The sequence below is a fragment of the Papio anubis genome, chromosome 18 (genome assembly GCF_008728515.1).
Source record: "Papio anubis isolate 15944 chromosome 18, Panubis1.0, whole genome shotgun sequence".
In the NCBI taxonomy this organism is placed as follows: Eukaryota; Metazoa; Chordata; class Mammalia; order Primates; family Cercopithecidae; genus Papio; species Papio anubis.
The window spans coordinates 44,267,400-44,339,488 of record NC_044993.1 but is presented as its reverse complement, the minus strand read 5'-3'; the positions used below and the strand labels follow the sequence as shown (position 1 = coordinate 44,339,488).

General features: G+C 40.3%; 1 protein-coding gene, 1 long non-coding RNA gene and 3 pseudogenes across 4 annotated transcripts; 3 read left to right on the top strand and 2 right to left on the bottom strand.

Annotated features, from left to right (window-relative positions):
• The first annotated feature begins 3,076 nt into the window (after nucleotides 1–3,076).
• LOC101018339 lies at nucleotides 3,077–5,160 on the top strand (annotated as a pseudogene).
• A 24,026-nt stretch (nucleotides 5,161–29,186) lies between these two features.
• LOC110742339 lies at nucleotides 29,187–50,510 on the bottom strand. 3 transcript variants are annotated; one of them, XR_002519977.2, is made up of 7 exons: nucleotides 49,602–50,510; nucleotides 40,754–40,849; nucleotides 37,283–37,352; nucleotides 35,087–35,186; nucleotides 34,853–34,990; nucleotides 34,440–34,520; nucleotides 29,187–29,555 (listed from the first exon to the last, which is right to left on the bottom strand). It is a non-coding gene; the product is annotated as an uncharacterized LOC110742339 (long non-coding RNA). The 3 variants fall into 3 exon arrangements; XR_002519978.2 differs by having other exon boundaries at nucleotides 29,225–29,555; nucleotides 34,440–34,517; XR_002519979.2 differs by lacking the exon at nucleotides 40,754–40,849 and having other exon boundaries at nucleotides 29,225–29,555.
• On the top strand, nucleotides 41,255–44,127 carry LOC101016448 (annotated as a pseudogene).
• On the top strand, nucleotides 46,271–49,081 carry LOC103881478 (annotated as a pseudogene).
• A 6,904-nt stretch (nucleotides 50,511–57,414) lies between the features above and the next one.
• LOC101015725 lies at nucleotides 57,415–59,944 on the bottom strand. Its single transcript, XM_031657979.1, has 4 exons — nucleotides 59,888–59,944; nucleotides 58,640–58,960; nucleotides 58,073–58,250; nucleotides 57,415–57,737 (listed from the first exon to the last, which is right to left on the bottom strand). The coding sequence occupies exons 1-4, from the start codon at nucleotides 59,942–59,944 to the stop codon at nucleotides 57,697–57,699; spliced, it is 597 nt and encodes a 198-aa protein (XP_031513839.1). The 3' UTR covers nucleotides 57,415–57,696.
• Nucleotides 59,945–72,089: the final 12,145 nt, after the last annotated feature.

The following is a 72,089-nucleotide window of genomic DNA, read 5'->3' as shown; positions in this document are numbered from 1 at the left end:
AACTTCCCATCACCAGAAGAAAATAAAAGTAATGATCCAGAGAAGTATCAACCTAAGAGGCCAGTGCTCCATTCAGATGCATCTGATCACAAGGATGTCAGATCCATGTGGGTTGTTCAGCTTCTGACAAGGCATATGGAATAAACACAGATAAATTGCCTGCAGGCATCCAGAGTATGTTGTGTTCCATATGTGAGAACTAAATTATAAATTATGTTGCACAAAAGGAGATACACTACTAGTGTGAAGCCTTAGATAAATTATATGGCACATAAAACTCAGATATGAGGTTTATATTTAAATGTTTGCCAATATAATTTAAAAAATGAAGCCAAAATACTGTGGGAAAAAAACTATGAGCTTGTCCAGTCATATTTGGAAAAGAGCCAAATGGAAAGTAAACTATTGAAAATGTAGTAAAACAATTTAATGTACAGCATACAAATTACACATTAAAATAGACTGAGCTGATGAGCAGACTACTGCACTGAAATGCTGAGCACAATTAATGTAGTCATATACTTTATAGAAGTCTAATTAATACAAAATACAAATATATATGAAGATTAGATGAGAAGAAATGAAAAACATTTAATTGTTTTACTAGACTATATAAACAGGAAGGCAATATTCAAAGAATTGGTGACTCATAAGTTTCAGAAATTGGAAACAAGACATGAATCTTATTAAAGTTTAGAGTGTAATGTGTCAAAAAAAGATTAAAAATGCTTAAAAGAAAGAATGGCTTTGGTTACTGTGAATGGTGCTTTAATAAACATGGGAGTGCGATTATCTTTTTGATAGATTGATTTCATTTCCTTTAGACATATATCCAGTGGTGAGATTTTATGGTAGTTCTATATATAATTTCTTGAAAACCTTCCATGCTGTTTTCCCTAATGGTTGTACCAATATACACTCTCACCAACAGTGTATAAGTGCCCATCTACAGATGAATGAAGAAAATGTTATACACACACACACACACACACACAAAATAATATTCAGTAATAAAAGAGAATGAGCTGTCATTCATGTTAACATGGATGTATCTAGAAGACATTATGTTAACTGAAATAAGCCAGTCACAGAAAGAAAAAGACCACATGATGTCACTCATATGTGAAATCTTAAAAAGTTGATCTCATAGAAGTAGACACTAGAATGGTGGTTACCAGAGGCTAGGGAGAGTGAAGGGATGAAGGGATGCGGAGAGGCTTGTCAAAGTTCCAAAGTTACTTTGATTTAGAGACTAAATTTTGGTGTTCTATTACATAGTAGGGTGACCATAGCTAATAATAATGTACTGTTCTCTTGGAAACAGGCCCCCAAATCTGGCCATAAACAGGGCCCCAAAGCTGGCCATAAACAAAATCTCTGCAGCACTGTGAAATGCTCGTGATGGCTGTGACACCCACGCTGAAGGTTGTTGGTTTACCAGAATGAAGGCAAGGAACACCTGGCCCACCCAGGGAGGAAAACCGCTTAAGGCATTCCTGAACCACAAACAACAGCATGAACAATCTGTGCCTCAGAGACATGTTCCTGCTGCGGATAACTAGCCACAGCCCATCCCTTTGTCTCCCGTTTTAGTTAATCTATAATCTATAGAAGCAATGTTTATCACTGGCTTGCTGTCAGTAAATATGTGGGTAAAACTCTGTTCATGGCTCTCAGTTCTGAAGGCTGTCAGTCCCTGATTCCCACTCCGCACTCTAGATTTCTGTGTGTGTGTCTTTAATTCCTCTAGCGTCGCTGGGTTAGGGTCCCCACGACCGAGCTCATCTAGGCACTGTACATTCTAACACAGCTAGAAGAGAGGTTTTTGAATTTTATTAGCACAAATAAATGTTTAAAGTGCTAGATATGCTAATTACCCTGATTAGGTCATTGTACACTGTACAAATGCATTGAAACATCACACTGTACCTCATAAATATGTACAATTATTAGGTATCATTATAAATAAAATAAATCTTGAAAGAATAATGATTAAACTGAATGGCATCAAAAAGAAAAAGCTCTTAAAAGTAGCGAGATAGAAGAGAGATAACCTTTGAAGCTGAGGGCTGACTCTTACCTCTGTATCAAGTCAGAAAACAGAAAAATTAATATCAATAAACTATTAAAATAAAAGCTCTGGACAGCATACAAATTTATTAACAGAGGGAAAGGACAATCTAGAAAAAAAAATATGTGCATTTGCCAAGGAATTAATATCCAGATTACATAAGGGATTCAACTCAACAGCAATAGAAATAAAAAAACCCAACTGAAGAGTGAGCAAAAGACCTCAATAGACATTTTTCCATAGAAGACACAAAGAAATGCTCAACATCCCCAATCATCTGGAAAATGCAACAAAATCACGTGAGATATCACCTCGCCGCATTTAGAATTATCAAGAAGATGAAAGATAACAAGTTTAATGAGGATGTGGAGAAAAGGGAACACTTATACACTGTTGATGCGAATGTAAATTTAGTACATTTTTAGATTTATTCATCTATTTGTTAGAAATGTGCATAGAAAACTATGCAGGTTTCTCAAAACAAAAATAGAAACAACAACAACAAAAAAAGAAAAGCAAAAACCTAAAAATGGAACTACCATACCATCCAGCAATCTCATTATTGAGTATATATCAAAAGCAAATAAAATCAGTATATTGAAGAGATATCTGCACTCGCATGTTTATCATAGCTCTACTGATAATAGCCAAGCTATGGAATCAATCTTAGTGTCCATCAGGGATAAATGGATGAACCAAATATGGTGTATACACACAATGGAATAGGATTTAACCATAGAATGAAATCCGGCGCTGCGCGCTGAAGTCAGCCTCTGACGTGGTCGCCCAGCGCCGGCTTCAGGCCTGGCCACGCGGGCCCCTACAGTTGGGCGTCCTGCGCAGTCCCTCCCTCAGGATCCCCCACCTTCCGCCTCCCAGCAGCTGGGGCTTTGCGGTTCAGCGGCTAACCTTCTGCTGCCGCCAGCCCAGATTAAGTGCTACTGGTCTCTACTCTCAGGGCAGAAGCACGAACAGCGGCGGGCGGTTTCTGACTCCCCTCCGTCGTCAGGCACTGCCTCAGAGCTTCCCCCTCCGCCATGCCTGGAGTCCGCCATGCCTGGAGTCCGCCATGCCTGGAGTCCGCCATGCCTGGAGTCCGCCATGCCTGGAGTCCGCCATGCCTGGAGTCCGCCATGCCTGGAGTCCGCCATGCCTGGAGTCCGCCATGCCTGGAGCCCACCCGCATCGCAGCGCCGAGTTGCTCCTGCTGGCGGCAGCCAGCGGGGTACTGGAGCGGCGGGACATCTCCGGGAGCGGGCGAGGGAGTAGCCACAGCCACCACGTCCTGTCTTTCCTGGGGGATGTGCAGAATCACCATGAAATTATGACTGTGTCATGCTGTGAATTACCAATGGGAAAATCGGAATCTAGAAAATGTTGCCACCATTTTAGCTCACCGTTTCCCCAAGAGCTATGTTTGGGTGATGAAGTGCTCCCAAATGCATTTGCAGAAATTCAGCTGCCATGATAATTTTGTGAAAAGTAGTAACTTTGGTTCCCCAGAAAAGAATAGTGACTCTGGAGCTTTTAAGCACCTTTGTATGTTATTAGTTAGTGCTTCGAAGTCAGAGTAGTTTATCAAATAAAAATTTCATTGTTTGGAACAAGGACTCCACAGCATCTAGTTGTAGTCCATTTCTTCTGATACTACAAATCTTTCCCAGGGAGAAAAAGAGAGGACCTGTGGAAAACCTGAGGAGTTGGCCATGAGTTTTTATCCACCATCACTAAAGGATGCACCTTTTACTTTGACTGGATTCAATAAAGGTTACGTTGTTTTGAATCAGTTTCTTTTTTAATGGAAAGAAGCCAAGAAAGACAAGAACATAGATGCTTTTAATAAAGCATAAGAACAATGTATTGGCTGGATTGTGGTCATTCCGGAGGAAGCAATACTTGGGTTACTTATCCACAAGTCTTGAAGGAATTTGCACAAACAGGGATTATTGTTCACATCCACGTAACAATTTGTCAAGTATGTGATCCAATAAGATCTTGGATTGGAAAGGAGCAAAATAAATTTGTTCTAGATACTTGGGGATATCGGTTTGCAGGCTACTAGCCGAATTCATTTCACAAAGGAAGCTCCCACCGTATTCACTTCAGAGTTCATGAAGAATTTTGAGGCTATAAGTATATTAATGTACTTGTTCAGTGGAAGAGCATAAGCACTTTGAGTGTTACAAATTCAGATAATGGAATGTAATTCATAGAATGTAATTCAGTTTTTGGGGGGCATGGGGGAAAGCCCACATTCTTCACATATGAGTGTAATGTGCAATAGTATTTCTTGCTCATAAATGTGAGCAGTTTTTAATTTGGGTTGCGTTAGAATTAGTTAATTTGAAATCTAACAAAGAGGTTTGTTATAATACTCAGGCAATATAAGACCCTTAAAAATGAAAGTTACAACATAGTTCTTGTAAAAGGTACTAAAATTTTTTCTGTTGGAAATAGTTGATTTTCTGAGTAATGGTACTCATTTTGGCGACATTTTAACAGTAATTAGCTATTTTGGCACTGCACTTAAAACTTGAGTGACAACATTTTGTTTCTCTTCAAACAAAAGCAAAGGCATAATGTTGTTTCCTATCATTTCGGAGCAACTGTACCCTGCCTCTTACGTTTTGTAAACTCATTAACTCATTCTTTAGTGTGCCACCAAGTGCGTTTTTCTTGAGAGTCAAAATATATTTGTTTCCCAATATCCAAAAAGGTACAATAGTGTAAAGGTGGTTTTCAAAAACATAGCCAAATGTGGTGGCATACACCTTTAGTCCCAGCTACTCAGGAGGCTGAGTCAGGAAGATCCTTTGAGCCCAGGCTGTAACGCACCATGATTGTGTTTGTGACTAGCTGCTGCACTCCAACCTGGGCAACATAGTTATACCTCATCTCTAAAACAAAGAGAACAAAACAAATTACATTTAAGCACTATCGCTTAATTTTTAATTGACAGTCTTTAACTGATTGTTTTGGATAAGACATTCTGGGGCTTCTTGAATCTTGGCCAAACACAGTTGTTTTGGAAAATTGTTTTAAATTCAGCATATTTATGTATTTTGAATAAAAATGTACTACAAGGAAAATTTCATATATCTAAATCAATGTTTCTCCAGAATCATGACCTTGTCTGAAAAAAAAAAATTTATCCTTGGCTAAAATTCAAAATTACATTGCTGTAAGAAAAGTTACAAGGGAAAGTTTAGGGACACAAATAATTTAATTTGGGCTCAAAAACTGAATTTGTTTAACATTGCTACATAATTTGGGTATGTAGCCACGTAAAATAAAAATGTTGATTTATTGGTTTCTTCACAGAATTATATTTTAATGACTCTATAAATACATTCCAAATATTCAGAGACTAATGAGAAAGAGTTCTTACTAAACACTTAAAAATAACAACTTTTTGTTTATGTTTTGCACTTTTTATAGAGATCGGTCTTTTTGTTGTGTCCTGGCTCAGAAAGTGTGATTTGTTTTTTCGTCTAAATGACCGAAAAGACCAGCCTCTGAAAATTGGTTTGGGGGCCTGAAGACATTCTTCTGCCAGATAAGATGGGGTCAGAACATTTTACTCTGTGAAGATCGTGTGGATGTGGGCCTTTGATGGTGTGATATTGAGGTTTCCTGTAGTTTCAAACCCTAAAACCTTCTTGTCTGATGTACCCATTGATTCCAAATGGTTTACAGTAACAGATTTTTACTTAGGTTTCTTTAGGATTCCGGTTGGAAAAAAGTCAGTATTCCTTTGTCTTTCTGTGAAAAGAATCAAAAGTACACTTGGATGGTAATTTCCCAAGGGTTTATTGAAGAATTTTCTTATTTATTTCTGGGCATTACCTCAAGATTTAATGACTCTGCATTTTCCTTGAAACTCTGTTCTCATTCAGCATGTAGATAATGGGTTGTTACACCACAGTACACTAAAGAGTGCTCTGAAGTTAACAGAATGTTATGAACACCTCTAAACACATAAATTAGAAAATCTAGACAAAATGGATAAAATAATTTTATTTGACTAAAATCAAGGTTAAGTGTTTGTTCTTATTTTGCTCAATCTGTGAGCTGTATTGGACATGGATAATCCAATTGAAGACTTACTTCTGGAAACACTTTCCTGTTTTGTTGAAGACCTCGCTCATGAATTTTTTTGACCTTTGTCATTCTACTCATTCTTTTCCACCACATCTCCAGTAATTCTTAGTCCTCTTCTCACCCTATGTCCCTCTCTTCTCAGAGTTGTCCCATATAGTTTCAAAGCTTTAGATACCATGTCTCTTCTGATGACTCCCAGGCCTGAGGCCTCTTCCTTGAGGGGAGCACCAGAAATTATCCCTGTTATTTTTCTTCTCACATCCCCATGAAACCCCACAACAAGTCCTGTCATAACAAGTAGAAGTTGCTTAGCAGGCATCCCTGGGACATGTGACTATTGCAACAGCAGAAATAAATCAGAGACCTCCTTCCTACTGAGCCTGTATATGACTTCCAGTTCTCTTTAGCACAGGGTCCCAGAGAGCCACAAATTCATTGTTGTCAGCTTACAAGATCAAAGCTAACCTTGTACAGCACAGTAGAAACTGTACCAGAAGCTTCCGTAAAAAAATGTTAGCCAACAAAAGTGTATGATGAGCTCTGTGCAAGAACTTGGGATCCGAAAATACTTCCTGGTGAGGACTCAGAGCCAGATGACTGCATTTTCTTTCTCTTCACTTATTCCCCTTCTAACCGATATAAATATTGGTGAAACAAACAAAGTTATTAAAATTGCAACAATGTGGGCCATGCCAATATAAGTGAATAATATAATATTGTAAAAAAAGACAAAACAATTTGCACAGTCTGATGACAGCTCTGTCACATAGGTTCATTAAAAACGTTCAACAGAGAATTTGGAAAGTATAAATTATAAAAATAAAAATAATACTTTTAGTTTGTTTAAAGTTAAAAAAACATGTTTAACAATAATTTGACACATAGAAAATTTAAATCTTAGCTATACTGAAACTTCAAGTCTCTAGAATGAGTCCTTACCCAAAGGTTCATGTCACTCAAATATTATTACAGTTTAATAACTTTTAATGCAAAAAACTTTTAATGAATAATGCAGTTTATGAAATAGATTTACAGAGAAAGGACTAACCACTAAAATACTACATATATTAATTTTAAAACATTATATATCCTATTATATATGCACTATTGGACACCTACAATGAGTCAAGCACTGCTATGAGAACTTTGCATTTATTATCTCTCAAGAATTCTCTTTGAGGTAGATTTCAGTATCTTCAATTAAGAGACTAACTTATAAACAATACATACATTTGAGGAAGAAACTAAAACGTGAAAGGCTTTTAAAATTACAATGTTGAATAAGAAAAGAACATTACAGAAGTATACACAGCATGTATCTTTACAGAAAGTTTTAAAACTTACAAAGTTAAACAATGTATGATTTAGATACCTACATATGTAGTATAATTAATAATAAAAGTCAAAGGAATTATACTTTCTCAAAACTTAAGGTGAATGATGATTTTCTGAGGTAGAGAGGCAAAGAGTTATATTGGGAAACACTGTGTAGACAATACAGACAGCCTCAAATGTAGGGGTAAAGTTTGATTAAGTAGTTAGTAGGTACGGGGTGTTGAATTTATTTTTCTACACTCACACACAAATGCGCACACACACACATGATTTGGCTCTTTAAATCCATGAATAACACATCTGCGAATTCAAAGCAATCTTGAATAAAATATGTAGTTAAGCATACAATGTTTACTTTTGTACCGATCATGTACAGACATTATTGTCATTATTCCCTCAGCAATACAGAACTATTTACATAGCATTTATGTTGCTTTAGATATAATAAGTAATCTAGAGATGAATTAAGTAGTATAAAGGAGATTGTGCTTAGGTTATACGAAAATAATCCTCCTCTTGGCTGGGTGCAGTGGCTCACGCCTGTAATCCTGTCATTGTGGGAGGCCAAGTGGGGCAGATCCTTCCTTCCTTCTCCCCTCCCCTCCCCTCCCCTCCCCTTCCCTTTTTCCTTCCCTTTTTCCTTCCCTTTTTCCTTCCCTTTCCCCTTTCCTTTCCCCTTTCCTTTCCCCTTTCCTTTCCTTTCCTTTCCTTTTTATTTTTTGACAGAGTCTCACTCTGTTGCCCAGGCTGGAGTGCAGTGGCACAGTCTCGGCTCACTGCAACCTCTGTCTCCCAGGTTCAAGCAATTCCCTGCCTCAGCCTCCCCAGTAGCTGGGATTACAGGTGCCCACCACCACGCCTGACTAATTTTTGTATTTTTAGTAGAGATGCGGTTTGACCATCTTGGCCAGGTTGGTCTTGAACTCCTGACCTCGTGATCCACCCACCTTGGCCTCCCAAAGTGCTGGGATTACAGGTGTGAGCCATCTCGCCCGACCAACTTTATGCTTCTTTTCTAAAGCTATGGTGGCTATTCATGGTAGCTTGAGATTTTATATAAATTTTAGATTTTTTTTTATATTTCAGCAAAATGTACCGTTGTAATTTTCCTAGGGATTACATTGAACTTGTATGTCAATGTAGGCAGTATTAACATTTTAACAATATGAAGTCATCTGACTCTTGAACAAGGGTGGGTTCAAGGTTTATTGCTTAAGTTCTGCATATTTTGGGATATGACAGTTTTCCTTCTGCTTTTAGCTACTAGTTTCATTTTATTGTGGCTGGAAAGAATACATTGTATAGTCTCAGTCTTCTTAGATGTAATAAGACTTGTTTTGTGTCCTAATGTATTGTCTATTCTTCAGTGTGTGTCATGTGATTGGGAATATTATTTGCTCTGCTATGGTTGACTCAAAAGCTCTATATATGTCTATTAGATCTAATTGGTCTTTAATGTTGTTCAAGTTTTCTTTTGTATTGATCTTTTACCTGTTTTTTTTCATTTATTATTAAAAGTGGGGTATTAAAATCTCCCACAATTATTGTGTTGATGTATATTTCTTGCTTTGCTTCGGTCAATATTTACTTCATGTATTTGGGAACCCTTATATTATGTGCATATTTATATTTATACCTCCTAGAGATTCCTGGCAAATTGACTATTTTATCATTACATAATAGTATTCCTTGTCCTCTTGACAGTTTTAATCTGAGGCGTATTTCAGATAAAATAAGTATGATGATCCTGTCCTATTTTGGTACTATTCATGTGGATTATTCTTTTTCATTCTATTTCTTTCAGCCTATTTAGTTCTTTAGACCTAAAGTGAGTCTCTTAAAAACAGTGTATTTTTGGATATTGTTTACTGTGAATTCCTTAATTTTTTTATGCCTTTTGTATAGAAAGTTTAATTAATTTATATTTAAAGTAATTGCTGTAGAAAAAGAATTTCTTTTGCCATTCAATTATTTTCTGTTTCTTATAGTTATGGTTTTTTTCTCCTTTTCCCTCTTACTGCCTTTTTTTTATTCATTGTTGATTTTGTATGGACATGTTTTGATTTCTTTTTTATTTTCTTTTGTGTGCCTTCCATAGATATTTTCTTTGTGATCACCAGGAGGAATAGAGATTACATAAAACACTTTAAAATTATATCAATATATTTTATCTCATAAGAATTTAACTTTAATTGTATACAAAGAACTACCTCTTTACATCTCTTCTTTGTCTTATGTTAAAACAATAAAATTTTACCTTATTAATTTTACAACATATAAATTTTTATAATGTGTACTTACTAACAAACATATATGCAAATTTTTAATGTTTTTCTTTTTACAATTTTATAGCAGAATTATGTGAATTTTATACACCATCATTATAATAATAGAAAATTCTCTATTTTTTGGTATATTTACCTCTAACAGAGAATTCTATATTTTTATATGGTTTTAAAATTATCTGTCTAGCATTGTTTTATTTTTCAACATAAAAGTCTCCTTTTAGCATTTCTTGTATGGATGTTCTAGTGATGATGAACATCATGTATTTTTTTTGAATTTTAGTAACAGGTGGAGTTACTGTGGCTACTATATTAGTCTTTTATCACACTGCTATAAAAACTATCTGAGACCGAATAATTTATAAATAAAAGAAGTGTAATTGACTGACAGTTCTACAGGCTTACAAGGAAGCATGACTGGGAGAACTCAGGAAACTTATAATTATGGCGGAAGAGAAAGGGAAAACAAGCATGTCTTCGCGATGGGGGAGCAGGAGAGAGACGGAGAGAGAGGGGGAAGTGACACACTTTTCAATTATCAGATCTCATAAGTAGTCACTCACTGTCATGAGAACAGCATGAGGAAAATCCACCCCCATGATCCAGTCACCTTTCATCAGGTCCCTCCCTTGACACATGGGGGTTACATCTTGACTTGAGATTTGGGTGGAAGCACAGAGCTAAATCATATTACCTACATTGTTACTTGTGTTTCCTTTTTGTAGCTATTATTTTTTTTCATTTTCTCTCTTATTGCTTTTCTTGTGCCTCATGGATTCTTTTCTTTTGTAGTGATTTGGTTCCTTTCTCGTGTTCTTTTCCGAATCTCTACAGGTATTTTTCATGGTTATCAGGATGATTAAATAAAACATCTTGAAGTTACAATATATTTTAAGCTGGTAACAAATTAACTTTCATTGCATACAAAATTTTCTCTCTTTGCATCTCTCCTCAAACTTAAGTTACATTATATATTTGTTTTTATATTTTTATATAACGTATCCATAAACAAAGGTTTATAATTGTTTTTATGCTCTTGTCTTTCAGATTCTATAAACGAAATAGAATGCTCTATGCACCATCATTATGATGCTACAGAATTATGTATTTGTGTATGTATATATCATTCTTAGAAAGCTATATAATAATATAATTTTGTTGTCTTTTTTTTAAGGCAGGGTCTCACTGTCATACAGGCTGGAGTGCAGCAATGTGACCACAGCTCACTCAAACCTAGAACTCCCAGGCTCAAGTGACCCTCCCACTTTAGCCTTTTGAGTAGCTGAAACCACAGGCCTGCAGCACCATGCCCAGCTAATTTTTAAATTTTTTTGTAGAGATGGAATCTCAACATGTTGCCCAGTCTGGTCTTGAAGTACTGGGCTCAAGCAATTCTTCCATAGTGCTGGGATTACATGTGTGAACCGGCACACCTGGGCTGATTTTGTGTTTCTTCCTGGCACCATGACAAACTCTAGGATGTGAATAGGGTTTGTACATTGTATCTGAGTTGAAGTGTAAATGGTGAGAAGAAAAGTAAGAACCAAGTGCCACAGGAAGATATAGAAGGGGACCGAATAGGTGGGGTAAGTGTCCCTGAGGAGTGTGATATGTATTGGGTCCTGGTAAATGGAAAGTGAGCAGGGAAGAACATTCCAGAAAGAGAGAGTGGCCCAGTGGCCCAAAGCAGAAACAAATGGCAGAGGCAGGGTGGGGTCAGTGGCAAATTTGGTACCGTTTTTGGTAGTAATAAGATTTCTGCACCTGTCTGGGTGCCTGGTCTTCAGTTCTACTTGCAGAATCTCTGCATGTCATTTAAACTTTTTGAGCTCTGGTGTCTCATTTCAGGCTCTTCTTGTTTTGGAGGCAGATCTCAGGTCCAGCAGGCCCACCTTGATGAGCTCTTGGACCAAATGAGGCATCGAAGCCATGAGGAAATACTAAAGATTCACCTAAGAAAGGTCAAAGATTTTCTGAAGAACATGAAATCCAGGTAGACTGATGAGACCCCAAAAGACAGAAGAGGCTGGCCTGAAGTTTATAATATGGTCACAGGCAGCCCACTCAGGAGGCTAGGAGCTTGGTAGCAAGATGAGGACTAACGTTTTGCCTCCAACTTAAGGGAGTGTTGTGGTCCTTTGTAGCTTTTCTCTCAGCCCACATAGAAGCTTTAAAAGAGAATGTTGAAAAATTTGTAGAGGATGGTTTTAAGGCAATGTACATTAAAGTGTGACATAAATTGTGTGTTGAAAAAAGTACAGTTGTTGAGTCTTTTTATGCATAGAGGATAAATTGTCATTATCTTAAGCAAGACTCATAATTACGAGATGTTTTATGTAAGTCTTTTGGTAATTACAAGAAAAGAGTTACAATAGATACAAAAAAGAGAAGGGATCAAAGCATATAACAATAATAAAAGCAAAAAAAATCAATAAAAACACAAAGGAAGACAGCATAAAAAACAAAGAAACTACTAAATGATCAGACAATTAACAAAATGACAGTAATAAGTACTTACCTATCAATATTTTTTAAATATAAAAAGTCAAATTACCCAACAAAAACACATTGCTATGGTATGAATGTCCCCTCCAAAATTTATGTTGAAATTTAACTCATTGTTATAAAATTAGAAAGATAGACATTTAGGAATTGACTAGGTCATGAGGGCTCTACTCTGTGAATGAATTAATGTCATTATTTCCAGGATGAATTAGTTGTCATGAGAGTGGTTCCATCATAAAGGTAAGCTCTCTGGTGTACACCTTCTATCCCCCTTATGCCTTTGACCATTTTGTGATGTGGAAATATGGTTCTCATCAGATGGCAATGGCATGTTCTTGGACTTTTGGCATCTAAAAACATAAGCTAAGTAAACTTCTCTTCTTTATAAATTGCCCACTCTAGAATATTTTGTTATTGAAGCAGAAAATGAACTAAAACATTCCCAAAATGTCTAAAGAGATTAAAACTTCAATGTTATCCCCATCAAGCTACCATTGACTTTCTTCACAGAATTAAGAAAAGCTACTTTAAATTTCATATAAAACAAAAAAAGAGCCCACATAGCCAAGACAATCCTAAGCAAAAAGAACAAAGCTGGAGGCATCACGCTACCTGACTTCAAACTGTACTACAAGGCTGCAGTAACCAAAAGAGCATTGTGCTAGTACCAAAACAGATACATAGACCAATGGAACAGAACAGAGGCCTCAGAAATAACAGCACATATCTACAACCATCTGATCTTTGAGAAACCTGACAAAAACAAGCAATGGGGAAAGGATTTCCTATTTAATAAATGGTGTTGGGAAAACTGGCTAGCTATATGCAGAAAACTGAAACTGGACCCCTTCCTTACACCTTATACAAAAATTAACTCAAGATGGATTAAAGACTTAAATGTAAGACCTAAAACCATAAAAACCCTGGAAGAAAACCTAGGCAATACCACTCAGAACATAGGCATGGGCAAAGACTTTGTGACTAAATCACCAAAAGCAATGGCAACAAAAGCCAAAATTGGCAAATGGAATCTAATTAAACCATCTCACACCAGTTTGAATAGCAGTCTTTAAAAAGTCAGGAAACAACAGATGCTTGAGAGGATGTGGAGAAATAGGAAGGTTTTACACTGTTGGTGGGAGTATAAATTAGTTCAACCATTGTGAAAGATAGTGTGGTGATTCCTCAAGGATCTAGAACCAGAAATACCATTTGACCCAGCAATCTCATTACTGGGTATATACCCAAAGGACTATAAATCATGCTGCTATAAATGCACACAATAAACATGCACACGTATGTTTATTGCAGCACTGTTCACAATAGCAAAGACTTGGAACCAACCCAAATGCCCATCAACGATAGACTGGATAAAGAAAATGTGGCACATATACACCATGGAATACACGTAGCCATAAAAAGGAATGAGTTCATGTCGTTTGCAGGGACATGGATGAAGCTGAAAGCCATGATTCTCAGCAAACTAACACAAGGACACTAACTTTATAGCCTTGTGGCCTGTGATCCAGAATCTCAACAGTGGGCTCTGTTCATGTCGGAGGGTTACAGTCCTTACTTTTGACTGGATGTGCATACAACTGCCACAATTTCACCTGCGTGCTGAACTACATTATGGCATTTTTTTGTAGCACTTGATGGCTTTATACAATGTGCACGATGGTCAAAACACACCGTGACCAACCTAAAGTTGAAGATGCAGGACCTTCATTGTTGCCCTAAGACTAACTACAAGAGTCACAATGTTTTCAGGTATGAGTCATCATCCCACCTGTAGGCTGTGCTCATGTATATTTCACAGTTCCAATTGTGGGGAGAGACAAGGCACCAGAGTCACATCACCTGGGTGCTGGCCACAGATATGTCACAATTGCCACCTTGGGCAGGATCTGGGCAGCAGAGGAGAACCCCATCACCTAGGTGATTGGCTCAATGAGACGTCAAAATCCCCCCGGGGAGCAGGGGCAATTCAGGAGGGTCTTATGACCTAGGTGCTGGAAACAGCAATGTGTCACATTGCCCTCTGTGGGCAGGGCCAAGGCAGGACACCTGGGAGCTGGGCCTGGTGATATGTCACAATGCCTCTTGGGGGCAGGTTCAGGCAGGAAGGCAGAGTTACATCACCCAGGTGATAGGCCGAGAGATATTTCACAATGCCTTCTCTAATTAGAACCCAGGCACAGAAGTTACATCATTTGCATTAAGGGCCCAGTAATATGTCACAATCTCAACCAAGGGCAGGGCCGGAGCAGGAAAGGAGAGTCACTTCACTTTGAGGATTTCCCCAGAGATATATCGCAATTTCCCCTGAGGGCAGGGCTCATGCTGAAGAGGCACATAAATAAAGTGCATGGCCCAGGTATATGTGACAATCTCAACTGTACACTGGGCCCAGGCAGGAAAGTAAAATTAACCAGCTGCTGGGAAAAGGTATATGTCACAATCACACCTCAAGAAATGTTTAGGGATAAGATTCAAAATCCCACTAATGTCCTGGCTTCACTTATGACAGTCAACGTATCTTGTGAGTTGCGTTCAAGTACCGAGTCACAACCTCAACAGTGGACTTGATCTGTGCCTGAGAAGCTGAACTCCTCTTGCAGACATTGTCCCAGTAGGGGAGTCACAGCCTCACAGGGGTGCTGAATCTTGGTGTGAGAGTCACCATCCTACCTGTGGACTGCATCCATGTATGAGTCACAATTCCAACTTTTGACTGCCTCTGAGTGTGAGATTCAGAATGTCATAAGGAGACTGGGTTTTTGTGGGAGGGTGAGAATTCTTACTGTCAGTCGGGTGTGCATATGAGAGTCACAATCTCACCTGTTTGCTGGTCCCTGTTATGACACTGTCTGTGTGCCACCTGATGGTTTCACATGGCATATGTGCACAATCTGCTTTGAGATTTTTGTGCCTTCCCAGATATACATTACAACCTCAAATATATTATGTCCATTGCCTTAAGACCAGGCATGAGCGTCAACATTTCTCCTGCTTGTTGGGTCCAGGTATGAGAACCATTTACGTTCCTGTGATCTAGGTACAGAAATGGGTCAACATCCCTCCTATGGCTCAATCCACATGTGACAGGCACAATTCCAACGGTGGACTATGTCTGTCAGTGAGGCTCAGGAACTCACTATTCTACTCTGTCCATGTGTATGGGTGACAATTGTAACAGTCAGCTGGGTGTTCATACAATAGTCACAATCTCAGCATTGTGCTGGGTCCTATTAAGACACTCACTGTACCATCTGAGGGCTTTACATAATATGTGTGCGTGTGGTAATCGTCTGTTATTATTATTATTTTTAAATAGAAAACCCAGGACTTTATTTTTTGGCTTAAGCCTATCTATGAGAGTCAACAGCTCTCTTATTGGCTGGGTGCAGATATAAGAGTCATTACTGGGCCTGTAAGCTGGGTACAGATATAACTCACCATCCAATCTTTGGCCAGATTCACATTTGACCGTCAATATTCTAACAGTGTATTGTATCCTCTGATGAAAGTTAGGACCTCACCAGTAAGTTTTGTTAATTTGTGAGGGAAACAATGCTAATTGTCATCTGGGTGTGCCTATTGAGTCACAATTTTACCTCTGTGGTGGGCCCTGAAATGACACACTCTATATCACCAAAGGGCTTTATAAAATGTGCATGACCATTGTAATGTTGTGTGACCTTTCTACATGTAGAAGACCTGGATCTTTACCTGATTCCTTAAGCCTAGCTATAAGTCAAAATCTCTTCTATTGGTGGGGTCCACATATAAGAGAGTCTTCATCATACCTGTGGGCTGGACCTAATTATATGTGACAATCCCACCTGTGGGCAAAGACCAGGAGGGAGAGTCACATCACCTAGGTGCTGGGCCAGTGATACGTCAGTATTTTTCCTGTGGGCAGGGTCCTGGCAATAAAAATTGTATCTTCTGGGTGCTAGGCAAAGCAATATGTCACAACCCACCCTGTAAACATGTTCCAGGCAGAAGACAGTCATGTCACCTAGGTGACGGTCCCAGCAATATGTCATCATTCCTCCTGTAAACAAACTCCAGACAAAAAGAGTCACATAATATAGGTGATGGGCCCAATTATATCTCACAATGACTCTGGTGGACTGGCCCAGGCAGAAAGGGAGAGTCACATTACCTAGGTGATTGGCCCAGAGATATGTCACTATTTCCCTGGATGGCAGAGTCCAGGCAGGAAAGTCACATTATCTACGTGCTAAACCTAAGTATATCTCACAGTCTAAATTGTAGGCTGGGCCTGAGCAAACGTGTATGTCACAGTCACAGCTGTATAAAGGTCCAGATTTAAAATTTGCAATCTTTCATATTCCCCAGCTTCAGATTCAGAGGCAATAGTTCCTGTGAGTTGCACCCAAAAGGCAGGTAACAACCTCAACAGCAGACTAAGCCCATGCATGAGAGTCCCAACCTCACCTACAGTGTCCCAGTAAAGAATAAAAACATCACAAGGTGCTGAATCTTGGTCCAGAGTTGCCATCCTACCTGTTCATAGAATCCACATATGACAGAAACAATGCAAACTTTTGACTACCTCTAGATGTGAGATTCAGAACTTTAACAGTGGGCTGTGTTCATGTGGAAAGTGACAATACTGTTGGCTGGGAGTGCATATAAGAGTAACAATCTCACCGGTATTTTGGGCCCTTTCGTGATGCTCTCTATACCACCTGAGGGAATTAGAAAATAAGCATAAGAGTTGCAATACTCTCTGAAACCTGCATCCTTGGGTGGACACACGATCTTACGCATTGCTTTAAGCCCAGACAGGAGAGTCAACATCTCTCTTATTGGCTGTGTCCAGGAATGAGATTCATCAATGTGCCTGTGAGTAGGGTCCAGAAATAAATCACCATCGTATCCGTGGCCACCACAATGTCAACTGTGAACTGCATGCATGAAAGTTTTAGGACCTCAGCAGTGGGCACTGCCTCTGTGTGAGGGTGACAACATCAACTTTTGACTGGATGTGTATATGAAAGTAACAACCTCAACTGTGTGCTGGGCCCTGTTTTTGCATATTCTGTACCACCTGAGGGAATTATGCCATATGCTAGAATTTCATAGTCTCTGTGACCTCTGTACAGGCAGGAAACTCAGGACCTTACCCATTGCCCTAAGGCTAGGTATGAGTCAATATATGTCTTACTGGCTTGGTCTAAGTATGAGAATCAACACCATGCTTGTAATCTGGATCCAGATATTAGTCATCATCCAGCCTGAGGGCAGATCCACATATGACAGTCACAATTTCAACTCTTAACTACATCCATGTGTGACAGTTAGAATCTCACTAATGGACTCTGTCTATGTATGAAGGTAACAATCCTAACTGTTGGCTACATGTGTCTTTGAGAGTCACAAGCTCATCTGTTTGCTGGGCCATGTTATGTGACTCTCTCTATACACCCCAAAGGCTTTAAAAAATACATGTGAGTGTCATAATCTTCTATGACCTTTTTACAATTAGTAGCCCACAGACCTTAGTTGTTACCTTAAGCCTAGCTGTTAAAATCAAAATTTCTTCTATTAGCTAGGTCCATGTAAGAAAGCCATCATCATGACAGTTGCCTGGTCCAAGGTATAGGTCACAACCCTACCCATGAGCAGAACCAAGAAGGAAAGTCACATCACCTGAATGCTGGGCCATGGAAATGTCAATATCCCTCTATAGGCAGGACCCACACAGGAAAGTCACATCATCTTTCACTGAGTGCTAGACTCAGTGATATGTCACAATGCCCACTGTATGCAGAACCCAGTCAAAAGAGTCACATCACCTAGATGCTGGGTCCAGCAATATGTCACAATCCCACTCTGTTCTGAGGGCCCAGTTATGAGAGGACAGTCATACCACCTAGGTAATAGTCCCCTTTTTCTGTTACTGGAGGCAGGGCACAGGCAGGAAAGCAGAGTCTCACCATCTAGGTGATGGACTCAGAGATACATTACAATGCCCCTTGTGGCCAAGGCTCAGGGAGAACAGTCACATCATTTAGTTGTTTGGATTAGGTATATGTCACAATCCCAACTGTTGACAGGGCTTATGCAGGGAGGTAAACTCTATCAGGTTCTGAGAAAAAATTATATGTCAAAGTCACAAGTGCAGGAAGGTCCTGGGATGAGATTCACAGAGCCACACGTTTTCTGGCTCAAGGTATAAGAGAAAACACCTGTGGTTTGTGTTAAGGTACGCAAACCACAATATCAGTGATGGACAGTATTCATGCATGAAAGCTCCAACATCACCTGCAATCACTGTCTAATTAGGGCAGTCACTGCCTCACAGGTGTGCTGAGGTTTGGTATAAAAGTCACCATTCTACCTGTGAACTGGTTCTATATATGAGAGTCGCAGTGTCAACTTTCAACTGATCAGGATGTGATATTCAGAATTTCAACAAAGGACTGTGTCTATATGGGAAGATGACATACCTCAGTGTATGTTCTGTGTGCATAGAACAGTCACAATGTCACCTGTGTGCTGGGTGTTTATAAGACACTCTCTGTGCCACTTAAGAGCTTCATATGGTCTGCATGAGAATGAAACCTGCTCTGAGACCTTCATGATGGTATAAGCCCGTAATCCTACAAGCTGCCCTAAGTTCAGGTATGAGAGTCATCAATGTGCCTGTGATCTGGGTCCAGAAACGAGAAACCACCTCATTTGTGGATGGATCCAGATATGACAGTCACAATTCCAACCGTGAACTGTCTCTGTGAGTGAGATCCAGGACCTCGTGAGTGGGTTCTGTTCACATTTAATCCTAACTGTGGGCTGTGTGTGTATACAAGAGTCCCAATAAGAATTTTGATCTGGGCTCTGTTTTAATACTGTCTGCACCACCTTAGGGCATTATACAATATGCATGAGTGTTGTAATGCTTTGAGACGTCTGTAAAAGTAGGAAGCCCAGGATCTTATGTGTTGAGGTAGATATGAGAGTCAACATGTCTTCTGTTTCCAAGGACCAGGTATGAGAGACATTGACATGCTTATGAGCTGGGTCTAGAAATGGGTCAACTTCCAACATCTGTTACATGTGCCAGATACACATATGACAGTCCCAATTCTGACTGTGGACTGTTTGCACATGTGAGATTTACAACCTCGCCAGTGGGCTTTGTCCATGTGTGAGAGTGACAATCCCAATTTTTGGATAGTGTGCCCATGAGAGCCAAAATTTTACTTCTGTAATGCACTCTGATAAGACCCCCAAGTATTTACAGAATATTCGTAAGTGTCATAATCATCTGTAATCTTCATAAAATTAGGAGACCGAGAACCTTACTAATTATTCTAACCTTAGCTATGAGAGTGAAAATCTCTTCTATTGGCTGGGCTGTTATATGACAGTCATCATTATTCCTGTGACCTCAACCTAGGTATATGTCACAATCCTACCTGTGGGCAGAACCAGGCAGGAGAGTCACATCACGTGAATACTGAGCCAGATATATATTAGTACCCCTCCTGTGAGTTGAGTGCTGGTAAAAAATTCATGTCACTATGGTGCTGGGAACAGTGATGTGTCACAATGTCTTCTGTGCACAGAACCCAGGCTGAAGAATTACATTGTGTGAGTGCTGGCCTCAGCAAAATGTTACAATCCCCTTTGGGAATGGGGCCCAGGCAGGAGAGAACAATCACATCACCTGGAAATGAGACCAGAGGTATATCACAATGCCGTGTGTGAGAAGGAGGGCCACATTACCAAGGTTATTGGCTTAGGTCTATGTCACAGTCTAAACTGTGGGCTTTCTTCAGGCGGTATATTCAAATCAATCAAGTTCTGGCTGGGCAAAAACATATGTCACAGTCCCACCTGTGGGAAGGTCTGCTAATGAAATTGACATTCCTGCACATGTTCTGGGTCCAAGTATTAAAAAGTACGCACCTAATAAACTTTTATACACCTCATGTGTCCAAGTATGCAAGTCATAATTTCAACAGTAATTTGGATTCATGCATGAAAGCCTCAACCTCAGACAACACACAATAGGAGAGTTAGAGCCTAACATATTTGCTGAATCTTGGTCAGAGACTCATCATCTCACCTGAAGGCTGAATACACATATAAGGGTAATAATACCAACTTTTGACTGCCTTTGGTTGTGAAATTCAGAACTTCAACAGTGGGCTGTGTCTATGTGGGAGTGTGAAAATCTTTACTGCTGGCAGTGTATGCAGTGAGAGTCAAGGCCTCAACACTGTACTGGGCAACATAGGGAGACCCTGTCTCTACAAAATATAAAATAAAAAAAAAAAATTAGCTTGCCATGCCTGGGCTTCTAGCTACTCAGGAGGATGAGGTGGGAGAATTTATTAAGCCTGGCAGATCAATTCTTGGTTAGCCATGATTGAGCCACTGTGCTTCAGCCTGAGCAACAGATCAAAACTCTGTCTCAAAGAAAAAGATTATAATATTACAAACTATCATTTTTGATTAAAAGGGAATAAAATTAGAAGAGCAGAAAAATGCTGAAATATCTACAAATACGTGGAAATTAAACAACACACTCTTGAGCATGCTTTTCTTCAATGGTTGGAAGACAATATTGTGAAGATGTCCACACCACCCAAAGTGATCTACAGATTCAATGCGATCTCCATCAAGTATTAACTGTCATTTCATTTTGCAGAAATACAAAAATGTTTCTAAAACTTATATGGACTCTAAAGGGACTATAAAAAGCCAAACAATATATATATAATTTTTTTTTGAGATGAAGTCTCACTCTGTTACCAAGGCTGGAGTGCAGTGGCATGATCTTGGCTCACTGCAACCTCTGCCTCCTGGGTTCAAGAGATTCTCCTGCCTCAGCCTCCCGAGTAGCTAGGATCACAAATGCCAACCACCATGCCTGTCTAATTTTTGTATTTTAATAGAGACAGGGTTTCACCATGTTGGCTAGGCTGATCTCGAACTCCTGACCTCTTGATCCGCCTGCCTCAGCCTCTCAAAGTACTGAGATTGCAGGCATGAGCCACTGCGCCCGGCCACGAACGTATTTAATATTATTTAACTATGTGCTTAAAATAGTTAAGATGGTAAATCTTATGTGTTTTTGACTACCTTAAAAATGAAAAACCTTCTAAAGAGATACATATTTATAAACATTTCCAAAAATTACCTTCAAATCATAAAAATAACAGAAAAACAATAAGAAGGCCAGGTACAGTGGCTCATCCATGTAATCCAAACACATCAGGAGGCTGAGGAGGGAGAATAGCTTGAGGCCAAAAGTTGGAGACCAGCCTGAGCAATATGATAACCCCCCATCTACAAATCACAAGCAGAAGGAAACTGGCAAATCAAAAAATGTATGAAACTTAAAACATCCCACTCTTGACCTTGTGTTTTAGGGTCAGAAATTTTAATGTTGTTAAGATGTCAATACTACTCACAGTGAAGCACGAATTCAACGTATTTTCTATTAAGATCCCAAAGTTATATTTTTTGCATACATATTATTTTAAGTCCTAAAACTCATAAAATTTCAAGGCCTGCCTGGTAGGAATGCTGATTTTTTATTTTTTGCAAAAATATTATTTTAATTTCTAAAATTCATATGAAATATCAAGGGATAATGAGTAGCCAAAATAGCTTCAGAGAAGAACAAAGTTAGAGTTATCAAACTTCCTGATTCCAAAACATATTATAGAGCTATAGAAATAAAAATAGAGAGACAAATAGATGATGGTACAGAATAGAGAACCGAGAAATAAACCTTCATAAATATCATCAAATAATCTTCAATCGAGTTGCCATGACCGAACAACGGGGAAAGAAGAGACTTTTTAATAAACAGCATTATAAAACTGAATATCAAAATTAAAGAAAATAAAATTGGACCTTTCACTTGCACCATTTACAAAAATGTCTTAAATTAATTAAACACTTAAATGTTAGTCAGATAGCTGTAAAACTCTTAAAATATAAGGTGACAAGTCATGACATTTGTATTTTTTTTGAATATGATATTAAAAGCAGAAGAAACAAGAATATAACAGAAAAATGGGACCACATCAAGTGCAAAAAGCTTTTTGGACATCACAGAAAACATTTAGTGGAGTAAAAGTGCCACCAAAGAAATGAGAAAAAAAATTGCAAAATAATTTATTTGATAGAGGTTAATATCTAGAATGTATAAACAACTTCTAAAACTCAACAACAAAAAGTGAATAATCCTATTTAAAAATGGGCAAAACACTCAACAGATGTTTTTACAAAGCAGATATACAAACGGTCAAGAGGAATTTGAAAAGATGCTCAAAATACAAATCTTTAGAGAAATAAAAGGCAAAACCCTGATGAGATATTACCTCACACTCATTAGGATGGCCACTATCAAACAAGAAATAATAACAAATGTTTTCAGGGATGGATAGAAATTGGAACACTGCATTTGTGGTGGAAAAAGTAATAATACAGCCATTATGAAAAATAGTACAGAGCTTCCTCAGAATACTAACAATGAAATTATCATACAAACTGGCAATCCCATTTCTGGATATCTATCTAAATGTGCAAAGCAGGACATGAAAGAAATATTTGCACAACCATGTTTATAATAGAACTATTCTCAGAATCCAAAAGGTAGAAGCTAGTTAAATGTCCCTTGACAGATAAATAAGAAAATACGATATATACATATGATGAAATATAATTTAAAAGGAAATCCTATCACATGCTACAGTAACAATTAACCATTAAGACATTATGTTAAGTGAAATGCATCAGGAAACAAAGTGACAGTGAGTGTATGATTCCACTTGTGAGATATCTTAAGTAGTCCAACTCACAGAAACAGAAAATAGCATGTGTTTGTCAAGGGCTCAGGAGAAGGTTACAATGGGCAGTTGTTGTTTAATGGGTAGTGAGTTTTAGTTTTGCAATGGAAAAGCTCTAGAAGCCTGTTGCATTACAATGTGGATATATGTAATACTACTAAAGTATGCAATTAAAACATATAAAATGGTAAATTTTGTTACGTGTTTTTATTACAATTAAAACACTGTAAAGTGATACATAAGAGATACAGTTATAAAGTTTTCAGAAAAATACCCTCAAATTACAAAAGCATTTTCCTTACAAAACATAATATAGATTTGGCAATAAATACAAGGGTAAATTATGATTATTTACATGACTACTCTCCTAAACAAGACCAAAAGGAATTATTTCAATAATGCAATGTTGACTTATCCAATAATCAATCAATACATTACACAAAGTAACAGGATAAAGGAAAGTAACAGCAAGATCCCTTCAACAGACACAGAGAACATTTGACCAATCCAATATTTATTCACAATTAATCTCCCCAGAAAGGAGGAGTATAAACAAACTTCCTAGATCTGCTAAAGGGCATCAATGCCTGTCAAAGGCCTGGGGTGGACAGAACACAACTGACAAACTGCTCAGAGCCTTAGGAACACGCCCAGTGTCACTTGTTTAACTTAAAAACAAGGCTGAAGTGAGAGTCGGTTGGCGACTAGGCTGGAGAAATGTATGGAAGAGTGAAGACTGTCTGAGGCCCTTTGGATATCTCTGAAGGTTTTTTTGGAGTTGATGAGCTGAGGTCCCATCAGTTTTGAGGATATTAATAAAAACACTGAGGATATTAATAATACCAATAACAATTCATGCCAATGGCCCAGCATGTGCCAGGACTTCATTCATTTCATGAGCATGACTGTGTTGAATCGTCTAGGCAAATCTATGAGGTGGGTGCCCTTATCCCCACTGCACCAGAGACTCACCTCACCCAGGCCAAATGCAGCAGTTCTCCATCGAGATCACACAGCTGGTGTGCTGCAAAGCCCCACCAACCTCATCACCACACTTGTGTTCCTACAGCATCACGCCTCTTCCCATTTGGGAATTTCCATGTTTAGGGTCTGGATGTCAGGGCTAAAATGACCCAGCAAGAGGTGTGTCAGTACTTCTAAGGATGCCCAGTCTCTACCAAATTTCCTGACCGATGCTCTTAGGAAAATACTATATCACTTGAATGTTCTCTGAAAGCCTGTTCTCCTGTTCTTTCCTATCTCAGTAAAGGGCCACATCATATCTCTGGAAATTCTCCTGACTTGACTAACATGTAGCAGTAGTCTTGAAGACTCTTTTCTGTTGCATGCAGCAAACCAACATTTCCTATAGCCTCAGGGTCAAATGTATCCCCAAAATAGAATGTATCCCCAATCCACCTACTTCATCCTGATTTCACATCACCTAGTTTAAGCCAGTATCATTTTTATCTGACGTGCAATAAAAGGCTGCCTTTTTCCATGTTTGCCCTCTTTAGAATTAATTCTTCATAAAGCAACTGGAAAAAGCTTTTAGACATATGAATCTGATTGTACCTCTTGCTTAAAACCCTCCAATGACTTCTCACCGCATGGGGAATGAAATCACAATCAAGTTTACATATCTCACAGGAACTCTGTGACTTCACCTCCTCCCCTTGCTTTCTGCAGGCCCTTCCCTCTGCCACTGGTCTCTGGTTTTTCAAACTCACCCTGTTTATCCCCATTTCAGGATCACTGCTCAATCGAATCCTCTGCCTGGAATTTTCTTCCTCAGACTCTTTGCACGTCATTCCCTCTATGTCCAGGTTACTGGGATCTCAATGTAAATGTTATGTCCTGACAGAGGCTGCTGTGAGCTGAATCGTCTGCCTCCCAGAATTCATATGTTGACACCTTAATCCCCAGCACCTAAGAATGTGACTATATTTGGAGATAGCATCATCACAGAGGTAATTATGTTAAGACGAGGTCTTTGGGAGCAGAGGTTCAGGAGTAGGGAGATGGTCAAATTACACAAAATTTCAGTTAGATGGCAGGAATAAGTGCAAGAGATCTATTGCACTTGGTGACTACAGTTAATGTAATCTGTTCTTGAACATTGCTAGGACAGTAGATTTTGAGTGTTTTCACAACAAAAAAATGATGGGTATGTGAGGTAATGCATATGAGTTATCTTGGGTTAACCATTCCAAAATGTGTGCATATTTCACAACAGCACCATAATGTAGGCAATTTTTATCAGTTACAATAAAAAGGTTTTAAAATGAGGACCTTAGGGAGAACCCCAATCCAATGTAACTGATGTCTCCCTAAAAGAGGAGATAAAGATGCAAATGTGCACACATGGAGAAATGGCCACGTGAGGATAAAAGTAGAAGGCAGCCACTTATAACCTCAGGAGAGAGGCCTTGGAGCAAACCCACCCTGCCCACATCTTGATCTTGTACTTTATTCTCCTTCATCAAGTGGAGGCTTCTGATCCTGAATACTTTCCAAAAACTAGAAGCTACAATGGTGAGGGGGCAGCACAGACCTCAGGGTGAAAAGTTTAGAGAGAATAACACATCCCCATTGCCCTATCCTATCCCCAATGCACACCTGTGCCAGCCTTTATTGGTGTTTTGTATTCCCCTGTACTGGGGATAGTGTAGCTTGTTAATTTGTGTTTACATAGAGGATAACATAAAACAAAGGTGAACAATAAAATAAAAACAAACAGCACAACTCAAATACTAGTGTTTGGGCAGGGTGACAGTGAAGGAAGGAATGTCATGTAAAAATGGAGATGGAGCTTTTTGAGCTAAATCAATGTCCTTTTGTGTTTCTACATCAGAATCTGTAGTAGCAATTGTCAGGTTAGGTGTTTTTGTCCTTATCTGCCTCATAAGTGCCAGAGGGGATTACTCTAAACTGGGTGAGAAACAAGTCAAGGAGTGTAAGTGAGACAAAGTTCCCTGCGATTTGCCACAGTGGCAGGGCAGAATTCATCATGAGTGCCTCTACCCTCTGATGTCCAAAAAGTTTAACTCAGTAGGTGATGCTTATTGGCTGCCAATTTGGAAGTATCTGCCTCCATGCTCCTGTCTAGAATGATAACATCTCTGCCAGTAGCTGATAAAATTCCCAACATCCCATTATCCTGTTTTCCAGTTAAGATTCGCGGGAACTATGTGGACAGATTTGCATAGTTCTATTCTTCCAGCAGCCAGAGAATACTTGATATTGTTTTCATTTGAAGATTCTGAGACAGGGAGTCAGCCTCCACCTAGAGGCGGTCCTTAGAGTTTTTGACACATAGTCTCCCTGACACTACTACTTACACTGATTGGAAAGTCATTGATAACCTTGCTACAAAGCTCCTGTACAACTGAATCCTGACACATCAAGGGCTTGGGGCTTCCTAGCTTGATATTCCAATTTTGAAGTGAGTAAATTTGAGTTCTCCAAGACATCAGAATTCCACTTAGAATGTAACATATTCTAAAAGAAAATTGGACTGCCACAGGAATATCTTAGCTGTAACAGAAAAATTAGGTTCTTTGATGAAAATTTTATACTCCTTGATATGGTTTGGTTGTGTTTCCACCCAAATCTCATCTTGAGTTTTAGCTCCCATAATTCCCAAGTGTTGTGGGAGGGACCTGGTAGGAAATAATTGAATCATGGGGGTGGTTTTCCCCATACTTTCCTGGTGGTAGTGAGTAAGTCTCACAAGATCTGATGGTTTTATAAGGAGAAACCATTTTTGCTTTGCTTTACTGTCATTCTCTCTTCTCGTGTTTGCCACCATGTGAGACATGCCTTTCACCTTATGCCATAATTGTGAGATCTCCCCAGCCATGTGGAACTGTGGTTTCATTAAACCTCTTTCTTTTGTAAATTGCCCAGTCTCAGGGATGTCTTTATCAGCAGTATGAAAAGGAACTAATTCGTCCCACGTCACTGTTTGAAGAAAAACTGCCAGTTCCATGGGGTCTTCAATTTACTGAATATTTCCTGGGTGCCTGGCCCTAATTCACTGGTGAGTCAAGAAAGCTGCCACCTTATGGTGCTCACTGGGCGGCTGTGGATGTCTAACCTCAGTGCCAGCCACACAGAACCTGAAGCCAGGCTGGTTGCTCCATCTAAATGGTAAGAACTCAGGGTTGCATAGTATTCCATGGTGTATATGTGCCACATTTTCTTAATCCAATCTGTCACTGATGGACATTTGGGTTGATTCCAAGTCTTTGCTATTGTGAATAGTGCTGCAATAAACATACGTGTGCATGTGTCTTTATAGCAGCATAATTTATAATCCTTTGGGTATATACCCAGTAATGGGATGGCTGGGTCATATGGTACATCTAGTTTTAGATCCTTGAGGAATCGCCATACTGTTTTCCATAATGGTTGATAAAAAAGGATGAGTTTGTGTCCTTTGTAGGGACATGGATGCAGCTGGAAACCATCATTCTTAGCAAACTATCACAAGAACAGAAAACCAAATACCGCATGTTCTCACTCATAGGTGGGAACTGAACAATGAGATCACCTGGACTCAGGAAGGGGAACATCACACACCGGGGCCTATCATGGGGAGGGGGGAGGGGGGAGGGATTGCATTGGGAGTTATACGTGATGTAAATGACGAGTTGATGGGTGCAGCACACCAACATGGCACAAGTATACATATGTAACAAACCTGCACGTTATGCACATGTACCCTACAACTTAAAGTATAATAATAATAAATAAATTAAAAAAAAAAAAAAACTCAGGGTTTTGGATCATTGGCCATATTCTAACTGTTTAATCTTCCACATTGAAACTAAAGGCTATTTGGTAAAGGACATCCTTTTTGTTGGCTTCAAATCAGAATTTTATCTGCTGATCTGTCAGGTCCTTCATTTAGGAGTCCATAATAAGGATCTGTTCTCTGAAAATACTAACCACAATTAAACCCAAAACCAAGCCTGAATCCATGTGTAATGTAGAGGTCATCTCTGCATGCCAGATTTGTGCTTTTTGGTGAAAGTTGACCTATTTGTCTCATGGTTTAAAAGGCCCCAGACCATTCCTGGCATGATAACTGCATTGGCCTTTGACCCACTTCCTGAGGTATTGATCATATCTCACCTTTAGCATAATAATCAGGTGACTCCAGCCACACCATGTGTCAGTTGAAGCTCATTCATGTAACCTTTAGTGTTTTGAAACTGCTTGCATTTTAATCACGTTGTAGCTTTTATCACTATATTTATCAACATAGCAAACTGCTTGATTTTACTTCCTTTTTTTTCTCTGGGTCCACACATATGTAATTTGTTAATTGAATGTGACTTGCCCCCAAGCACCCCAAAATCCCATATTTACTGACTCTAGGATTAAGAAAACTTCCCTGAAGTCTATAGGCATCCATTTTCAAACTTTGAGATTTCTCACTGACCATTCCTGGGCAAGATGGGTCTTTCTTTTCCTTAGCTGCAATCCCAGGCAAATCTGGTTTGTACATTCTCTGAATTACAGTCCAGCCCCCAAGGGGTTGTGTTCTATATAAAAGTGAACTTTTATATAGAAGTTCTTGTGTCCATATCATCTCGCTATGCTAGAAAAAAGTGACTAGAAGGCAGTACGGGTGACTAGACTAGAGAAAATGACTATATAAAGTTATAGGTACAAGAATAAGACACAAAAATTCTGTGGATGTAGAGGGAGGACAAAAACTCAAAACCTAAAAATGAACAAATTATACCCCAGAAACTACAGAAATGGAGAGACATTAATAACTTTTTATCTTTCTGAACTATCCCTAGTGAGGCCCAGAGAAGAGTTGGGGAATCCTGTTGGGCGAGGAAGTGGAGTAGTATTAGTTAGACCAAATGGTAGAAGAGGACCTGTGGTATTAGCTTCTCTCTGTGATGTAGGCATGGAATCCCAGGGAATATCCTGCATTCTCAGTGTCCAGATGTCTGAGGCCACAGTTGTTTATGATGATCGAAAACAACTGCTTTTTTCTGAGGAGATTTACCACCCCATGGCTGACGTAAGCTGGATTCTATAGAACATTGATTCTCTTTTCTCCTTCCTATGTGAGCTGGGGTTACTTCTTCAGTTTTTCATCTAAAGATGAAATTATATTTGTCAATAATTGTGTAAAATAGAGATAAAAGTCTGGGAAGTAGACCCTTAGTTACAACCCTCAGCAGAAATTTTAGTCTGTTTCTCTTCTTATTTTTATTCAATTGGCACAGAGAGATGCCGTGACATGTGGTCTCTCAGGAGTAATTAGCACATTGTTCTTCTGGAAAAGCTGATGGGACAGGGCAGGGCTTCGAGTGAGGATTCAAGCTTCTGTCCAAATCTCCCAACTATCTGTATGTGGCAGGCGGAGTCAGGAAACACCCTAGAGCTCTGTTAGATATTATTAAGAGAAAACAAAATTTCTGTAAATTAGAGTACTAGGGAACATGTTCATCAGTCACCTTTAGAGTCAAATGCTCAGGGCTGAGCCTGTGTGGGAGAGCACAGAGCAGTGTATGCCTGGGAAAGCCTCTGATCATGTGTGAATGGTGAGGTTCTGCCTCAAGGAGAAGTCCTGTATCTGACAGAACATGATGCGTCTGGGCATGTGAGATTCAGTGCTTTTCCTCAGCAGAGCAACACTGAGTGAATAATTGTTTTAGGATCAAGCACATGGAGGCCAATTTTATTTTGAATTTCTCAAAGACAGAAACAGGAAAAATTTTTACACACTTTCAAATTGAGTAAGAGCATCAGAAACTTCAGTAAAAAAGGCACAGGAGGAATCTTTGGTTTCTTATTCATCCCCAGAAACCACAAAAATCCTGATACAACCTTCAATAATTTACCTTGTAAAAACCTGATTTTTTCATTGTATAGCTTTGTCTTTCATTTGACCTTTATTTTATTGCAGGTTATAATTAGCATGTTATTTTTTACCTTTATGATAGAAACATCAGATTCCTAAACCCAAAGCATTAATGATGCCTACCCAACTGTAGTTTGTATTGCCAATTAACTTTTTGCTATGCTCTGAGTTTGTGTCTCCATGTAAAAACTCATTTGTAAAAATTTAATCATTAATATGCTAGTTTTAAAACATGGAGCCTTTTGGGAAGTGACTCACTCAGGAGGGCTTCATCCTCATAAATGTAATTAATACCCTGTAATAAAGGTTGAAGGGAGCACTTTTGTCCCTGCTGCCATGTGAGAACACAGGAGGAAGGCACCATTTAAGAGAAACAGGATCCTCACCAGACCCTGAATTTGCTGGTGCTTTGATCTTGAACTTTGCAGCCTCCAGAACTGTGACCAATATATTTCTGTTATTTATACATTACTCAGTCTAATGTATTTTATTTAGCAGCCTGAACAGAGACACTTCCTCATATACTGTAGTTTATTTTAAATTTGTACTTCCACTGACCTGTCCACATATTCACAAATCAGCATGTCTCATAGGGTGGGATAGCCACTCTACTTTTTCAGAGTTTTCTCAGCTGTTCTTATTTGTGTTTTCATCTATAGGAGTTTTGTGATAAAGTGGCTGCTTCCAATACCAGATGGTATCTCTATTGGGACAAAGTTAAATTTCTGAATTGCTTCTAAAAAAATGATGATTGAGTGATATTGAGTGTTTCTACCTTAGAACATGATTTGGTTTTCCATTTGTTTATGCTGATTTTCTTATATTACAAGAACTTTTTATGGTCTTTCTCATATGCTTAACAAATGTTTGTTAGATTTATGTATAGCTAGTTTATTTTATTTTGTCCTGTTAAAAAGTAAACTGTAGCACAATACAAATTTTAAAAGTTTTCTTGGATGGGAATGGTGGCTCATATCTGTGATTCCAGCACTTTGAGAGGCCAAGTTGAGGGGATTACTTGAGCCCAGGAGTTTGAGGCCAGCCTGGAAACATAGTAAGACCCTGTCTCTACAAAACATAAGAAGAAATTAGCCAGGTGTGGTGGTGCATGCCTGTAGTTGCAGCTACTCATGGGGCTAAGGGGGGTGGATGGCTTGAGCTTCAGATGCAAGGCTGCAGAGAGCTTTCTGTGTACACACTCCAGCATGGACAATAGAGCAAGAACCTGTTTTAAAAATATTTTCTTGAGTAAGAAGCAACTTATGAATTGTGGAACACCAGAGCAAGAGAGGATTACCACTTCAATGGCAAAGTGTCAGAGGTATGATTGTATTGAACAAATGTAGGAACAAAATATTAAAATTATGTTATTAATTATGTTATAAAATTATGTTATTTAATATTATATTAAAATTAATTACATTTATGAGGATGAAGCCCTCCTGAGTCAGTCACTTCCCAAAAGGCTCCATGTTTTAAAACTAGCATATTAATGATTAAATTTTTACAAATGAGTTTTTACAAGGAGACACAAACTCAGATTCTTTGCAGTTATAAAATTGTATTTTTTGGTTTACCTTATAGACATATGTTACTATAAGATTCTTGGCACTTATGATGTTAAGCTTAAGTTTTTGTTTTTGTTTTTGTTTTTTAATGCAGGCATTCACAAAAATAGCTCATGTTATGTTTTGCTTATTTGTAAGTCAACAACATGAGGTCACTGAGGATGTCTAACTGATTATGTCCACTCGGGAATGTTTTGGATTTGGTCTCCCTTTTAATTTACTTTTATAAATCATTTTGTAATTTTTATATCCTACCCATTCTGTAACAGGTCAATTACTTTTATAAACATGTAAAAATCCTTTATGTATGATCTCTAAGTATTTCACAGTGAACATTGATTGTTATACATGCATACCTAGTCTTATGGCATTTTATTGTTCTTTATAGATATTGGATTTCTTACAAATTCAAGGCTTTTTGCAACCCTATATTGAGTGACTCTATTACACTATTTTTGCAACATCATGTGACCTTTGTGTGTGTTTACATCTGTGTCAGCAATTTTTTTGCAATAAAGTACATTTTTTTATTAAGGTCTGTACACTGTTATCGCAAACATAGGCTATTTCAATCTTATTCTACAGTATAGTGTAAATATCACTTTCATATGCACTGGGAAAGAAGGAAAATTGTGCGACTCACATTATTGTGATATTTGTTTTATTGTACTTGCTTACAGCGAAAGCCATATATCTTCAAGCTATATCTGTATATTTTCATTGAATTGGCTCCATTTACTGGATTATAAATCACTATTCTTTGACTAAAACAAGAGTTGTGGAGTGTGAGGGGTCAGGGTGAAAATAAAGCAGAAGTGAAGATAAAATGTCCTCCAACTCACACATGGAGTAAATAAAAATTCAATGTGGATGAAATACAAAATTATCTAAAATTGAATATTCTCGGCCAAGCGCAGTGGCTCACGCCTGTAATCCCAGCACTTTGGGAGGCCGAGGTGGGTGGATCATGAAGTCAGGAGATTGAGACCTTCCTGGCCAAAACGGTGAAACCCCATCTCTACTAAAAAAATACAAAAAATTAGCCGGGCGTGGTGGCAGGCACCTGCAGTCCCAGCTACTCGGGAAGCTGAGACAGGAGAATGGCGTGAACCCAGGAGGTGGAGCTTGCAGTGAGCTGAGATCATGCCACTGCACTCCAACCTGGGCGACAGAGCGAGACTCTGTCTCAAAAAAAAAAAAATTGAATATCATTTTGTATATGAAAATGAGGCAGAGAACAAAACAAAAAATACATTTTACGATGAAAGATTTCATAATCTCACTGTAAAATGCAAGAATAAAAATATAAAATATAACAATATGTAAAATAAAGGACAGCACTTATATTACATTTAATATCCTATAATACACTATGATCAACTGAAATGTATAAAATAGAATAAAGTTTAAATTTCAAAAATTTAAAATGAGGCAAATATGAGTCAGGAGAAGAATAAATAATTATGATCAATTACATTTAACATATCTTGACTTCAATTTTATGTAAAAATATTAATAGTAAACACCTTGTGTGGCAATTTCACCATAATTTTATTAAACTGTAAAAATATATTGACATTTTCCCATGAAGAGTACTATTAAATGTTTGTGGATATTAGTGTTCTATGGGTTCAGTGTGGGAGAGTGAGAGGTTACAAACTTTTCTGAATTAAAAAAGAAGCATATAATTTTATATTTATTTTGTTATAATTGAAAATATGAAAGGCATATGAATGATTACATCCTAATATTTGTCTGATTATATAGAAATGCATGACTGTCATGAGACATCCAATAGACATCAAATATCTAACAAGAAATATATAATTTGTTTATAATCTTAGCCCTCTACAAATTGCAGGGTTCACCATTTTGAGTATATTGTTCACGCTCCTTTCCTGTGACTGCTTCAGAGTCGTTCATTTATTAACACTGTGCATCTAAAATTGTCACTGCTGGTCATTTGGAAGAATCTCAGAAGTAGCAGCTTCTTGCTCTCATTCCAAGAGTGTATTCTCTGCTGAGTAGGGTGAGGGTGCACCCAGCTCAAGCCTCATCTGATCCACTGACAGGCTCAGCTATCTCCTGCCCAGGCAAGGGATGGGCTTCTCTATCCAGAGCTGAATCCTCAGGACCAGGCAGTGTGGCTGAAACAAGCCACTTCTTAGCAGGCAGGACACAACCTACCTGGGTGGTCATGGCATAGAAGGTCTGCTCCTGGGCACACAGAGGCCCCAGAGCCAGGCAAATTGAGTAAGCTTCTCCCAGGTCAGTGGAAAATGGACCTGCTGAACCAACACCTGGGGATAGGTTTTGATAAATGGCCTTTGACACACATTGCAAGGTCATCAAGCTTTCTGAAGTGACAACCATTGAACTCCTGGGGCCCATTAACTGTGCCACTTGCTACACCTAGTGTAAACCATGAAAGGCCCTCTGTGGTGGGCATCACAGGTCCCCTGGATTTCACTGCTGTGCAAAGCAGTGGAGGACTTTGGTTTCTTTTTCAACATCAAGCTGCACTCCTCTCCTGAACAGTTCCCTGCAGAGGAAGCATGTGAGTGAGAGACTCGCCAAAACAGTGCTCACAGACCCTCATTGCCAGAACCTCCCATGCACCTTCAGGTAAACCTTGTTTGTCTCTTCCTCCATCCTGACCATCTCAGCACTTTAATGAAGTGAAGCTTAACCCCTTCTGAGTCCCCAAATATCCCCCTGAGTTCCGGGGTCTCAAAAATTTTTTATTCATTAAGAAACCCCCTTGCTGCTCAAGCCCTCTCTGAAAGTCTACTGCTTGTTTGTCCTTTAGGGGGTAAAAAAAAAAAGGCAAGATTCTACCTGCACTGTCTTGGCAGCTGTCCTTGGAATTGATTTTCATTTTCTTGAAATTTTCCTCATGTGAGCTCGACTCTGATTCTGCTGATAAAATAAGAGTTGGAGTAAGTGCCTCCTACCAAACACCCTCGAAGCTTTAGTTCATCCTGGACACCCAGGAGCTGAAGTTGTCACTAAACCCGGTCCCCTCTGTTCTCCAGAGTCCGGAACCTGTAAGGTCCTGGAAGTCAAAGAGCTCCCAGTTTCCTTGCCAGGGGAGACTCTGTTGCTTCCCTGACTCTTTTCACTTTGAAAGAGTTAAATTTTCCCTCACCTAGCAGTGCTGTTTCTGGCTTTAAGCTTAATTTTCTCAGAATTCTTCTCTTCATTTAGATTGGGCTCTGATCCCAGTGCAACATGGAGTTTAGGTGACTCACCTCTCTCATGCACACAGTCGCACAGTCTATCTCTGATAAATATTTCTGGATCAGTCTTTCAAGTGAAAGTCTTCTGCCAGTGTCATGAGTGAACACATTTCTCAAAGCCTCCTCAGGGACCTGAGCCATTTCCCATTCCTAATTTCAAAATAAAACCCCAATAAAGACACATAGCTCAGTATTCCTGATTCCAACCCTCGTTGGAGACTTCACAGGAACAGCCCAATGCCTTACTTTGCCTTTCCATGTGCTTCTCACTGGAGTGGGAGGAGGGGGTCTTGCCTTTTGCTTTGAACAGTTTCTTCTCATCTGAGCCCTTTTCTGTAAAGGAGATCTGTTTGAAAGAAGGATGGTCAGTGGGACATTGGATGGAGGAGCAGTGGGGGATCATAGTCTTTATTTTTTTTTTTCTCATGTTCAAACTCAAATGAAAGGTGCTCTCTCTCACATGTCCCAATTCACAGTGTGAGTTATTCTCTTAGACCCGCCTCTTATATGTCCCTCAGCTGGGCGTGGCTTGCTCTTGTTGGCTGAACAGTTTTCTTCTTCCTTCCTCATTAGGACCTCAATAAGAAAAGTTTCATGCTGTAGTTTTACTATGGACCTAAACACAGTTAATGGGAGACATTGTCTGGGTCTTGCCATAGTGTCAAAAACAAAAACTAAAAAAGTCAGGGGCGCAGAAATCAGAAGATAGGGGAATCATTTTTTCTAATTTCTGTCCTGATTCCTACCTGAAAGTATTTTGATCCTGCTTGTTTTTCAAGATGCAGAATAAACATATCTATATTGAACTGTTTCAATATACATTTTGCAAAGAAAGAGCATTATACATAGTGTTAAATCATGTACAGAGATGTTATAATTTTTCAAATGCTTGGAAATGTCAAATGAAAATTATGGTTGATTGTATTAGATACATACATATATGATAAAATAAAAAGTGGAGAAAAAGTAAATACAAAAAAAAATTGCTATTTCTATCTTAACAAGGGGGAAGAGAATTAGATCAAACTGAATCGAATTGAATTGATTAGATTAGAGCTGGTAGTAACTTAATCAGCCTGTGATTCCTGAGGCAGCAAAAAGTCTAGGTGGAAAGAGAAACTTTCCCCCTTTGTCACCCTTCCTCAAGGCTCTACTTTGTTTTTTAGAATTTATTCAGTCTCTCTGGTAAAACTGGACTTGGTCCCAAACAGGTAACACAACTGAGCACAAGAAAAACAACCTAGATCCTGAGCATTCAGCTTGTGTCTTCACACAACAGACACCACCTGAGTCCCATAAAAGCCTGTGTTGTTTCCCAACATCCACCATTGAGACATATTCCAGAGCAGCCTCTCAAAATCACCTAAACAAGATGGAACGAGGTATGGTGGAGCTTCCAGGCTCAGGACAGCTGCCCCATTCCTTCTTACTGAGAAATCTCTATCTGTTGGTTACAGCTATCAAACTGTAGAAGACTTAGTTCATGTCCCAGCAAGTGTCCCCTAAAAGGACCTTCTTATTTTTCCCTCTTCTGAGAAAAGCATGCAGAAATAAGAACTTCTATGTTAGAGAGCACTCGGTCCTCGACTCTCAGATAGCTTGCTTGACTGATGAACTGATGCCCTGAGGAGGGGAAAGATCCAGGGAAGAGCCTGTGCTGGTGATTCTGTGTTTTCCCAGCTGTGCTGTTTGTGTGCAAATAGTGGCACCCAAAAATAATCGGGTGGTAGACAGACAGACACTGCCTAATAAAATTGTCTGAATTTAAATAGGATTTAAATGGAACTTATAATATCATTATATATTGATACTATACTATATATAATTTATTTGATAATAAACAAGTTGTGAATATTATGTTATAATATCTTAAGCAGTCATTTACACAGAGCAGATAATATTCTCAGATTCTATTTAGTTTATAAGTCGTTATTACAAAATTTAACACAATTTTCTTATTAATTACCTAACAAAAATTTAATGTTATTATAATATCACAGTAATACATACGAATTGTGATACCTTAATATATTGTGATGTCATAATACATATGAATTGATATCAAAATATATTGTGCTGTCATAATACATATGAATTATGATATCATAAAATATTGTGATGTCATGATACATATGAATTATGGTGTTGTGTATATTGTGATGTCATGACATATATAAATTATGGTATTATAACATATTGTGATGTCATAACACATATGTGATATATTTATTTATATTTATGGTATAATAACTGTAAAATTTTGTCAGTTAATTTTATAAGAAAATTGAGTTAAATTGTGTAACAACATTAACATATAAAGAAGCTTAGAGTCATGTCGAAAGATGAAAGAGGAGCAGGCATCTCACATGGTAGGGGTGGGAACAGGAAAGATGGGGGAGGGATAGGCCTCACTTTAAACCAACAGATCTCGTGAGTACTCACCATGACAAAAACAGCACAGAGCCATGAGGAATCCATCCTTATTCTTCAACCACCTCCCATCAGGCCTCACCTGTAACATTAGGGATTAAAATTTAATATAAGATTTGGAGGGGACATATAACTATATCATATGACTGTTAGAAAAACAGATGAAACACTCATTGTTTCTATTGTTCAGATACTTTCATTCCAGAGCAAATGGCTAAATGATTGAATTCAATATTCTGTGGTCAGAAGAGAGAAGGCAGGTGTACAGGGGACTTTGGCTACATTTGTTCCCCTTCCCTTATGCTGCTGTTGTGAGTTCCGATGTCACCACCTGAAGGGCGATTCATGGACAGAAGAATAATTGTTATTGTTGTGATTATTCCTATTTCTTTTACCTTAGTAAAAATAATCTTTTTAGCTTCTCATTTAATTGTCCTAAAATACCCTAAGTGTTTTTTTTAATTCCTTGTTATTGTGTGTTATAAAAATTGACAGGGAAATGGCTAAAATAGATTAAAACTATACAAACTCTAGGAGTCAAGTTTTTACAGGGAAGGCTTAAGAAAGACAGAACTAGAAATACTCCACCAGCATAGACATCAGCCACATGGGGCCCACTTTCTGTCCCAGCCCTGCCCAGATCCACCCTCTTCTAAGGCCTCATCTGAGTTGGGCTTCACCCTAGAATCTCCTCTCACAGAACTAATTAAAGGAGATCAGAAATTATACATTTGTGGATGACAATTTCTTTTCCATTGAAGCCAGTGCTTCTACAGACATCCCACCTAGCAACCTGGAGTTCATTTCTGCAGATCCAGTAGTTCCTCTACAAGGCACAAGAAAGTCAATATAAATACCAAAAAATCTCTCTGAACAGTTCACCCTTTCTTTCTGTATTCCTCTCATCTGTCTACACCGCTTTTATTCTACACATTTTCTTTACAGGTAAATTATTTTAAAAATGAAAGAAAAAATAGAAATACTGGGCCATTCAATCCTGGGAATTACAGAAAGTTTAGCACCCAACTCCTAGGAAGCTATAAGGATGAACTCACCATATGATGTTTCCAGCACAGCTGTGTAACATACTTCTGAACACATAGTACATGCTCAACAAACACTGTATTAACTAATGTATACATGTTTTTCAAATGCAGGCCTACTCTAACATTGATGCATTCTCTAGCATCTGAAAACTTTAAAGAGCCAGCAGAGAATAACCTGCTTGTTAATGGTGATTGCTGATTTCCACTTTGGGCCAAAAGTATTTATGTTGTGGTAACAGTGTTGGGTGTCAGGAACTCTGTGTCCTCTGACGACTTTCTCTAGCTGAGTGGATGTACTGTGAGAAACATCAGCATTAAGAGAAAACTTTTTTAAAGAAGCCAATTCATGGACCCCTTCCAAACCTGCAGAATTGGACCCCTTCCAAACCTGCAGAATTACATTACATTACATTAATTACATTACTAAGAGAGAATGTAATCAGAGAGGAATCAGAAATGATTTATATGTACATTGAAACTTCAGGGGCAAGACTTAGCTAAGTTCTCTCAGCCTAGGCTTCCAACCATAATCACATGACCACTTTAAAAAAATACCATCACCTGTACTCTCCCCACAGATTCTGTCAGTTAATCTTGATTGGAGCATCCATATGGCTTTTATTAGGAAGTCAAATTGTCCTGCTTTGATGATTACATAATATTATATCTAGAAAAATCTAAAGACCACCATAACAATTTTATATTTGATACATGAATTTACTAATGTTTCAGGATATAAAAATCAATGTACAAGAATTAATAGCATTTTTATACACTGATGTTGATCAAGCTGAGAACCAAATTAAAAAGTCAATTTCTTTTAAAATAACTACGCAAAAGGTAAAATACCTACAAATACAATGACTCAAATAGGCCAAAGATCTCTAGAAGGAAAACTACAAGACACTGAAGAAATAAATTGTATATGACACAAATAAATGAAAAAAATATCCCATGCTCATGGATTGGAAGAATTATTATCATTAAAATGACCATACTACCCCAAACAATCTACATATTAAATGCAATTCCTACCAAAATGCCAATGTTATTTTTTATAGAATTAGAAAACCATTTTAAATTCATGTGGAACCATAGAAAAGCCTGAATTGAATGGGTAAAGCAAATTTAAGCAAAGAAAAGAAAGTTGGAGATATTATGTTACCTGACTTGAAATTATACTAGAAGGCTTTAATAACCAACACAGCATGGTACTGCTAAAAATGGAGGCATAGATGAATGGAAAAAAACAGAGAACCTAGAAATAAAGCCACATACCTATACACAACTGATCTTTTACAAAGTCAACAAAAACATACACTGGGGAAATGACATTCAATTCAACTTACTGTGCAAGAAAACTTATATTGCTGTATGGAGAAGTATGAAATGAAACCCGTAACTCTCACCATATAGAAAAATCAACTCAATATGGATCAAAAGATTAAAATATAAGACCTGAAATGATAAAAATTCTAGAAGAAACCCTATGATAAACACTTCTAGATATTGGCCTGAAAAATAATTCATGACTAAAATCTCAAAACCAGATGCAACAATAACAAAAATAAAGAAATGGAACTTAAACTAAAAAGCTCCTGAAAGGGTGTTCTAATTAACAGGTGAGCAGACAACCTATGGAATAAAAAAAAAGTTTGCAAACTATGCATGTGACAAAGAACTTATGTTCAGAATATACAAGGAAATCAAACAGCTCTACAAGAATAAAATAAGTAACCTCATTAAAAAGCAGGCAAATAAAGGGAACAGATATTTTTCAAAAAGACAATGATGGCCAAAAAGCATGTGAAAAATGTTCAATGTTGCCAATGGTCAGATAAATGACAATTAAAATCCACAATGAAATACCATTTTACATCATTCATAATGGCTAATTATTAAAAAGCAGAAAAATGACAGATATTGGCATGGATACAGAGAAAAGAGAATACTCATACATTTTTTGTGGGAATGCAAATTTCTACAACCTCTATAGAAAACAGTTTAGAGATTTCCCAAAAAATTAAAAATAGAACTTCCATTTGATCCAGCATTCCCACTACCATCTATCTACCCAAAGGAAAATAATTCATTACATAAAGAATATACCCACACTCATGTTTATTGCAGCACTATTCACAACAAAAAAGATATGGAGTCAATTTAAATTTATCAATCAATGGTTGAATAAAGAAAATTCACTATACATTTACACCATGGAATACTACTCAGCCATAAAGAAGAATAAAATTATGTCTTTGGCAGCAACATGAATGGAACTGGAGGCCATAATTTTAAGTGAAATAACTTAGAAACAGAATATCAAATACTATATTTTCCTCACTTATAAGTAAGAGCTCGATAATGCATACACTTGGATATACCGGAGGCTTAGAAAGATGGGAGGTTGTTAGAGGGTTTAGAAATTAGAAAATACCTGATTGAAACAATGAGGACCATTCAGATGATTGTTACACCGAAAGCCTTCATCACTATGCGACATGTTCCTGAGATGAAACTGCATTTGTACTGTCTAACATATTAATAAAGAGAAAAATAACTGAGTTTTATCAAGCGGGCAGACTGAATAGACCTCATAATTTTCATAAATATTTAGATTAGGCAGTAAAATAATATTAGTAAAAATAAATTAAAAATCATATTGGTTTTTTTTTTTTTTTGAGACAGACTCTCACTCTGTCGCTAAGGCTGGAGTGCAATGGCACTGTGTTGGCTCACTGCAACCTCCATCTCCTGGGTTCAAGTAATTCTCCTGCCTCAGCCTCCTGAGTAGGTGGGATTACCGGTACTTATCACTACCCCTGGCTAGTTATATATGTATGTATGTATGTGTGTGTGTGTGTGTGTGTGTGTGTGTATATATATATATATTTTTAGTAGAGACAGGGTTTCACCACGTTGGTCTCGAACTCCTGACCTCAGGTGATCCACCCACCTCGGCCTCCCAAAGTGCTGGGATTACAGGTGTGAGCCACTGCACCCAGCCAAAAATCATATTGTATGTTTAATAATAGTATAAAAAGATAATGTGATGAATAACAGTAGTACTTAGCACATACAATATGTTAGGCAAGATTCTAAGCCATTAGACATTTATAGACAGAATATTTGATGGTATAAAATAAATAACACAAAGATTCATTGGCAATGACAAATTGACATATTTTTAATCATATTAGATGATACTAAAACCATTATAAAATTTACTGTTTTGTGTCATAATAAAGGATCATAATGTTAAATAACTTCATTAAAAAGTTTGACTGAGGCATATAGACAAATGGGCAGTATGTTTACCAGTAAACAGAGGATACACATTATTTTCAAAGACAAAAAAAAAAGATTATTTATTTATTTATTTATTTTGATTAGGGGAGCAGCTTTATTAGCTGGGGATATAGTGGGGTCCTCTCCCTGGGAGGTGGGGTCTTCCACTGGTCACACCCGGCAGTGGTCCAGGACAAGCCATGCAATTCAGTGCTGGGCTCAGCTCCGTGCCGGGTCTTCGAGAAGGCGAACTGTGCAGGGAAGCAGTAGCTGTGGCATCCTTACCGCCTGCTCCGGCCTGCTGCACTGGGTCCCTGGTGCTGTTCAGGCTCCCGCCGAGCCTGCGTCTCTGTAGGGCAGCGACCCACCTGGCTCAGAACCTTATCGTTAGAGCCCAGTTCGATGCAGGCCAGGCATTTTTGCTTCCTCCACCTGGGCTGGACATTGCACTTGGGTATCTTCGGGTCCTTCCTCAAGCCGCTTGTCTGCTTAAATTCCAGCCTCACAAATGTTCCAGCTGGGAAGGGCGTGTCCACAGCGCCTTTCGGTGCCTGCACTCCCGTGGCCTCTGCCTTTGCAGGCCTCAGCGGAGCGCCTCCTCACATTACCAGTGAAGGCTATGTCGCTGCAGAAGATACTGAGGTGGAAAATGAGGGGAAAAATGGCCCCCCGTGTATCAGAGTAATTGTCATTAGATAAACTGTGTTGCAGGAAGGGTCACTCTTTATCATTACTGCTGTAAAACCTGATGCAATTGGAAGAGAAAATGATCTGGAACATACTGTTTGAATCCCTGAAGTTGGTGTCAGTAAATTTCATGCAGAAATTCATTTTGACCATGACTTACAAAGTTATGTCCTTGTAGATAAAGGCAGTCAAAATGGAACAATTGTTCCTGGAAAATGGATGGTTCAGCTGCAAACTAAATGTGAGCCTTATGTCCTTGAGCATAGACATGAAGCGAAAATTGGAGAGACTGTGTTACCCTTTTACATTCACCCTGGCAGCGATACTTGTGATGGCTGTGAGCCATGGCAGGTTAGAGCTCACCTTTGCCTTGATAAGAAAGATGAATTGTTTACTGGTCCAACACTAAGTAAGGAGAAAAAAGAGTTGGGAATAAGAAAATAATTAAAGAAAATACGAGTAAAATATGGTTTCAGAGTACAGACTATGAAGATGAATAGACATTGAAGAATCTAAAATATAAAGATAGAGCTGGAAAACATATGGAGCAGGTTGGAAGTTAAAGAGCTTTCAAAAAGATGATGCTCCTGCATCTGTTTCTTCTGAAACTACTGACAGCTACAAAGGTCAGAGGATGTTGGAGAAGATGGATTGGAAAAAAAGAGAGGGCCTGGGAAAGGATGGTGGGGAATGAAAACTCCGATTCAGCTTCAACTTCAGCTTCAGTGAACACATGTAGGTTTGGGGACTCACAATCCATACTCAATTGAAGATGTTCACATTTTCCAAAACAAAAGCAAACAAACGGTGACAAAGCATGAGATAGGCATACCGAAAACTTCCCAGAAATGAAACCTTAAAGAGATGACCTAGGGATCACGCCTTGGGTAAAAGGGACTGTAGAGTGAGGTTAATCATAGAAGAAAACTGAAGCTTTAAAAACAAATAGAGTTTGGAAACTATTATTTATTTTATTTTATTTTTTGCAGAACTTTTCTCCCCAAAAGAGTCTGTGGCACAGAGGAACTGTGTCACAGTTTACCCTTTCCTGATTCAGAAATGTGTAATAAAGTTTGGCTTGAAGGTTTTTAAAACCATATTTAAAAATAACAAATAGTAACTGAATCAAGTTATGCAGTAAGTGGACTAAAGTTTACAGGGGACAGATGAGTTTATCAAACTTCATTATTTTATTTTGTCGTTTATGACATCCATATAAGGACAAAACCATATAAGGGCAAAACCATATAAGCAAAACTCATGTAACCACTAACGACTTAATGTACATTTGTCTTTGTACCATATATTCACAGTAAGATGTACAGCAAAAAAAACAAAAGTTTATAAAAATACATGACTATATGCATCCTTGTTTATGTCCTTTAGAACCTAGTTAAAAGAACCTCTTATACCTGAAATAGCATAAATAATATTATTGAGGAACTAATGAATAGATGACATATTGTAGAAAATTAGTCTTTTATTGTTTTCTTCTGTGAAGAATCTGTTGATTTGTACTACATATTTAGCATTTATATTTGGTTTGTTTCATAGCTACTGAGATATTTACATATAAACAACTAAGTACAGTATTGAAATAGTGTGCTGACATTTGTAGTTTTCATAGGTATTATTGCAGGCAATGCGGAGTTGCACTAGAGAAATCTGATTTCTAGTACAAAAGGAATACTTAGCCAGGCCTCAAGCTCAAGATATTTGTCGAAAATGTCCTCAATTGCAATAAAAACACTACAACATTTTTTAAAAAGCTCTTTTCAATAAATTCTGAATTAAATAGAAAATTTAAATTATACCTTATATGGAGTTAGGAAAGTGCTAATGAGGTAAAATGGCAATTGAAGCCGAAAGATCCAAATTCAGGTAAATAATTTTACCCATATTGATTTTATATTAAAGGAAACAATGATTCTGACTATATACTATTAACTATTTCAGAAATGTGCGTGTAATACATAACTAATTCTCTAATGGTAAAAAAAAATCACATTCTACAAATTATTACAATATGGTCTATAAAAGAGAGTGGCATTTCAAATAAAGAAACTTGGAATTTCTCATGAGGTGGTGATCTATGCCATAGAAAATCTACATAAAATATGTTATTCATGTATGCAACTGTTGATATTTCTGTTTTTCAGGAAAGTGACATCCTTTAAAAACTTAACACAGATAACTAAAATCACCAGGAAGTTATAAGACTTCAAAAAATGCCTAGTGTAGTTGAAAGAAAATTATGGAAACTTCTCAAGACCAGAAGTAAATAAAGGTAATGATTCAGAGAAGTAATCAACCTAAGAGGCCAGTGCTCCATTCAGATGCATCTGATCACAAGGATGCCAGATGATGTGGTTTGTTCAGCTTCTGACAAGGCACATGGAATAAATATAGATAAACTGCCTGCTGGCGTCCAGAGTGTGCGTTCTTCCATATGTCAGAACTAAATTATAAATTATGTTGTACAAAGGGACATAAGCTACTAGCATGAAGCATTAGATTTTAGATTAAATTATGTGGCACACAAAACTCAGATATGAGGTTTATATTTAAATGTTTGCCAATATAATGAAAAACAAGAAACTAATATAATGTGGGAAAAAATCTATGAAAAATCTATGAAATGCTGAGCACAATTAATGTAGTCATGTACTTTATAGAAAGCAAATTAATACAAAATACAAATATATTTACTTACATGTGAAGATCAGATGAGAAGAAATGAAAAACATTTAACTATTTTCCAGACTATATAAACAAGAAGGCAATATTCAAAGAATCTGTGACTCATGTTTCAGAAATCAGAAACAAGACATGAATCCTATCAAAGTTTAGAATGTAATAAGTCAAAAAAGATAAATTAACGAATACTTAAAAGAAATAATGGTTTAGGTTATTGTGAATACTGCTTCAATAAACATGAAAGTGTAATTGTCTTTTTAACATGCTGATTTTATTTCCTTTTGATATATACCCAGTGAGATTGCTGGGTGATATACATGGTAGTTTTATTTATAATCTCTTGAAAAGCCTCCATGCTGTTTTCCCTAAGGGTTGCACAAGTTTACATTCTCACCAACAGTGTATAAGTGCCCATCTATGGATGAATGAAGAAAATGTTATATATATACATAGACACACACGCACATGCAAACACACAAGGTAATAATGTTCAGTGAGAAAAGAGAATGAATTGCTGTCATTTATATCAACATTGATGAATCCAGAGGACATTACGTTAGAAGAAATAAGCCAGTCACAGAAAGAAAAGACCACATGATGTCACTCATATGTGAAATAAAAAAAAAAAGTTAACCTCATAGAAGTAGAGAGTAGACTGGTGGTTACCAGAGGCTAGGGAGAGCGAAGGGATGAAAAAATGGGGAGAGGTTTGTCAAAGTTGCAAAGTTACAGTTAGAAAGGGAGAATAAATTCCGGTATTCTATTACACAGTAGGGTGTCTATAGCTAACAAGAATGTCCTATTTATTCTAACACAGCTAGAAGAGAGGATTTTGAATTTTATCCGCACAAAGAAATAATAAATATTTAAATTGCTAGATATGCAAATTACCCCAACTGGGTGATTGTACAGTATATACATGCATTGAAACATCACACTGTACCCCATAAATATGTACAATTATTGTATCAACTATAAATAAAATGTCTTAAAAAAAGAATAATGATCAACCTGCATGACACAAAAAAGAAGAAAACCTTTTAAAAGCAGTGAGATAGAAAACAGATAACCTATAAAGCTGAGGGCAAACTCTTACCTCTGTATCAAGTCAGAAAACTGAAAAATTAATATCAATAAAATATTAACATAAAAGCTTCTGGACACCATAGAAATCTATTAACAGGGTGAAAACACAACCTCTAAAATAATAGAAATTATGTGCATCTGACAAGGAGTTAATATCCAAAATATACAAAGGACTCAACTCAACAGCAATAAAAATCAAAAAAACAAAACTACAGAATAAGCAAAAGACCTGAATAGACATTTTTTCCAAGGAAGACCCAACGAAATGCTCAACATCACTAATCCTTCAGAAAATGCAATCCAAACCATATGAGGTAGTTCCTCACCCCATTTTGAATGGCCATTATTAAGAAGACAAAAGACAACAAGGTGTGATGAAGATGTGGAGGAAAGGAAACACTTATACACTGCAGGTGTTAATGTAAATTTAGTACATTTTTAGATTTATTTAGTCATTTATTTTTTAAAAACCTGTGTGGAAAACTATACAGGTTTCTCAAAACAGAAACCAAAAACCTAAAATTGAAACTACCATATAATCCGCAATTCCACTATTCAGTATAGATCAAAAGGAAGTAAAATCAGCGTGTTGAAGAGATAACTGCATTTCCATGTTTATCATGCCACTACTGACAGTAGCTCAGATACGGAATCAATCTTAGTGTCCATCAAGGGATAAACGGATGAAACAAATGTGTTGTATACACACAATGAAATACGATTTAACCGTAGAAAGAATAAAATCCGGCGCTGTGCGCTAACGTCGGCCTCTGACAAGGCCGCCCTGCTCCTGTTTCCGGCCTGGTCGCGGCCCGGACAACTGGGCGTCCTACCGCCGTCCATCCCTTAGGACTCCCCACCCTCCGCCTCCCAACAGCTCGGGCTTTTGAGGTCGCGCGGCTGCTGCAGCAGCTTGGAATTGGAGAAGCCTAGTCCTGCTCTCAGGACAGAAACAGGAGCCCCGTGGCAGCCGCGGTACTAGAGGCTCCTGGTCCCCGCCGGTGCCACCTCAGAGCTTGCCATGTCTCCTATACCCGGAGCCAATCCGCAGCTCATTGCCGAGTTACTCCTACTAGCAGCGGCCGGGGAGGGACTGGAGCGGCGGGACGTTTCAGGGGAGCTTAAGAAGGAGGAACCACAGCCGCCACGTCCTCTCTTTCCCCAGGGATGTGCAGAATTACAATGAAATTATGACTCCTCATCCTGCGCATTACCAATGGGAAAACTGGAGTCTAGAAAATGTTGCCACCGTTTTACCCCACCGGTTCCCCAGTAGACATATTTAGGTGATAAAGTGCTCCCGAATGCATTTGCACAAATTCAGGTGCCGTGATAGTTTTCTGAAAAGTAACATGTTTTGTTCCCCAGAACACGATACTGACTCTGGAGCTTTTAAGCACTTTTATATGTTATTAGTTAATGCTTCTAAGTCAGAGTAGTTTATGAAAGAAAAATTTGAATCATTGAAATAAGGACTCCACAGCACCGAATTGTAGTCCAGTTCTTCTCATACTACAAATCGTTTCCAGGGAGAAAAATAGAGGACGTGTGAAAAATCTGATGAGGTGGCCATAAGTTCTTATCCACCATCCCTAAACGATGCATCATTTATTTTGATTGGATTCAGTAAAGTTTGGGTTGTTTTGAATCAGTTTCTTTTTGAATTGAAGAAAGATAAGAACATAGATGCTTTCGTTAAAGGCGTAAGAACAACGTATTGGCTGGGTGGTGGTCATTCTGCAGGAAGCAATATTGGGTTACTTAACCACAAGCCTTGAAAGAATTTGCACTAAGAAGGATTATTGTTCACATCCATATAACACTTCACCAAGTAAGTGACCCAATGAGATCTTCGATTTGAAAGGAACAAAATAAATTTGTTTAGATACTTGGGGATATTGGTATGCTGGTGACTACCCGAATTCATTTCACAAAGGAAGCTCCCTACATAGAGAATCCCTTCAGAGTTCATGAAGTATTTTGAGACTACAAGTATGTTAATGTACTCATTCAGTGGAAGAGCACAAGCACTTTGAGTACTATAAATTCAGATAATGAAATGTAATTCACAGATGCATTGTCAGTTGGGGGTATGGGAGGAAACACACATTCCTGAAATATGAGTGTAATGTGCGACAATATTTCTTGCTTGGTAATGTGAGCAGTTTTTAATTAGGATTGGGTTAGAATTAGTTAATTTGAAATCTAGCAAGGTGGTTTGCGATAATACTGAGGCAATATAAGACCCTTAAAAGTGAAAGTTACAACATAGTTATTGTAAAAAGTAACCAAAATGGTTTCTCTTGGAAATAGTTGATTTTCTGAGTAATGTTACTAATTTTTGTAACATTTTGACAGTAATTAGCTATTTTGGCACTTAAAACTTTAGTGGAAATATTTTATTTCTCTTCAAACAGAAGTAAAGGCACAATGTTGTTTCCTGTCATTTGGAGTAACTGTACCCTGCCTCTTGTGTTTTGTAAACTTATTGACTCATTCTTTAGTGTACCACCAAGCACCTTTTTCTTGAGAGTCAAAATATATTTGTTTCCCAGTGTCCAAATATGTACAATAGTGTAAAGGTGGTTTTTAAAAACATAGCTGGGTGTGGTGACATGTTCCTTTATTCCCAGCTACTCAGGCGGCTAAGGCAGGAGGATCCCTTGAGCTCAGGCTGTAATGTACCATGAATGCGCTTATGACTAGCTACTGCACTCCAGCCTGAGCAACATAGTGAGACCTCATCTCTAAAATAAAGAAAACAAAACAAATTACACTTAAGCACTATCACTTAATTTTTAATTGACAGCCTTTGATTGTTTTGGATACGACATTCTGGCCAAAAACTAATTGCTTGGAAAATTGTTTTAAATTAAGTATATGTTTCTATTTTTGATACAAATGTACTGTGGAGAAAATTTCAAATTTTTCATTACATTAGTCTTTTTGAAAGAGAACAACTTAGGTAAGCTAAATATATAATACTCTATTTCTTCATTCTCTATTTAAAAAGAAAACAGATTCCAAATATCTAAATCAATGTTTCTCTATAATCATGACTTTGTTTGCAAAAAAAAAAAAAAAAAAAAGTTATTTTTGGCCAAAATGCAAAATTACATTGCTGTAAGAAAAGTTACAAGTGAAAGTTTAAACATTATCTAGTCTGAGGAGAGATCCACATATGACAGTCACAATTTCAACTCTGAATTGCATCCATGTGTGAGATTTAGAATCTCACTAGTGGGCTCTGTCCATGTATGAAGGTGACAATCCTAATTGTTGGTTACGTGTGTCTATGACAGTCACAAGTGCAAGCTGTTATGCAGCTGTCTATGTATTCCAAGGGCTTTATAAAATACGTGTGAGTTTCATAACCTTCTGTGACTTTTACAAATAATAGACCAAAAATCTTAGTTGTTGCCCTAAGCCTAGCTATTAGAGTCAAAATTTCTCGTATTGTCTGGGTCCATGTAAGAAAGCCAGCATCATGACAGTTGCCTGGGCCTAGGTATAGGTTACAAACCCACCTGTGAGCAGAACCAGGGAGGAAAGTCACATCACCTGAATGCTGGGCCAGGGAAATGTCAATATCATGGGCAGAATCCACACAAGAAAGTCATCACCTTTGTGCTAGGCTCAGTGATATGTCACAATGCCCACAGTAGGCAGAACACAGTCAAAAGAGTCACATCACCTAGGTGCTGGGCCCAGCAATATGTCACAATACCCGCTGTTAACAGGGCCAAGTCATGAGTGGAGAGTCATATCACCTAGATTATGTTACAAATCTTCCTGAAGGCAGAGCACAGGTGGGAAAGTAGAGTCTCATCACCTAGATGATGGACTCAGAGACACATTACAATGCCCCTTGTGGGCAGGGCCCAGTCAGGACAGTCACATCACCTAGGTGTTTGGGCCACGTATATGTCATGATCCCAACTGTTGGCAGGGCTCATGCAAGGGAATAAAGTCAGTCAGATGCTGAGAAAAAAAAAATTGTATGTCAAAGTCACACCTACAGAAAGGTCCAGGGATGAGATTCACTGTCTCATACATGTTCTGGCTCAAGGTATAAGAGACAACACCTTATATGAATATTGTTAAAATATACGAATCACAATTTCAATGGTGGAGAGAATTCATGCATGAAATTTCTAACCTCACCTGCAAATACTGTCTAATTAGGGCAGCCACTGCCTCACAGGTGTGCTGAGTTTGGGTATAAAAGTCATCATTCTACCTGTGAACTAGATCCATGTATGATACTCACAATGCCAACTTTCAACTAATCTGGATGTGATACTCAGAATCTCGACAATGTGCTATGTCCACATGGAAGATGACATTCCTCATTGTACGTTGTGTGTGTATAGGAGAGTCACAATGTCATCTGTGTGCTGGGTCTTTGTAAGGCACTCTCTTTGCCATTTAATGTCCGGAGCTGCGCGCCCCGGCCATAGCAAATAATAATTAATGATTAAACGCCCGAGCTCTATTCCTTTCCACCTTCTACCTCCTCCCTAGATTTGTTGTTTCTCTTTTGTATCAATACTTCATAAAAGATGGCGCTCTTCCTGCTTCTTCTTCACTTGTTTTTCCCCCGCGGCCACGAAAATTGTTACTTTGTAGCGCAGGCACCATCCCACGCCCGGGAAAATTACCAACTGACAGCGCAGGTGCAACATGACCTTCCACCAGAGAAACCAATACCTACTTGGTCATGCCCTCCGCGATGAGATCATCTCTGCCTCTGGCCCAACCCCTTCTCCTCCAAGTGTATATAAGGCACTGCATTACCGCCATTAAACGAGACTTGATCAGAGCACTGTCTTGTCTCCATTTCTCGTGTCTCTTGTCCCCCAAATTCCCACTCCCTCCTCCAGGGCCTGCTTCGACGATCCCGCGGGCCGGGATAATTTAGGAGCGTCATAAGTTCTCCATGAGAACGAAAACCTGCTCTAAGACCTTCATAATGGTATAAACCCATGATCCTATGTGATGTCCTCAGTTCAGGCATGAGAGTTAATACCTGTCCTATTTGCTGGGTCCAGGTATGACGGACCTCAGTGTGCCTGTGAGCTGGGTCCAGAAATGATCCACCATGCCATTTGTGGATGGATCCAGATATGACACTCACAGTTCCAACTGTGAACTGTTTCTGTGTGTGAGATCCAGGACCTCATGAGTGGGTTTTCTTCACATTTAATCCTGTGGGCTGTGTGTGCATACAAGAGTCACAATTGAAATTTTGAGCTGGGCCCTGTTTTCACACTCTCTGTACCACCTTAGGGCATTATTTAATATGCATGAGTGTTGTAATTCTCTGAGACCTCTGTTAAAGTAGAAAGCACAGGACCTTATCTGTTGCTGTAAACCTGGATAGAAGAGTCAACATGTCTTCTATTTCCTGGGACCGGGCATGAGAGACATTGTCATGCCTATGAGCTGGGTCCAGAAACGAGTCACTTTCCAACCTGTTGCCAGATCCACATATGACAGTCCGAATTCTAACTGTGGACTGTTTGCACATGTCAGATTCGGAGCCTCAACAGTGGGCTTTGTCCACGTGTGAGAAAGACAATCCGAATTGTTGCGTAGTGTTTCTATGAGAAGTGGAATTTTACCTCTGTGATGGACTCTGATAAGACCTAAGTATTTTATGGAATATTCATGAGCATCATTGTCATCTGTAATCTTTATACAGTCAGGAAACACAGACCCTTACTGATTGTTCTAAGCTTAGCTATGACAGTCAAAATCTCTTCTATTGGCTGGGATGTCACATGACAGTCATCATTACTTTTGTGACCAGAATCTAGGTATATGTCACAATCCTACCTGTGGTCAGAACCAGGCAGGAGAGTCACATCACCTGAATACTGAGCCACAGATATATTAGTATCCCCTCTGTGAGCTGAGCGCTGCTAGGATTTTCACATCACTATGGTGCGGGGACTAATGATGTGTCACAATGTCCCCTGTGGTCAGAGCTCAGGCTGCAGGATTACATCACATGAGTGCTGGACTTGGCAATATGTCACAATCCCCTTTGGGAATGGGGCCTAAACAGGAGAGGACAATCACATCACCTGGAAATGAGGCCAGAGGTATATCACAATGCCACCTTCGAGAAGGGACTAGGCAAGAGGACCACATTACCAAGGTTATTGGCTTAGGCATATGTCAAAATCCAAACTGTGGGCTTTCTTTAGGCAGTATATTCAAATCAGTCAGGTTCTGGCTAGGCAAAGGTTTATGTCACAGTTATACCTGTGGGAAGGTCTAGGAATGGAATTTACATTCCTGCACATCTTCTGGGTCCAGGTGTAAAAATATGCACCTCATAAACTTTTACACACCTCATGTGTCCAAGTATGCAAGTCATGATTTCAGCAGTAAATTGGATCCATACGTGAAAGCCTCAATCTCAGAGAACAACCATTAGGAGGGTTAGAGCCTAACATATTTGCTGAATCTTGGTCAGAGGCTCATTGTCTCACCTGAAGGCTGGACCCACATGTTAGAGTAATAACACCAATTTTGACTGCCTTTGGATGGGAAATTCAGAACTGCAACAGTGGGCTGTGTCCACATGGGCGTGTGGCAATCTTTACTGTTGGCAGTGTATGCAATGAGAGTCAAAATCTCACCACTGTATTGGGTGTTGTTATATTATTCTTTGAACCATCTGCAGCTGTTTATAGTATGTGTGAGATTGCATTCCACTCTGAAATGTTTGTGTGTATATGAACACATAATCTGACTTGTTGCTCCAAGCCTGAGGATGATATTTGACATTTCTTCTATTGACTGGTTCAGATGACAGTCATTACTTGCTGTGAGCTAGGTCCAGCAATGAGTCACCCATTTTACCTATGGCCAGATCCACATGTGACAGTCAAACTTCCAACTGTGGACTGTGTCGATGAGTGACATTCAGGGCCTTGACAGTGGGCTCTGTCCATGTGTGAGATTGACCGTTTTAATGTAGGCTGTGTGCTGGGCCCTTTAATGACACTCTGTATAGAATATGCACAAGTTTCCTAATACTTTGTGATCTTTCCAAAAGTAAGAGAACGAAGACATGATACATTGCCATAAACCAGCTGGAAGAGACAAAATATCTTCTCTTGGTTGTGTCCATGTATGATAGTTATCATTATGTCTGTGAGCTGGACCCAGGTATACATGAGGTATGAAGCCAGGTAGGGCAAGCCCTTCAGGTGGGGGGAGGAGCCAGCCTCTCCTGTGGGGTCCTGGACAAGTTAACACCCTCTTTGGGCCTCTGTTTCCTCATCTGGAAAATGCAAAAAGCCTATTGTGCAGGCCTCACAGGGTCATGATAAGGCGCAAAGGAGAAAGGAAATTTTAGAATTATTGTGCCTGCCTCTTCCTGAGAGGGATGATGGTGAGAACAATGGTGATAGCCACATGCAACTGAGTCCTTGGGAGGCCCTGTGAGGAAGGTGTTGTTACCATCGCACTTCCCAGATGATGAAATGTTCTCAGGGAGACCTGGCTGCATGCCCAAGGTTACACACAAAATGAGTGTTGGAGCTAGGAGTAAATCTAGAATCAGGGCTCACTGGAGGTGGTGGGAGCATTGCACCAGCTGCCTCAGGCGGTTATCCAAGATCTGAGGTCGGTGGGGCTGTGGTATTACTCGGTGAGGAAAGCACAGTCTCACTGACCCTGTTTCTGACTCTGCTAGGTAGGGACCATTTCAGAGAGTGCAGATGGGGCTGCAGCAGTGGGTGAGTTGGCCCGTGGCAGGGAGGGTATCCAGGGAGTCAAGGACAGGGCTCCTCCCTCCCAGCTGGAGTTCTCCACATCAGGAGAGCAGGCTGTCTTCCTCCTCCAGCCCTGCCCTCTTGTGGCCACAATGCTTGAAATGCCTTCATTAGAGAGACCAGAGAAAGAGCCTGGGAGAGCTGGGCTCAGAGTGGGTTAGACTAGGAAGTGTGAGGGTGGGGAAAACCTGACTTTGTGACTTATTAAAATCCCACCATAGAGGTAACAAGGAGGTGCTTGGTGTCTTTGGAGGTCAGCTATGAAAAGAGGGAAAGATTTGGGGCAAAGAGATTAAGGGTCCTTGGCTGCTCCGAGTGAGAGACTTGGGTACAGGGGTCAAGGAGACATAGGTTGGTGAGAGTTCAAAGGACACGCCTTGTGCGGGAAGCTGAGAACTGATGCTCATCACCACTACCACCTTGATAACACAGGGTGCTGTGCCCCCTCCCAGCATACTTCTTACTGACCGGCATATGCTGGAAATTGCCAGAGAGGATTGTATGGATGTGAATGAGACAGGCCGGCAGGCAGGGTGGTGACCAGGATCCTGAAGCTTGTGAGGACAGAGTCCTGGACTGAATCCTGAGATTGCAGAACTCAGCAAATCTTTTTTTCCTGAGAGCCTACTAGATGCTCCTGTGAATGAGGGTGTCCATCTTACCTATGAGTGACGGAGGCTCCAGCAAAGATGCCAACCCCTGTTCCTTGAGTAGTGAAGCTGCAGAGCTAAGTCTCAGCCTCTGCCTTAGGTGGTACCCATTGGAGAAGACAGAAATTGGGACCCTCCTAAGAGGGGCAGCTACTAAATTGTTGAGTAGCTTGTTTCCAAGGCCTATTTCCCTGTCTATCATCACAGAGAATCAGGACAAAAGGTCACGGAGCCTCAGTGTCCCTTCTGTGGAGCCCAGAACCTGATGCAGGTCCAAGTCCTATTGTATGAACATGTCCTGACCCTTTCGGCCCTGGTGGTGGTGCAGCGTAGGAAGTATAAGGGACGAGGTCTAGTCATGGGCCAGGGAGCCTTTCTCATGAATCTTGGCTGTCTACCTTCTAGGAAAATATAATCAACACTAATAAAGGCGGAAGGTGAGCAGCCGGCACTGTCGTTTTGAGGGAGGATGGGGATGTGACAGTCAGAGACCACCCTGGGGAGGACAGTCCCTGACTCCATCCTCTGCATCTTAGATTTACTGGGACGGTTTGATTAGAGGAGTGTTTGATTAGAGGATTTGGTCCAAAGTCTGAGCCAAAGATCAGTGGAGGGTTTGATTAGAGGAATAGAAACAATGATAAATTCCTAGAGGAGGGACTGTTTATAATCAACTCTGAGAACAGTTTGGGGCTACATGGGATTGGAGGGGAGGGTGGAGCCCCTTAAAAGAAAAGCTCCAGAGACTGCCTCTGCCCTCTCCCTCCCCGACAAGTTCTCTTAATTATCTTCCACCCAGGAGTTGTCAGAATCCTGCCCTTCCTTCTGTCTCCAGATCAAAGTCCTCCAAGAAATGCAGCTGCTTCAGTGACAAGAGATAATTATCATCTTCTGACAGAGGGGGAATTTGGGGTTTGGTCCCAGTCCATGAAGTGGCACAGTCAGAATAAAAGGTGAGGGCCTAGGAGATTAGCAGAGGGTAGAAGAAGACTCTATCTTCTGACCAGCTTCAGAGAGCCTGGGGCCATGGCTTCCTGGTCAACGTTAGGCCCTCCTGCATGGGGACCCCTGGGAAGGCAGTGGGAAGCCTGAGCTGTGGCTCCTGGTAGCCTCACAACTGCCACTATTTCCTGAAGCTCCTATTTGTTCTGTCAGCTAAGCCCCCATGCCAGTAGGCCTAAAACACCCTCAAGACCAAGAACAGGCCATGGTGAATCTCAGGGCCACTTAGTGCCTGGGCTGGCCAGGGCAGTGTGCCTCAGGCTCAGTGACATTCGGGCTGCGCATGGGCTTTGGGAGTCAGACAGCTGCACTGGGCTCCCAGCTCCACCATGACCAGCCCTGTGTCTGGGGCAGGGGCCTCACTGCTCTGGAACTTGAGACACCGTAGTCATAAATATAACACACCCATCTAACTGCTTTTTCTTTTTTATCTATCTTTCTCTAAAATCCCCATGTACTACTGATCTGTTTATTTAAATTAATAAACATGTTTTACAGTGTGTATTATTCTTCCTCATGATTTCTTTACTATATTGTATGATTCCACCCATATGAGGTACTTATGTAGTTTCATTCATACAGACTCAAAGTAGAAAAGTGGTTAGTTCCTAGAGGACAAAAGGAAAGTAAAGCAGGGCTGTGGTTTAACAGGAACAGAGTTTGAGTTTTGCAAAATGAATAAAATTCAGTCTGAATGTGAATGATGGCTGCAGAACAATGTGTGATTAATTCCTCTGACCTGCACTTTTAAAAATTGTTAAAATGGTTAATTTTATGTATATTTTACCATAATGTAAAAAAGGACGTTTTAAAATGAACAGACTATAGATAGCTGCAACAGCATAAGTAAGTATCACTAATATAAACTTACATTTAAAAATTGATGTAAAAGTATCCATACTCTGTAATTTCTTGTATATTAAATCCAAAAATCAAAACTGAGGTTCTGGTTTCCACTAATGATGAAGTAGCTAGTTTAACAATCTCACAGAGAAAAATGATGAATCCAGGATAAAATATTATATGTCATTATAGAAACACTTCTGTATATAATAGATATATGAAATATGTGTGTATAAAAACTGAATGCATATTTCAGCTGTGGCCCTCCATAGGAGAGATAAGTATTGAAGTCAGAATCCAGCCCAATAAACAGCCTCTTAAAAAACAACACTTTTCAAAGGGACAAAACAGAATCCAGACTCTAACTCTTGTATACAATCTCTATTGCACAATTTTCAAATTCAGGATGTGTGAAGACACATGAAAATATAACACATAAACAAGATAAAAAGCATACAGTAGACATCTCCAAGATGTCCAAGACATAATCAGCAGACAAGAATTTGAAGGCAGCTATTATAAGCATGCTCACGGGGGCAAAGGAAAATGTTCTCATAAATGAACAGATGTGGAACATCAGCAGAGAAATGAAAAATAGCCACACAGAGAAATAAGAAATAAAAATAATTGTGAGCTTTTCTATAGATCAGAAACAGAAGACATAGCAACAGAATTTAACCAATCTGAGGATAGAAGTAAAAAAAAAAATGTTTAAAAGAAAATGAACAGAGCCTTAGAGATCTGTGGGATGATTGAGTCTGAGAAGAAGAGAGAGACAGAAAAAATTAAATGGGGTAGAAAAGTAAAACAACAAAATTTAAAGAAAATAAACCAAGTCTTAGAGACCCGTGGAATGATTGAGTCTGAGGAGAGGAGAGAGACAGAAGAATTAGAAAGGTTACAAAAATAAATCAACAACTAATATCTGAAAACTTGCAAAAATTGTTCAAAAACCTCATCTTTTTAAATCTAAAGACCCACAACCCCCCCCACCAAACATACAAACAAAACCATACTAAGGCCATATTGTGATTTAAGAAACTAGCAGATGGGACTTTCAATTGACTTGATATGATTTATTATTTTTACTATTCATAAGAATGCAAGTAAGTTCTCCTTAGATTTTTTTTCTTGGAGAAAGTCTGACATGCGAGGCATGGATGACAGTCATTAAAGGCAGATGACTTTCCAGCCTTGTCTTAAATGTTCCGTTTTTTACCTTGGAAATTATTTAAATTTGTTTCTTCCAAATACTGTGGTAATATTGATGCTCCAGGGAAATGTCCCACGGAGATTCTGCTCTTGTGTGTCCACCCTGCAGGGAGCTGAGGCAGTGTCTATGACAGTTTCAGAAGCGAGTAGTCGTGCAGTACTTCACCTAAAAAACGTAATGGAAACATGAATTAAGAGAATGATCACTGTTTAGTTCTATCAGCAAACTATAAAAAGTGATCCAAAGGGGGTATTTATAAAGAGATATTAAAAGATTTTCCAAGGGAGCCTTATTCAGGGCAGAAACGCAACACTGTCGCTGACCCCACCACAGAAACTACCGTCATGTATTGGTAGGGACCAAGGGGCGCTCTGGTCCTGCCGACCTGCGTTAATCACGGCCAGGAGGTCCACACTAGGACCATGAGGCCTGGGAAGCAGTCTGGGTGGGGTCAGAGACATGGTAAATGTGGCTCCCAAAGCGGCTTATGGGGTCCCTTCCCTGTGGCCGTTTCCTTAGTGGATGCAGCAGGGTCATGCCCTTCCCCTGCGACGTTTTCTCCTCTTTATTCCAGTGGCGGGAGCGTCCCCGTGAGAGGCCCGACCCAGATGTGGGCCACGCTGCGAGGCCGGAGGTCCAAGCGGCGTTCCCGGGATGCATAGGAGGATTTGTGACAGCCTAGAGAACAGAGAAAATTGTTTTGAAAAGGCAAATGGCAGATGACTAAGTACACGATGTTTCCATTTCTGGCAGTGAATTGACGGTTTCAGACAGTAACCAGGGGGCTTCTCAAGGGGATCCCAAGGAGCCTGAGAACTGCCAGGTCGGCCACCGTTACCCTACACCTAGGGACGGGCTGCACTGCGCATGTCTGAAAGGGCAGGACCGTTAGCCCCACCCCTAGGAACGGGTGCCCTCTGCCTGTGTCCTTTACCCCACCCCTAGGGACGGGCTGCACTACGCATGTCTGAAAAGGCAAGACAAGAGTGAGAAGGGGCGGGGTGGAGGGGAAGTGGGGGGCAAGAAAACGGGCGGGGTGCGCCCAACGTCAGGCCTAGGAGTGTTACCATGGCAACCCTCCCGCGCAGGTCATGAAAGGCAAACGGCCCTTTGTTGGTTGGTGGGAAATCGAGACCCCGGCAAGAGGGCTTCTCGAGAGGATCACAAGAAGCCTGAGAACTTCCAGGTCGGCGGCCGTTAACCCACCCCTGGGGACGGCCACACTGCGCATATCTGAAAGGGAGCGACAAGGGGAGGAGCGAGAGAGGGTGGGGCTGAGGAGGAGGCCTATGAGAAAAGGGGCGGGGCGCGTCCAAGGCTTGGCCCAAGAGCGTTACCCTGGCAACCCTCCCGCGGAGGCCGAGAGAGGCCACCCGCCCTTTGTTGATCTGCGAGAAAGCAAACTACGAACACGACAAGCATTAGCCTGCAGCCCCAGGAGACAAGGTGTCACAATTACAAGGTGAAACTAGCGGCCCTAGCTTCACTGTCTCCCCAGCAGGAGAGATTTGAGATCAGAAAGGCTTCCCTCCGCAGGGCGAGTTTGCTGGGCTGCGTGGAAAGGCAAGGCAGGGAGCAGAACCGTCATCAAACATTCCGGGAGTTCCGGGGTCTGGTCCGCTCCCCGGCTGTTGTTCTGTTGGTGGCAGGGCAGAATGTCTAGGATGCCAGCGTGTTCCGTGCTGCGCTGTGCGCCTAGCCCAGGGCGCGGGGATGCGGAGCAATGCCCGCCTCACGGTGCATGCTGGGAGTTGTAGTCTCTTCACTGGTTCCCCACGGTGGGTGGTGGGGCTGCAGGAGGACAATCCCAGATTGAAACAGGAGTGGAGGCGGGGCGCGGCCGTGCAGGGAGGGGCAGGACGGTGTAGGCGGCTTCATTTACCAAGCTTTGCTGGTCATTGTTTCCGTGCCAAACCCTCGCCAAGGGGATTGAATCAGGAGAGGAACTTGAACGGCAGGCCTGGGCTGGCCAGTGAGGAGAGTGTGTTGTTGCGAAGTGCACCCCGCCTTTGCCCAAATCAGGAGTGTCTGGTCCTCACGCGGCTGCTCAGGTCGATTTTCTCTCCCACCCTCACCTGGGCTCTTTCCAGAGCATCACGCCTGCTCCAGCCCCTGGAGCCGCCTGCTTTCCTAAGCGGCTTTGGCAACTGGGCTGAGGTCCCAAACGGTGTCCACTGTGCTGCTGCCCTCCCCTGTCTCCAAGCACAGCACAAGCTCAGCCGCCTTTGAAAGATACCCACTGCCTGGCCTGGGAATGCACAAGTTCAGAGCTTTGCAAGAAGTGACCACGGGCTGTGACTTCGTGAAAATGTCACCTTCACCAGTGCCTTTTTCGCGGGTGTGGACGTGGAGGAACGAGGGAGGATAATCATTGGGTTACCAAGGTGCTGCTAAGAGCAGAAGAAAAAATCCCAATTCCCAGCCATATGTCTGGTTTGACATTTCGCCAACCCATTTAATAGTGTGCAGGCCCCCAAATATCTACCTAAAGATTATGATAGTTTTGGCATTTTCCACTTAAAATTGTTGGCCTCATGTCCACTGAAGCCTGACTGGCCATGTCTCAAAGACATAGATGATGACCTGATCCCTCAGGAACAGATGGTGCTCCAGCTTTGTGGATGTGAATTTCAAGTTATGGAGCACTTGGGGGGGTCTTTGAAACCTGCCAGGTTTCACATCTCTGCTTCGGGTGAAAAGCTGTCACCTACAGTAGTCAGGGATGTGACTTTACTTACTGGGGCTGATCTGTTGAAACTTTTTCTCTAGATAATGGAAACATCCAGGAGCATTTCCGCTTTCATGTAGCCTCTTAATAATTGACGCCCTAAAGTCCTATGTCCTCAGGGACAGTTCCTTTGATTCCTGGATGGTACCAGCTTTCATGCTGTTCAGTCTAATCTGTGAAAACCTGAGCGTTAATCTCCATGAATATAAGACCTTGTTCTTTCTTATTAAAATCCCCACTTTTTGTATTCTCTTGTCTTATATTCTGAGCAGGATTTCCAAAACTGTGTTGAAAGAAGTAATGGGAGTGGGCATCTTTATCTTAAAATAAATCTTAGAAAAAAAAAAGATTTCAACATTTCACCATTGACAATGTTAGCTATGGGCTATTCCTGTAGCTAATAAAGAACGTATCTCTTTACTTTGAGGTATAGTCTTTCTGTACCTAATTTGTTATAAATTTTATTAGGAATAGATTTTAAATTTTGTCAGAATAATTTTAGGCATGCATAAAAAAGTCATGATTTTTAATCTTTCTGTTGTGTAAATAAGGTGTAGGGCATTTATTGATTTCCACATATTAAAATATTATTGCATCCCAGGAATAAATCCAACTTGATCATAATAGAATAAGACCACCACTTCTCCTGCTGTCTTTTCCGGCTTTTCCCCGTCTCCCCTTTTCCCTAGTTTATAAGACAGGAGAAGGGGGAGAAAGCAAAAAGTTGGAAAGAAACAGAAGTAAGATAAATAGCTAGACGACCTTGGCACCACCACCTGGCCCTGGTGGTTAAAATAATAATGATAATATTAACCTCTGACCAAAACTACTAGTGTTATCTGTAAATTCCAGACATTGTATGAGAAAGCACTGTAAAACTAGCTGATGCATGTAGCCCCCCCTTCACGTTTTCCACACTTGCTTGATTTATCATGACCCTTTTACATGGATCCCTTAAAGTTGTAAGCCTTTAAAAAGGCCATGTATTTCTTCTTCAGAGAGCTCGGCTCTTAAGACGTGAGTCTGCCAAAGCTTCTGGTGGAATAAAAAACCTCTTCCTTCTTTAATCCGGTGTCTGAGGAGTTTTGTCTGGGGCTCATCCTGCTACATTACTTGGTTCCCTGACCAGGAAGCGAGGTGATTAGCAGACAGTCAAGGCAGCCCCTTAGGCAGCTTATGCCTGCCCTGTAGAGCATCCCTGCAGGGACTTTGGCCAGCTTGAGCAATGCGGATCCTGAGAGCGCTCTGGGGTAGGCAATTGTCCCGGTGGAATGCCTCGTCAGAGCAGTGCACAGCAGGCCCCCACGGAGGATTGACACAGTGGCTGAACACTGGGACGGAACTGGCACTTTAAGTTCAGACATCTGAAACTTGGTAAGGCTAGTCTTTGGAACTTGCCCCCTCCGTTTGAGTGGAAGTGTGGCCTGATCACCCACGGCGCGCCTGTACCGGCGCTTTGGTTTTTGTTTTTGACTTGACTTGAATTGTTTGATACTTTGATTTTGACCTGGCTCTGATTGCTGGATACTCTGATTTTGGTCTTGATTCTGGCTTGGTATAAACTGAAAAGGTGTGTGTGCGCCCTTTTCACCCGTTCTTTGTTTTGTGGTGTACGTGTGGTGTGAGCGTGGTGTTTTGTCTCGAGGAAACATGGGTCAGACACAAAGTGAGCCCACTCCGCTAGGAACTATGTTGAAAAATTTTAAGAAGGGATTTAATGGAGACTATGGGGTTACTATGACACCAGGAAAACAGAACTTTGTGTGAAATAGATTGGCCAACATTAGAAGTGGGTTGGCCATCAGAAGGAAGCCTGGACAGGTCCCTTGTTTCTAAGGTATGGCACAAGGTAACTGGTAAGTCAGGACACGCAGACCAGTTCCCATACATAGACACTTGGTTACAGCTGGTGCTAGACCCCCCACAGTGGCTAAGAGGGCAGGCAGCAGCAGTGCTAGTAGCAAAGGGACAGATAGCCAAGGAAGGATCCCGCTCTACTCGCTGAGGGAAATCAACTCCTGAAGTTCTGTTCAACCCAACATCAGAAGATCCATTGCAGGAGATGGCACCAGTGATCCCAGTGGTGCCCTCCCCTTACCAGGGAGAGAGGCTCCCCACTCTTGAGCCCACAGTGCTTGCGCCTCCGCAAGACAAACATATCCCTAGGCCACCCAGAGTAGATAAGAGAGGAGGTGAAGCCTCAGGAGAAACCCCTCCCTTGGCAGCTTGTTTGCGACCCAAAACTGGGGTACAAATGCCCCTGAGAGAGCAGCCATATACTGGGATAGATGAGGATGGTCACATGGTGGAGAGACGTGTTTTTGTGTACCAGCCCTTCACCTCTGCTGACCTTCTCAACTGGAAAAACAATACCCGTCCTATACTGAAAAGCCACAAGCTTTAATTGATTTGCTCCAAACTATTATCCAGACCCATAACCCCACTTGGGCTGATTGCCACCAATTGCTCATGTTCCTCTTTAACACAGATGAAAGGCAGAGAGTGCTCCAAGCAGCAACCAAGTGGCTAGAGGAACATGTACCAGCTGATTACCAAAACTCCCAAGAATATGTAAAGACCCAGTTACCAGGAACCGACCCCCGGTGGGACCCAAATGAAAGAGAGGGTGTGCAAAGACTGAACCAATACAGGGAAGCTCTCCTGGAAGGATTAAAGAGGGGAGCCCAGAAGGCCACAAATGTTAATAAGGTCTCTGAGATCATTCAGGGAAAAGAAGAAAGTCCAGCACAATTCTACGAGAGACTGTGTGAGGCCTATTGTATGTATACTCACTTTGATCCCGATAGCCCTGAAAATCAGCGCATGATTAACATGGCTTTAGTTAGTCAAAGCGCAAAAGACATTAGAAGAAAACTGCAGAAACAGGCTGGGTTTGCAGGGATGAATACATCACAGTTATTAGAAATAGCAAACCAGGTGTTTGTAAACAGGGATGCAATAAGCCGTAAGGAAAATCACAAAGAGAATGAACGCCAGGCCCGGCGAAACGCCGACCTGTTAGCTGCAGCAATCAGAGGAGTCCCCCCAAAGAGGCAAGGGAAGGGGGGCCCCGGGAAAGAAACTCAGCCTGGCTGTCAGAGTCTGCAGCATAACCAGTGTGCTTATTGTAAAGAAATGGGACATTGGAAGAACAAATGCCCTCAGCTAAAAGGAAAACAAGGAGACTCAGAGCAGGAGGCCCCAGACAAGGAGGAAGGGGCCCTGCTCAACCTGGCAGAAGGGTTATTGGACTGAGGGGGACCGGGCTCAAGTGCCCCCAAAGAGCCTACGGTCAGGATGACAGTCGGGGGTAAAGACGTTGATTTTCTTGTAGATGCCGGTGCTGAACATTCTGTAGTAACCGCCCCAGTCGCCCCCTTATCCAAAAAGACTATTGACATAATCGGAGCCACGGTGGTGTCAGCAAAGCAAGCTTTCTGCTTGCCTCGCACTTGTACTGTCGGAGGACATAAAGTGATTCATCAGTTTTTGTACATGCCTGACTGTCCCTTGCCCTTGTTGGGAAGGGAGCTGCTTAGCAAGCTGAGAGCCACTATCTCTTTTACAGAGCACGGCTCTTTGCTGCTAAACTTACCTGGAACGGGAGTCATTATGACCCTTACGGTACCCCGAGAGGAGGAATGGAGACTTTTCTTAACTGAGCCGGGCCAAGAGATAAGACCAGCTCTGGCTAAGCGGTGGCCAAAAGTGTGGGCGGAAGACAACTCTTCAGGGTTGGCAGTCAACCAAGTCCCTGTACTTATAGAAGTTAAGCCTGGGGCCCAGCCCGTTAGGCAAAAACAGTATCCGGTCCCCAGAGAAGCTCTTGAAGGTATCCAGGTCCATCTCAAGCACCTAAGAACCTTTGGAATTATAGTTTCTTGTCAGTCTCCATGGAATACTCCCCTCCTGCCGGTTCCCAAGCCAGGGACCAAGGACTACAGGCCGGGACAGGATTTGCGCTTGGTTAATCAAGCTACAGTGACTTTACATCCAACAGTACCTAACCCGTACACATTGTTGGGGTTGCTGCCAGCTGAGGACACCTGGTTCACCTGCTTGGAACTGAAAGATGCTTTCTTTAGCATCAGAGTAGCCCCTGAGAGCCAGAAGCTGTTTGCCTTTCAGTGGGAATATCTGGAGTCAGGTGTCACTACTCAGTACACTTGGACCCGGCTTCCCCAAGGGTTCAAGAACTCCCCCACCATCTTTGGGGAGACATTGGCTTGAGACCTCCAGAAGTTTCCCACCAGAGACCTAGGCTGTGTGTTGCTCGGGTACGTCGATGACCTTCTGCTGGGACACCCCACGGCAGTCGGGTGCGCCAAGGGAACGGATGCCCTACTCCATCACCTGGAGGACTGTGGGTGTAAAGTGTCCAAGAAAAAAGCTCAGATCTGCCGACAGCAGGTACGTTACCTGGGATTTACTATCCGACAGGGGGAGCGCAGCCTGGGATCAGAAAGAAAGCAGGTCATTTGCAATCTACCGGAGCCTAAGAGCAGAAGGCAGGTGAGAGAATTCTTAGGAGCTATGGGGTTTTGCAGACTGTGGATCCCAAACTTTGCAATATTAGCCAAGCCTTTGTATGAGGTCACAAAGGGGGGGACCGGGAACCATTTGAATGGGGATCCCAACAACAGCAAGCCTTTCATGAGTTAAAGGAAAAACTTATGTCAGCCCCAGCCTTGGGGCTACCCGATCTGACAAAGCCTTTTACATTGTACGTGTCAGAGAGAGAATAGATGGCGGTTGGAGTTTTAACCCAAACTGTGGGGCCCTGGCCGAGACCGGTGGCCTACCTCTCTAAACAACTAGATAGGGTTTCTAAAGGATGGTCCCCGTGTCTGAGGGCCTTGGCAGCAACTGCTTTGCTAGTACAAGAAGCAGATAAGCTGACTCTTGGGCAAAACCTGAACATAAAGGCCCCCCATGCTGTGGTGACTTTAATGAATACTAAATATATCATTGGTTAACTAATGCCAGACTCACCGGCACCAAAGTTTGCCTGTGAGAATCCCCGCGATAACCATTGAGGTGTGTAATACCCTGAATCCCACCACCTTGCTCCCAGTGTCAGAGAGCCCTGTCAAGCATGACTGTGTAGAAGTGTTGGACTCAGTTTACTCTAGCAGACCTGACCTCCGGGACCAGCCTTGGGCATCAGTAGACTGGGAACTATACGTGGATGGGAGCAGCTTCATCAACCCACAAGGAGAAAGATGTGCAGGGTATGCAGTGCAAAATCCTGACACCCTTGTTGAAGCCAGAGGATCGTTGCCCCAGGGCACTTCCAGCCCAGAAAGTTGAACTCATTGCTTTAATTCAGCCTTAGAAATTCAGTGAAGGTAAGACTGTACACATTTACACTGATTCTCGGTATGCCTTTTTTAACCCTTCAAGTGCATGGAGCATTATATAAAGAAAAAGGCCTATTGAACTGTGGGGAAAGGACATAAAATATCAACAAGAAATCTTGCAATTATTAGAAGCAGTATGAAATCCCACAAAGTGGTAGTTATGCATTGCAGAGGACACCACAGTGAGCTTCCACCTTTGGTGTGTAGTTTGGGAATTTAACGCTGACCTCAGAGGCTTGAAAAGCAGCATCTGCCCACTTCCGGCATCAGTCACAGCTTCCCTGTTCTCAAGCATCTGAACTTGTACCGGCTTTTTCTAAAGAAGAAAAAGGACTTTCTCCAGGCAGAGGGAGGACAAGTGATGGAGGAAGGATGGATTCGTTACCAGATGGGAGAGTAGCTATACAGCTGCTAGGAGCCACAGTTGTACGGCCTTGGCGTGAAACCACCCATCTAGGTCAGGGAGTCACTTGAAAGTTGTGCTAGGTCGGTATTTCTACATCTCGTGATTTGTCAAAGGCCCTGCCAAAACGGTGACGCGAGCAGTACACGTCGGCTGTTATTAGTGCGCGAGACAAGGTCCAGCCGTCTACCGCATACAAGCTTATGGAGCAGCCCCCCTTGGAAGATCTCCAGGACTTCACAGGACAAGTGTGGGAGGGGTAACAAGTATTTACTAGTTCTTGTGTGTACCTACTCTGGGTGGGGTTGAGGTCCAACATGAACTGAGAAAGCTTGGTGAAGTAACCTGCAGGCTTCTTCTTCTAGATCTTATTCCTAGATTTGGACTGCCCTTATGGATGGGCTCAGATAATGGGCCGCTGCCAGGCTGACTTGGTACAGAAGACAGGAAAGGTATTGGGGATCACATGGAGATTGCATGCTGCCCACCGCCTCAGAGTTCGAAAGGTGGGATGGATGAATCCGACTATCAAAAATAGTTTAGGAGAAAGTATGTCAGAAACAGGATTAAAAATGATACAGGCTCTCCCTATGTTATTATTTAAAATTAGATGTACCCCCTTCTAAAAGAAGAAGAGAACATTCCCCTTTAAGTGAAATATTATATCATAGGCCCTCCATATTAAGTGGGACTTCCAGGCACTCTCGAGTTAGTGAAATTGATAGCGACAGTTACAGGCTTTTAGGGAAAATTACACAAACAATCTCAGCCTGGGTAAAATGAGAGATGCCCTGTTAGCTTATTCTCCCAGTTCAATCTCTCCCCAGGTGATCAAGTGTGGATCAAGGACTGAACATATTCTTGTGCCCACGGTGAAAGGACCCCAGATCTGTTATCTTGACCACTCCCCACCGCTGTGAAGGCAGGGAATCCCAGCCTGATCCACCACAGCCGCGGTAAAAACCTGCAGCAATCAAAACCCTGGGAGGCAAGACCAAGCCTGACAACCCTTGCAGAGTGACTCTGAAGAAGACAACAGGCCCTGCTCCAGTCACACCCTCGAAGCTGACTGGTCCACGTGACGGCCAAAAGCATTGAGGAATCTCATCGTGGATTCATTTTTCTTAAATTTTGACTTATACAGTATGACGCAATTGACCTTTACTCAACTGGTGATTGTTCCCAGTGTATTCATCAGGTCACTGAGGTAGGACAGCAAATTAAAAACAATCTGTGTTCTTATAGTTATTATGAATGGGCGGGAACGTTGAAAGAACTTGTTTGTATAATGCCACTCAGTACAAGGTATGTAGCCCGGGAAAGTATCCTCAACCTGATGTGTGTGTGTTATGCAACCCATCTGAGTCCCTGCAACTACTGTTTTGAAATAAGATTAAGAACTGGCCTTTTCCTAGTGATACAAGTAAACAATAACTAGAACAGAAGAAAAAAGGAATCCCCAAACAAGTAACTTTAAGATTTGATGCTTGTGCAGCCATTAATAGTAAATGCTTTCAGGAACAGATGTGGTTCTCTTTAACTGGCAAAGGAGCTACAGAGTAGAAAAATAACATGTTTGTCATGAGTCAGGGTTGTGAAAAATTCAGCCTTTGGCCACGTAAGCGAGCTTGAGCTACTTGGAAAAAGAACAAAAGGACCCCGGGGTTCATCTTCAGAAGGGGAAGCCAGCCCTCCAGCGCTGCCAAGCTGGTCACTGTAACCCACTGGAACTACACAATCACCATTCCCTAGGTCTCTGTTGGAAAAGGGAGAACATGTAACCCTGGGGATCGATGGACAGGGTTAAACCCCCACTAAGCATATTTTAGGGGTCCAAGGAGTCTAGTGCTCTCCCAAACCAGTGTTTCAAACCTTTATGAGGAGCTGAATCTACACCAGAACTTCTGAAAAGATAAAAAATTTGTTTCTTTCCAATTAGCAGAAAATGTAACTCATTCCCCTTAATGTTACTTTGTTATGTATGCTTGGGAACCACTGAGACCGGACGGGCCTTGGAAGCCTGGAGAGTTGTGCCCACTGATCCAGCCTCCTGGATATAATTCCAGTTCAGAAGGCCCACAAGGCTTTTGGCAACTTCTGGTCCTAAAGCCAATTATTGGACAATACTGTATAGCTGTAGAGAAGGAAAAGATTTCATTATCCCTGTAGGAAAGCTTAATTGTATAAGACAGAAGTTGTACAACAGCACAGCAAAACAATTACTTGGTGGGGCCTAAATCACACTGAAAAAGAACCCATTTAGTAAATTTTCTAAATTAAAACTGCCTGGGCTCATCCAGGACCTTTATCAGGACTGGACGGCTCCTTGCTGTATTTATACTGGATATGTGTGGGCACAGAGCCTACATTTGGTTACCTAATAAATGGACAGGTAGTTGTGTTATTAGCACTATTAAACCATCCTTTTCTTATTACCTGTAAAAACGGGTGATTCTAGTTTCCTCTGTCTATGCCTCCCCGAGAAAAGAGAGGCACAGTTATAGGAAACTGAAAAAGATAATGAGTGGCCTCCTGAAAGGATCATACAGCATTATGGGCCTGCCACAGGAGCAATAAGATGTCTATGGGGATACTGGAACCCCATTTTACGTAAGGCGTTCAATCGATCATAATGGTTGCAGGCCGCCTTAGAAATAATTACTAATGAAACTGGCAGAGCTTTTGACTGTTTTAGCTCAGCAGGAAACCCAAATGAGAAATGCTATTCATCAGAACAGACTGGCCTTGGACCACTTGGCAGCTGAAGGAGGAGTCTGTGGAAATTTAACTTTAACCAATTGCCTACAAATAGATGATCAAGGACAGGTGGCTTTGAAACATAGTCAGGACATACGTTGGCACATGTGCCTGTTAGTTTCCATGAGTTTGATCCTGAGTCTTTATTTGGAAAAAAATGGTTTCCAGCTATAGGGTGATTTAAAAACCCTCATTGTAGGTGTATTGCTAGTAATAGGAACTTGCTTGCTGCTCCCCTGCATATTACCCTTGCTTTCTCAAATGATAAAAAGTTTTGTTGCTACTTTGGTTCATCAGAAAACTTCAGCACATGTGTATTATATGAATCACTATTGCTCTATCTCGCAGAGAGAAAGTGAAGATGAGAGTGAGAACTCCCACTAAAAAAAGTGAAAATTCTCAAAGGCAGGAAATATAGAATGAGACCACCACTTCTTCTGCTGTCTTTCCCGGCTTTTCCCCATCTCCCCTTTTCCCTAGTTTATAAGACAGGAGAAGGGGGAGAAAGCAAAAAGTTGGAAAGAAACAGAAGTAAGATAAATAGCTAGACGACCTTGGCACCACCACCTGGCCCTGGTGGTTAAAATAATAATGATAATATTAACCTCTGACCAAAACTACTAGTGTTATCTGTAAATTCCAGACATTGTATGAGAAAGCACTGTAAAACTTTTTGTTCTGTTAGCTGATGCATGTAGCCCCCCCTTCACGTTTTCCACGCTTGCTTGATTTATCATGACCCTTTTACATGGATCCCTTAAAGTTGTAAGCCTTTAAAAAGGCCACGTATTTCTTCTTCAGACTCTTAAGACGCGAATCTGCTGACACTCCCGGCTGAATAAAAAGCCTCTTCCTTCTTTAATCCGGTGTCTGAGGAGTTTTGTCTGCGGCTTGTCCTGCTACAATAACATCCAATTATGTTGCCCAGGCTGATATCAAACTCCTGGATTCAAGAGCTCCTCTCCTCTCAGCCTACAGAAGTGCTGGGTTTAAAGGTGAGATCCACTATGCTGGGCCATGTGTGTACATATATATAAATAAACACATATAAAAAATATATATTTAATATATAAATATTAAATATATATTTAATATTTAATACATATATAATATATGTATTTATATAATATTTTACATATTACACAAATACATATGTTACATATGTATTACATAAATACATATATAATATATATTATATATTTATAGTTCTATAAATATATATTTATATATAAATATATAGTAAATATTACATATATTTATATGATATATGTATATTTATATATAATATATAAATATATTTAACATATATAAATACATATACAATTATACATGTATAAAAACATATATGTATAATTTATAACTAAAAGTAACCTTATATACAAGGTTAAATTCAAATGTCCACAGTGAGGTCTGGGCTTCAGCATATGAAGGAAGTCTTGCCTGAAAAGGGCAGCAGCTTGGAACTTTTTACCCTATCGTCAAGTGGCTATGAGTTGGTTCACATCTTCTGTCATTCAGGACCTGAAGGGGTGGGTCCTGGGGTCCTATTATCCAATCACTGGTGCTGGGGTAAAAACTGTCTTAAAACTGTCATTGTAATGCTTAGCAATGCTAATTTTTAGTGAGAAACAAGATTACTTAATTTAACATAACCGGATTTTAAGATTTTAAGTTACTTAAAAAAACCCTAAAATTATGACAAAGGTACTTCCTCTAATTTTTTGGGGGGGGTTTCAAGTACCTATGTCATATACTGAAACCTACTGTTCTGTAAGCCCTACTCTTAAATCAAAACAACCTCCATGTTATTGTGAACAGGTACTTAGTGTAAATCCTACCCTTAGGCAAATTTATATAGTGATTTCAATTGTCCTTCACATTCCTTTCCTGTGATAAGTGTCTGGGTTTAGGGGGTAACAGTGGGAGGATCCACCATCTTCAGCCATCTGAGACATAGCTTCTATTCATAAGTCCCCCTTAAATGTTTCTTTCTGAGAAACTTGATTTGTCAACCTCATTCTTCAACCTCTCAACTCCCTTGGCCTTTAAAGGCAGGTTTACATATACCTACTCAAAACAAAACACCCTCATGTATATGGTCTGTCAGTTTTTAGAACATTTTTATGTCGTTCATGACTGTAATGTGTAGCACATGTAATTTTGTACATGACTAGTATATTTTATATAGCTACTTTCTATTACACATCACTAAAATACATGTTCAGTAAGTGCTCACTTAACATCATTGATAGGTCCTTGGAAACTGACTTTAAGTAAAACAAAATACTATATGCCATGGAAAATTAACTTTTGTTTATATCAATTAACCAATGGTAAAATTGGTTTTGTTATATAATATATTGTTTTACTTAAAGTCACAGTTTCCCAAAATCTATCCAAAAAGTGAGAATATACTGTCATTAGTATTATAGTGTATACACTATACATGACAGCTGGTCTATGTTATTGTAGTCTTAGCAGTTGGTAGTATAATGTGTTTCAGTTTCCCCAAAGGTCACAGAATTATCCAGACCAACCAATAACAACCTCCTGTGGGAACCAGGAGCATCTTACCCTCTTGATACTACAAATGCTTCCCCGACACCTCCTGTTTGTTCTCTCTGCTCCCAGGTGCAATGGCTGTGTGGGTCTGTATACCTTACATAATTTTCTCCTTCCATGATTATGTGTAATGAATAACTGCTGTCAATCTCATCTGTCTGGTGATTGGTGCCATGGTTTTAACTGTTGCAGTAGCCCTAGGGTGGTGATTTCTCACCAATGGGGTTAAGGGGAGGCTAATCAAACAATTCACAACACGAACTGGATTAACCACCCATGACTGAGGACACCTGCTCAACTTTAACTGCTTTTGGCCTACTGGTTTCATGATACATTAAAAGTCACCTGTGTCAGAGCCATCAGTTGGTGGTGGGCTTTTACTTTGGTCTAAATAGCAATTTGTGGCCTTTATCATGAGTTGCCTTCCCTGCCCACACTAAAGCACACATCACTTAGACATAAATGGTCAATTGACTCTGCTTCTGCATGATGTGTCATCATCTTTAGCCTGTATTTGGCAGGCAGTTTGCAAGACACTTGCCTGTCAAGGCAGTGAAAACACAGTACCTTAATCAGTCAGCACTTCAGTCCTGATTACCAAGAGCCAGGCTGAATCCCTGTGGTTGCTTCATCTGGTCTGCTTACTATTACTAAATGCCTGGGTAGTCATCTGAACATTGTTTATTATTGCACACTCTCAGGACAGA

Coding starts and splice junctions, on each gene's coding strand:
- LOC101015725 (XM_031657979.1), bottom strand. CDS start 59,944: ATGATTATCCTCCCTCGTTCCTCCACGTCCACACCCGCGAAAAAGGCA. Junction 58,961..59,887: donor CGAAAAAGGCACTGGTGAAG/GTGACATTTTCA, acceptor GCTTTCTCGCAG/ATCAACAAAGGGCGGGTGGC. Junction 57,738..58,072: donor ACTAAGGAAACGGCCACAGG/GAAGGGACCCCA, acceptor TACGTTTTTTAG/GTGAAGTACTGCACGACTAC.